General features: G+C 45.0%; 1 long non-coding RNA gene across 1 annotated transcript; it reads right to left on the bottom strand.

Annotated features, from left to right (window-relative positions):
* Window positions 1-13,714: 13,714 nt before the first annotated feature.
* LOC138510113 (uncharacterized) lies at window positions 13,715-29,213 on the bottom strand. Its single transcript, XR_011280321.1, has 2 exons — window positions 29,081-29,213; window positions 13,715-17,898 (listed from the first exon to the last, which is right to left on the bottom strand). It is a non-coding gene; the product is annotated as an uncharacterized lncRNA (long non-coding RNA).
* Between the last annotated feature and the right edge of the window lie 41,358 nt (window positions 29,214-70,571).

The following is a 70,571-nucleotide window of genomic DNA, read 5'->3' as shown; positions in this document are numbered from 1 at the left end:
GACAGGGTGGAGAGGGACCTGTCTGCGCGTCCTCCAGGGTATTTTTCGCCGCTGGCTGCCCGGCCCGGGCTCCGGGGCGAAACCACCGCACCTCCCCGGGCCCGGCCGGCCGGGGGGCCGTGCCCCGCGCGGCGCCCCAGCAGAGACTGGCCTGCTGGGGGCGCTCTTTCCACGAGCACTCTACGCGATCGATTTGGCGCACTTGGTCCGTCTAGGGTTGGACTGCTTGGCCAGCCTCGGCTGTTGTTTCAAGCAATTGGCTTCCACCCGCCTCGGGACCGCGTCGAGGGTATGCCCCCGTCTTCGGGGAGGGCCCCCGCCCCCAGGTGGGCGGCTCTCCCCTCCGAGCAGAGCGAAGGCCGATCAGCCCGGCAGCTTCCCCCAGTGGTCCGATCAGAGCGGACGGGGCCGGGTGGCGCAAGGCTAGCCCCAGCGCGGGTGTGCCTACCGCAAGCCACGACGCGGCCCCTGCTCCGCTGAGCACGTTTCTCCAGCAGCTCGGAACGCCCGTTCCGCGGGGTGCCGACCCCCTGCGTCGCCGCTCCGGTGGCGGCGCTGCGGGCGAACCCCCTACCGCTCCAAGTTGTGCCTGGGCCCGGCCTCTCCCTCCCACCCACCCCGCGTGGCGTGGCGGAGCGGGCCGGGCCGCCGGCGCCCGCGTGACCGACCGGTCCGCCCCAGGGCCCGACGCTCGGGTCCTCCGCCCACCCCCCCAGCAGGGGCGGCTACCTGGTTGATCCTGCCAGTAGCATATGCTTGTCTCAAAGATTAAGCCATGCACGTGTAAGTACACACGGCCGGTACAGTGAAACTGCGAATGGCTCATTAAATCAGTTATGGTTCCTTTGATCGCTCCATCTGTTACTTGGATAACTGTGGTAATTCTAGAGCTAATACATGCCGACGAGCGGTGGTGCACCTTTCCTCTGTTATGGTATGGACAATTGGCTCACAGCTCCTGCTTGAAGGCCTAGTCTCCCTAAAGCTCCTGGCTCTGCCTACGTCGCCAGACTCAGAAGCAGGTGGGCCTTTGCTAGCAGGACTTTAAAGATTCTCTGAGCCAAACCTACCAGTGAATCCTAACCCCAGGACATCACACAAGCATTCTGATTCTATATCCCAGTCAGCTGGGAAGCTCCAGAGGCTGAGCTGCCTCAATCCTGAGATCTCACCATCAAACTCGCCTTCCTGGTCCTTTTTCCATGGCTGGCTCTGCCTCTGTGTGTTTTCTTCAACAATCCATGGGGTTTTGCCAAACTGACTCCATCCTCTGAGCCCGATAATGTGCCGGAGGATGAGGTGGGAACCCTTCATCACTGGTAATTGCGGACCGGAGCCGACTCCCTTTTCTGGTCCACTTTCACCAATCCCTGACCCAGGAATCAGTGGATCTAGAATAATCACTATTCTGAAGGGTCTTGTGGTCCCCTCTGCAGTGGTTTAATGGTGCTAGATTGCCCAGTGGTTGCTGAACAACATTCACAGAAACTGCCACTGGAAACTGCCAACCGCATCCTACAAAAATTGCTTTTCCTGTCCCAGGGTATTACTCTCCTGATCCTCAAAAGCTGCTGGCCGTTCATTTCCTCAATTCAATCTTCCTCCATGGGCCCATTTTATAGTGACTCTTGAGGGTCTACCTCCAACGGGACTCCACTAACTGCCCCTTGGGGCACCTTTGAATGATATTATTAGCCGCCACCCTTAGCACAAGCACGATGGCTCTTGGCACAAATTCACATAGCCCTTCATCCTCAGCTCTTCACTCTTCCCTTCAATCTTGGCATTCACCAATTCACCCTCACACATCAGATTTGTCCCATGGCCTCATCACTTTGCCCCTTAGCATTGACCCACAGCCATCCCACCTCAGCCCTTCATCCAGGGCTTAAGCACTCTGTTCACATCCTTCATCCCTCCACCAGTGGCCCTCCTCCCTTTGCCCTTGGCCCTCAGCCCTTTACTTCTGGCTATCAACCCTACATCCTTTGACTCTCAGGACTTTACTCACACCTCTGAGCGTACAGCTCTGAAATGTCAGCCTTTTTACATGTGCCTTTGTGAATGACACTCAGCCTTTCAACCTTGGTTTTCAGCCCTCCACCTATCAACCCTTCAGCTCACAGACATTCTCATTTGACCTTTCACCCTTCCCTGCAACACTTTGACCTCAGACCTTCACCCTCATCACTGCAGCCATTGTCCATGGGTCATTAGTTCTTCATCCTTACATACACAGTCCTTGACTCTCATTGCCCCAACCCTTCATCTTCATCCTGTCACCCTCACCACTCCCCCCTGACCCTCAGCCTCTCACCCCTTCACACCTCTGACCACATCCACTCACAGCATCACCCTCATGCCATCAAGCTTGGCCATCAACCTTTAACCCTCAACCATTTGTCATTCCCCCATGGCCTTTATTGCTGGCCCTCAGCCCTTTCACCACCAAACTTCACCTGTAGCCCTCAGCCCTTCAATTTCATCCACCAACCTTTCCCCCTCATCTCTTATCCCTTCACTGATGCCCTCTATCCCTTTGCTCTTTACCCTTGGCCTTCATCACCTCAGCCCTTCCCTTTCACATCAGTACCACTATGTCAAACTCTGTGCCCTTCACATTAACCTCTGCTGATTCAGCCCTTCATTCTTGTCTCTCTGATTTTATCTCTAGGCCCTTTATCTTTGATCCTCAGCCCATTACCCTCTGCCCTCTGATCCTCAGCATTTTATTCTTGTACAAGGAAGGTTTCCTTAAGGCCCTGTGGTCCAGGTCTGCTGGTATATCTTCCTAGCAGCTCAGGTACTACTAGCAATTCCCTCAAGCTCAGCAGCCTCTCAAGGTAGTAGTCAGGGCAGAGAAGCCGAGGCTTAACTCAAAGGAGGTGGAGTGGTGTGGTTCACAGGCACAGTACCCACTTGTCGTTAATACCAAACAAGAGAAGGTCCACACACTATATGGTATCTTTGTATCAGGAAAAGGCAACGAGAAAAAGAATACATTAACAGGTAAGTAAAACCTTGTAAAACAGAGATGTCAATGTATTAAATAAGTAGTAGCAATTCTAAATAAGGTTTCTCTCAGAGTCAATAACATGTATTTACTGAAAAAGAAGCAACAGTAAAAGCTAAGCAAAATTATGTTCTTGCTAGGCTGGCAATGTCAGGGGAGACAATGAGGGACTCGTATTGCGAATTGGGGACAGTCTTTGGTGGGGGAGAGTTACCTTTTTGCAAATGGTGAAAGGCTGCAGAGAATTAGCATAGGATATGACAATCAAGGGATGAGGGTTATAGATGAAGTGCCAGGTTCTGAACGGCCAAGCGCTGAGGGTGAATATCTGACAGTGAGGGTGTACTTCCGAGGGCAAAGGGTTGATGTTGTATGACCATGGTGATTAGGATAAATCATAATCTCGATGCTAAAAGCATAGTGTGCACATGTGCCCTGCTAGATAAGTATACTGATCTACAGGGCAGGCCCAGAGGTCAGAAGTTCCCATTTGACAGCTACTGTGACAGTCAGAGGCTGCATTTAAAGTCTGAACCTCTGTTCCCAAACCACATAGACATGGGAATTACTATCCTGATGGTAGTTTAATCTTTAAACATAAAGCCATACCTGAGTTTAGAGTACGGTGGATAGTCATTCACATAACTATAAGAAGCCACATGAGATTGATATCATGCAAATGTCAGCACTGTGAGCCCAGGCCAGCTGCGGAAGGACTGTGTCTATTCTGATTAGGCAACCTGGGCCTTCCAGTCTGTAGGACAGGAGACTGAATGACAGTGCATCTCCTTTGATCCTTTGCCAGGACTAGTAACACCTCTCTCCAGCAGGACAACCTTCCAGCAGGATTTGTCCTTGGAAACAAAAATCAAAGGCCACACCCATTCCAAATGGAGTAGCCTCACACCAGGGTGCTGCATTATAAAAGGGCCTTTCATAATATGGACAAGGGAAGGAGGAAGATTTATTGTAGACAGAGGGAGGTCACCTTAGTTGGGGGAAGATTCCACCATCTTGTTCTTCTCTCTATATCTCACTTAACTTCCTTTCTCCTCCACTTCATTTAGGACTACGCATGTTGGGTATGATGTCAGAAAGCAAAGACCATTTGTCTCAAGGACAGGGATTAAACCCCTTAAAGCATGCCTGTTTTTGTCCAATCATCTGTGGGCTTTTTCCTATAAAAGAGGGCGTCTTCCACTCCTTTATTGATTAAAGAGTGGACTTCAGCCCTTCAAGAAGAATTTGTTGGACTTGCTGAGAAAGCTCTAATTTCCAATATCCTCCAGTTGAGAGGTGAAGGCAGGTGATCCAAGGCAGTGAGTGGCAAGCTGTGCTCCTTAATCATCCCCAGGGCACATTGGGGGTGGCCTGCTGCTGGAGCAAGAACTGCCTCGCTGCCAGCTACAGAGGTGAGAGTCCCCAGCAGGTGTTTGATACCCACCCCATGTTTGCGAGAAGAAAACAATTACCCATCTTCCAACCTGGATTGGAACTCACAGCAACTGAAGAAGCCAAGCAGCTGGTCTCCTTTGTTTTGACCACGTTTAAACACATTCAAGCCAATGAAACCTGCTAAGGGTGGCGTTTGCATGTGTCTAGGTTTAGGGTGTAGGACAGATGAGCTGATTGTTAAAACAACCTCTCACAAGCACCTATTTCCAGAGCCTAATCCCCTTTGCAGGGATGTCACAGGTAAGCCAGGGAAGTTGACGGCTGAATCCAGATTATGGAATGAGCTCCAGGGAAGGAAGAGGAATGAGGCTTGAAGCCGAGTGCTGAGGCTTTAGGGGCATGGCAGCCAAAGTATACCTCCTTTCTCTATGCTAAGCTTCCACCTGATTTTGAACATTTCTCATATTTTCTCTCTCAATAAAATGGATTGGCAGAGGACGTGAATATTCCAAAAGTATCATAGAAGGAGTGGCCATGGGTGTTTGCAAATGCTATCCAATGCCCTATAGTAGAATCACACTGGGTAGCTTTGGTTTGTTTTCAGGTTAACTCTGCCTAGATGAGTTATTTCACTTTTAGAGTATCTGTGAGCTAGGTGTTTTATTATATTTTTCTGTGAATAAAATATACTGCCCTTGTGGGTGGAAAAGACGAGGCTGATGTGTTGCTTCTTTTGTGATCACAGGAGTAGGTGGCAGGGGGGAGAATTCGTGTTTTTCCATTTCTTTTCACCCTTGTTTAAAGAGGCCTTTAGCGGTATTTTAGAATCAACATTAACTCCTTGTTGATCTTCTTGTGCAATGAACACTCCTGGTGTTATTACTCCAATCTGCCATCTGCTGAAATATTGAAATCAACTTTGCAATCCTATTTTCAAGGACAAATGTTTCACCGAAACTCTAGATATGACTTTGCAAGCGATGAACCTTTATAATGCTATTCAAAACATATTCAATCCTTTCCAAAGGTTCCGCAAAACCCCTGAAATATGAATATATCACATTTTATTGTACAACATTCCATTAAAGTGCAAAGATATTGCAACTAAATCTCCACTAAATAATATTTAAAGTGATGGGTGTTCACTGTTTCAGATCTGTCTCATATAGGGCACCGCTCCATCGCTGGTTGTGCATGTGACTCCTTTTGTACAGGTCAGGGATTGTGAGCTTAAGTCTTCCGACTGGTGTAGGAACTGTGCATTTAAGCCCCATCATTTAGAAGCTCATCAAGTTTTCGGGGGTTGAGGTAACATTCATTGAAGGCTTTGGCTTCCATTATTTGGAAATACGGGGGTGAACTGGGAAGTGCTGAAGGCAGAGGTGAAGGGTTGAGTGAAAAGAACTGTGGGCCGAAAATGAAGGGCAGAGAGTGAAGGGCCTTCTTTTTTTTAAGAATTCTTGATTCTTATAGTTTTGCATCTCTCTCTGGGCAGGGAGCAAGTCGAACGACCAGGCCCCCTCATTCACACCTTTGTGAGGAATCTTAGGTTGACGTCTTGTATAGTTCAGACATTTGTCAGGGTTTCTGGGTTTTAGTTTCGTCTTTGACTGCTCTATCAAGGAATGATGATCTACATTCAAGTATAGACCTATTGTGCATTTCAAGGTCAACGTCATATCAATATGGGATTTCTGGAGCTGCGCCTTTAAGAGAATAAATTAAGATTTGTAAGTCTATTCCTATTTCCATTCATGTATGGCAGGAATTGTAGATTAGTGAACCCCATTCAGATCTATGGGTTTGACCCATTGGAATTATCAGCTGAGATTACAAAAATCTCCTCCTAGCATTTGAAGATGAATAGGAAATGTGTAAATTGATGGATGTTATACACCCCTGCAGAGTTCCATCTCCAGTTTCTGTAAAAGTCATCCACTTGTGGTTTAGGCATATGCATTGGAAACCAATGCACCCTTTTCGAGATCTTCTATTGATTAAAATCTTTTTTTGTGAATGAACAGTTTTTCTCATGCCGGACTTCATTGATTTACATTTCATTCTACAATTATTAAAGCATTTTTAACTTGAGCCATTTCATCTCACACTTTCACCATTGGGCCTCTTACCATCAGCCCTAAAAAAGCCTAAAAATTAAAATATGTGATGGCTGGTGAATTTTTCATTAGAGGGGCGCAAATATTTCCCACAGATATGCTATAGCGAACAAGTGTAGTGAGAAAGCCTGAAGCCTTCTCTGAGAAAACCTTTTGAATTTTTGGTTAAAATGATGCATTTTACAGCACACTTTGAAGGAAAAATTGGGATAAAAGCAAAACGGTTTTAATTCTTTTTGAAGGGTGACTCGTGACAAAATCCAATAGAAGCAAGTCACCAACAACCAAAAAGAGCATTTCCCAATGCATTTTCATGATGCCTTTGCCTGCAGTATATGCCAGTATAAAAACATTTTCACACTGGTGGTTCCTACTGGTGGTGCTTTCCATGCTGGCTTCACCAATATATGCCAGCATTCCCATATAAGAACATATTCATGTTTTCTTTGCGCATAATGGCAGCATTTATACTATCGGTAAACATGTCCATGCTGGTTCTGGAATATATGGCTGTATTCCATACATATAAACATACTGCAGTTGGTTTTGTCATTAAAAATGTCATGCCACAATAGCAAAACAAAAGAGGTGATGGCTGGAAGGTTTAGAATTAATCTTAACCTCTGGCATTGCTATGGCAACCCTCCAGACCATTGTTCTTCGCCTGCCAAGCCATTACAAAAGGGGAAAGACCATATGCAAATCAGGCTTGGTCCCACCCCAAAAGAGGCAGTACAGCCTAGCTGCTTGGTCACATCCCTTCTGCACAAAACCACAAGCAACCCCAAACATGTTACTGTCTTGTTGAGCTAATCAGTGAGGAGTAGCTTGGGTCACTAGGCCCAGCAGGCACAGGACCCACTTCTGGACTTACCTGTCCCACTCGAGGTGATTAGAGCAAAACAAAAGAGGTGACGACTGGAAAGTTTAAAATTATTGTTAACAATACCCATCTTCCGGAGCACCCTTCCCATGTAGGACCACTCTACGCGGTCAAAAGCTTTTTCAGAATCCAACGAGAGGAGATAAGCCTCGGACTCCCGTTTGGGCACCTCATACATCAGGTCCACTGTTTTTCTAACATTGTCAGAACCCTACCGTCCAGGAATAAAGCCCATCTGGTCTCCGTGAACCAAAGAGGGAATGAATCTCGACAACCTGGTCACCAGGATCCTGGCCAATATTTTCACATCGACATTTAACAATGAGATGGGCCTATAGGATTGACATAGCGAAGGATCCTTCCCCTCCTTCGGGATGACCACAATGAGAGCCGACATCATGGAAGGAGGAAGACAGCCAGTATCCAAGGCCGAGTTATACACCTTAGACAAGTGCAGAGCCAATGTGGAACAAAATGTTTTGTAAAAGCGGACGGTGAACCCGTCATCTCCCGGAGCGGTACCATTCTTCAGAGATGCAATAGCATCGATAACCTCTTGGGGAGAGATTGGAAGCTCTAAGGAGGCTGAGCTTTCTCGCGGTAGACCGGGGATTGGAAGCGACTCAAAAAACCGATCCACGTCTGACCCAGTATACTCAGAAGCGTAAAGGCTTCGTAATACAATTTAAACTGTTCCGCAATTTGATCATCCCCAAGCAACTTTTCACCTCCCCGGTCGGATACAAAATTAACTTGCCTACTGTTACGAAGTTCCCTGAGCCTCCAAGCTAAAATCATGTCCACTTTTTCCCCTTTCTCCATATACCGCTGCTTCAGGAATGCCAGTTTCTTCTCTGTCTGCCCCACAAGTAGGGTGGATAATTTAGGTCTAAACTGTTGGAGTTTTTCCCGCTTATCCGGATCCATCTGCGATCTCAACTTACCCCCCGGCTGTATAGCTAGAATCTGCTCCCTCAATTTTCATTCCTCCCTAAATCTGTGCTTCTTCCTCCTAGCTCCCATTGGTGACATGTTCTGCGGATGGGTTTCGGCACTGTACAATGCTCCCTCCGCACGGGTTCTGGTTAATGGCTTTACCTCCCCGAGCTTTTCACTCTCTAGAGGGACTCGTCAGGGGTGCCCTCTATCTCCCCTTTTGTATGCTCTGGCTATGGAGCCTTTTGCCATCGTGGTCAGACGGGAGGAGACGATTGCAGGAGTGCGATGTGGGGACTTTGACTTTAAATTGTCTCTTTTTGCAGATGACATCCTGGTGTATCTGTCTGGGATTAATGACTCCTTACCCCGGTTGTTGGAGCTGATACGTGGTTTTGGAAAGTTTTCCGGGCTCAAGATCAATGTCTCTAAATCCTGTATTATGCCCATAGGGAAGTGTGACAATGATAATCGTGGTAAAACAGAGGTGTTTGGGATGCGAATAGAGTGTCAGTACTAGGTATCTTGGCGTCAATATTCCCAGAGATCTGAGCAAGCTGTTTGAGGTGAATTTTCCCCCGTTGTTGGCTAAGGTTTGCAGTGACATGGATAGGTGGTCACCCCTGACGCTCTCCTGGTTTGGGCGTATGGTTTCTGTGAAGATGAACGTGCTCCCCAGACTTCTTTATCTCTTCTCTTCTCTTCCTTGTATCGTTCCGGACTCCTATTTTGGGTCTCTTCGAATGTGTCTTCTTCGCTTTGTGTGGGGTGGTAAGAGGGCTAGAATAAAGTTTGGTACCTTGACCCTCCCAAAGGCATTCGGGGGATTTGGCCTGCCAGACTCCAAAGAGTATTACAAGGCGGCTCAGCTGCGAGTAATGCTAGAGCATTTGCGGGATGACCTTAGGACATCCTGGACAAACATTGAAGATGTGCAGGTTTACCCTCATAAGGTTAGGGACTTGCTCTGGGCCCCTCCCCGTTCACTGCCCGCTGGAGCTAGGTCCCATCCAATTTTATCTGTTCTTTGGGAGTTATGGAGACCAAGTAGAGACAACAAGCCATTATCGTCATGGCCCTCCCCCCTGTCTTCCTTGTGGGGACCGCCGCTCGATTTGGGGGCCAGAGGTTTTCAAGGGACACAGATGTGGTCGGACCAGGGGGTTAAGAGGGCTGCACAACTGTTTGACCAGAGAGGCTTTATTGAATTTTCCCAATTGTTGGGACTACTTCCAGCGAGGACTCCTTCCATTTTCGATTACTTGCGGCTTAAGGAGATTCTTACTCAGGCAGGTTGGGTGGCCTCCCTCTCTCGTCCTTTGACCTCTTTTGAAAAAGTCTTTGCAGAGGCCAAGTCTAGGAAGTGGTCCCTCTCGAAAATCTATAACGTTTTAATTACGGCTGACTTAGAGGGTAGACAGGCATTTAGGGGTGCATGGGAGGAGAGACTAGGCACAACCCTAGATGAGCGGGCTTGGGACTCTGTTTACTGGTCCATCTTTGGCGGGAAGCTCTATACTGCAGCTATGGAGCATAACTTTAAAATTCTCCACTTTTGGCACTGGCCGCACGCCTCTTTGTCTAAAATGTTTCCTGGGGTTTCTCCAAGCTGTCCCAGGGCTTGTGCTGGTAGAGGAACCTGGTTCCACATGTGGTGGGAGTGTCCGGTCATTCAGGTCTACTGGACAGAGTTACTTAGTCGGATCAAAGACATCCTGGGAACCTGTCCTGCCCTTCATCCCATGGAGATTTTATTGGGTACCCCTAGGCCTGGGTGTGAGGAATTCCATTTTTCCACGGTGATGAGTGTGATGCTGAGAGTGGGGAGAATGGCTTTAGCCCAGAAGTGGAAACGTTCTCAGGGCCCAACGAAGGCGGAATGGTTTCACAAACTTTTGTCAATTTTTACTTATGAGAAGCTCGCAGTTATTGCCAATGATAACATGCCATCTTTTTTGCAGGATTGGACTATTGTGCTTTTGAGTACGGACTGTGCAGCTTTGAGACTCTAAGATCCTGGGCCCTGTACGGAGCTTGATGATAGAAGGGGGGGTGGGAGTTGGTCTTTGAATGAGCTATGATGCCTGATGTTTGGTGTTTGTCTCGGACATTGCAGGTATTGGTATGCTGTTAAACAGCCATTGTTTGTATTGAGTCCTTGTCCCAGTCATGATGTGCCCTTTACCGTTGTTTATTGAACCCAGTGTAGCTCACTGTTAGGGGGGAGGGTGTGTTGGGAGGAGTAGGGGGGGGAGGGGTTGTTATAAGTTGTCCAGACTGGACCCTTTATAGAATTAAATATGTGTTGTTATTGTTACTGAATGAACTCAATAAATACAAAGTGGAGAACATTTATTTTATTCTTAACCACTGGCATTGCTCTTGGCCACTCTGTAGACCATCGTTCTTCACCTGCCAAGCCATTACAAAAGGGGAAAGACCATATGCAATTCAACTTTGGTCTCACCAGCCCAAACTGCTTTGCCACATTCCTTCTGCACGAGACAACAAGGATCCCAAACATGTTTCGGCCTTGTTTGGCCTCATAAGTGAGGAGTAGCATGGGTCTCTAGGCCCAGCAGGCACGGGACTCACATCTGGGCATACCCGTCCCACTGAAGGTGAGGGGCTACAGCAAAACAAAGGAGGGGATGGCTGGAAGGTTTAGATATGAAACCATCTCCAAGCTGGCAGCACCAAAATTCGAGTCTAGCAACATAATAACACTTACCATGCTTGCGTTATTACAGATGCCCAGTAAAAAAATGTCATGCCAAATAAATAGCTAGACTGGCTGCACCAAAATGCCAGTCTTGCCAGGTAATAATAATCATGCTTTCTTTATTGAAGATGCTCAGTAAAAAATGTCATGCCAAATAAATAGCTAGACTGGCTGCACCAAAATGCCAGTCTTGCCAGCTAATAATAATTATCATACTTGCTTTATTGAAGATGGTCCGTAAGACTGTCATGCTACAGTAAGAACTGGCTAGACTGCCTGTACCAAAAAGCCAATTTAGCCACGTAATAACCCTTATTATGCTTGCTTTATCAAAGCCTCCCAATACACAATGTCATGCGACAGCTTCTGTATTGACACATAGGAAGTACATTCTGTAACCTGGACAACCACAGAGCTTATAATTGTTCCTTTGTTCAAATCCTGAAACTGATAAGTTCAATATTTGGAACAAAAGACTGGGATGTCACACTGGCCATCACCAGCCAACCAGAGTCTTTTTCCAGCCAGTGCATCCTCCACTGCTGCCTGTTCTTGTTGCCATGGATCACCTTTTGTAGGGAAGAGGTATTTCTGCTAGTATTTGTAGCAGGTGTTCTTGAACACTAAACAAAAGTGCACAAAACTAAGCACATTACCAAGAACAGGTGGCGCAGACCAAAAAAGGATATAGGAATTGTCTTCACAGGTCCCTTGCATTTTTAAATTGGCTTCCATTCTATTCTTTTTACAATTATCCAATGGTTTCCATAAGCAGAAACATTACCTTAGATGATAATTTCAACATCTTTAAAATATAAAGCAGACAGTACTGAAAACTATATATTTAGATTATCACAAACGCCCTCATTTGGCATTTCACTGTCTTCTGCTTAAAATGTTGAAGCAATTTCCTCTACAATAGATGGCCTGTAGTCTGGGTTTTGCAATATTTTCAAGAACTTCTGAAGTTTCAAGAAGAGATTTTTTGGTGCCTAAATTGGAGATATTAGTAAAATGTTAATTTCACTAGGCAACTCAGGCTTTGATGGCGTACATTGCTTACATTTACATTGTGAAAAATTCAACACGTTTTTCCCAGAAGTACTGTCTGATGGGTCTGAGATATTTGAGAGTGGCAATGGGTTTTAAGCACGATGCATGGCACTGTGCCAGTGATTAATTCAAAGTCTGGCAACTGCACATACCGCCTTTCATGATTAGGGTTGCTGATGGTTGTTGATGTTGCAAGATCAAATCTGCCCAAGTAAATGTCACTTGACAGACTGGATCCCTTGATTGTGGTGTGGTCTGTATTTTGTGGTCTTTCGCTTTCTTAGGGATTTATGAAAAATTATAAAAATGTAATTTACAATGTGTGTCTGATGCCATTACTTTTAAAATGTATGTTTTGTTATAAACATTCTTGAAACATCTAGAGGAATTACTCTTTGAACATAATGACTAACAAAATATGCAATGGGGTAAAAATGGCAAGTTGAGCATCATTTTCATTACAAACGATAATAATAATGCAAGCGTAGTCCCTTGGTGTTTATCCTTGATTTTCTCTGAAAGGAATCTGTACAAAAGACCTTCAGCCATTGCCCATCTCAAACAAGATTTTGAAAAATCACAAAATGAGAATTATTGACATTACTACTGCACATAATATGTTAGGTTATTTGTGTGTATCACCACAGAAGAGAAAGTTGATCAAGAAGGTGGGGATACCATTTTCTGATTTGGGCGGTACAATTTCATAAACTTTTATTTTATTTTTCAGTATACTTTTATTGTGCTTAGTTCAAGTATGAACTTTTCACAAAATGACAGTAACATCTGTATATTAGTGAAAATAAAAAAATTAAATTTAACAAAGCATTCCATAAAACATTCATACAAAGACAATTTGCCCTGTACAATTTCATAGGTATAAATACTATTTAAATCTTCAGCAGTTTAGCAGTCTTGCAACCTGTAACCAAACTCTATAAAGTGCAATGTGAAGCGAAGCATTTTTTGATTTAAATAATGCGACCAAAATGAACTATTTTTTTATCTCATCGTACCAATACACTAATCTTTCTAAATTGCACATGTAAATACTCCCCAGAGACCAGCATTTGGTCATCACATGCCTTGATGTTTCCAGAATGTGCTTCAATTTACATATGCAACAGTATCTTTGATCTTGAGGTAACTTTAACTTAGACTCACACACGGTTAAAACAGGTAGATGATTAATTCGCAACCTCAAGATGAAGTTTCAAACTGCAGGGGACAAGCTTAATAAAAGATATCTCTGCATCACCTTAAAGTTTTGGATCGCCATTCTCAGCTTCGGATAGGTTTTTAATTTGGGCAGGTGGTCATGGTTCAAGTGCCAATCCCATAAAGCTGATTTCTTATCAACAGCTTGTTTGAGTCACAGAAAATCCCCCTCCCATTCACCTTCAGTTGACCATCCAATCGACTCAAACAATTCCTTATTTAAATTTCGAAGGTTCTTGTAAACAAATGTATGTTCCTTCATCTCATTGGCTCCAATAACACACATCAGAGGACACTTGGGAGAGCAAAGGGCTTTAGGAAACAGTTCTCTTTTTTTTTAAGGTCAAAGATAGTAAGCCCAATTCCAATCTCAGATATTCGATAGGCACAGAAGTGGAATTTAATAAACTGAACAAAAGACACGTTAGCCACAGATTAAGCACTACAACAAATACAATTGCATTTATTCAACAACACACTTATGCCAAGTATATCAGCATTGGGAGTAATGTGTCTGGAGGCACCAACAGTACAGTGGATCCCCCATCTCGTCCTGTGAACAAGAAATTAATAGGTCAAGAAGAAAAGAAACAGTTGTGACATCTTGATATTTTGCTAGCACATACATGAGAATAGTCCTAAACATTATCCAGCAACATAATAGCCAGCTTGCCTCCCCTGACCTTTACAAAAAAAGAAATTCTTAGTTATTTGACCACCGTGGCTGTCATAACCGTGGTGGTTGTGAGGTACCTAGGGGCACCAACAGCACGCTGCCTTCCCCGTCTTCTCCTGTAGAAAACAAATGAAAGGGTCAAAAGGAAAGGGTACAAATCAGACATGCATTGTATGACTGAGTCCTTGTTTACATCTACTTGCGTGACAGCCTTTCACTCTCTGGTGCCGGCCAATTACCAGATTAAGTGGCTTAACAATGAAAAGCAAAAAAGAGGGGGAATTGCTATTCTGTATTTTTTTTTAAAAAACTCTTGAACTTCAGAATTGTCACAACCTAAACTGGTTTACTACATCCCAGGTACTGACCTGCACATGTCAGTTCAACCCTAATGACCCATGTCAATTAATTCTATGTTACAGACCCCCAGGACCAGCTAGCCTCTTTTCAGACATTATGGATGCTTATTTGGGGACAGAAGCCCTCTGTCACTCAAAGCTAATCATTTTAGGAGATTTAAACATTTGGTGCAGTGAGTCTGAAGATGCTGACTGCCGACATTTGAAAGATATCCTTGAATCACATAATCTTTGTATTCTTTCTAACTTAGCAACACATAGACGTGGGCATTGTCGGGACCCTTTATTGTCGAGTGGCCTAAGTTTACACCACCTTGATAATGAGCCAGTTAGCTGGTCAGACCATTATATGGTACGTTTTACAATGGCCACTAACCACACTTCAGGTAGAATGATAGTAACTACAAGTTTAGAACTATGCCGCCCAAAAACAGCCCTCGATCGCATCAGTGTCCACAAGCTTTTGCGCAAACAACCAGCAGCACAATCCAACACTACTTGTGCAGCTCTATATAAAAACTTAATGCAACAGGTACAATTTAACCGTAACACCACGGCTCCTTTAAAAAAGGTGAAAGTGGCGCGAAATAGAAATAACCAATGGTATAAATTCTCAAGAGTCTATTTTGTAAAACTGAGAAAAAGTGACTCAGGGCCAGAGCTAATGCTGACCACATTAAGGTTAAGCTTGCATTAAAGACATACTAGGAAGATTGGCTAACTCCTTATGCCTTCAAAACAAGATCATCCTCAGACTACAGACGAAAATCCCTGTTCATGGCCATCAGAAATTGTTCTAATCCTATCAAAAGATGGTCAATGACTTGAATTAATTATTTTTAGAAAAAATGGACCAGATCAGATTTAACATTGATGCTCGGGCTGTATTCGCTCATATTGAGGCTGTCACTGATTAAACGGCAGACAATAAAGTGTTTGTATCTGAGTTTACCCTCTCGTTGTTGACAGAAAAAAGCATTGAGAAATGGATTGCCAACCTCAAACCCACTAACTACAGCTATGACTCCATTCTGGCCTATTTGGCCAAACAACAAGCGCATGCTCTTAACAAGCCCATACAGAACATGGTGAATACCTCACTAATTCAAGGCAATGAACTGTGGAATTAAAAAAATCATATCTTACCCCACTGTCAAAAAAGTCCACATTGGACCATAAAATACTATCCAATTATCATCCCATTGCATGTCTCTTATGGCCAGCCAAAATCCTTCAGAAAATTGTGACCACACAATTGCAGAGTTTACTGGAAGAAAACAATGCGCTGGGCTCTTGCCAATCAGGATTTAGGCCAGGCGATGACACTGAGAAAGTCCGCCTTTGACACAGTTGACATTGGCATACGCAAATCCAGATTGCTATCAGTGGCACGTGTATCTGAAGAGCCATTAAATGGTTCAATTTGTTTTTGACTGACCACTCCCAACAGGTTAAGGCAGGTCCCTACCTATCTAAAGCACTGCCAGTAACCTGCGGAGTGCCACATGGGTCATCTTTGTCACCTTTACTATTTTGTGTGTATATCCAGCCACTGCTTAACATCTTTGGCCAATATGATTTGCCGTATCATTCATATGCTGCTGATATGCAGATTTATGTCCAATTAAAGCAACCTTAGGAGGCAGTTCAGCGAGTCTTAAAGAGCGCAGAAAAAACAAATTCTGAATGCTAGAAACTAAACTTTAATTGAACCCCTCTAAAACCGAGATTATTGTCTTTGTTGCCAAAAAGAAATTGGCTAACATGTTACATCTGGTTCCCTGCCCAACCTTGTTTGGAATTGCAACCAAATACACCCAGCCAGTACACAATCTGGGCTGCATTTGGCAGTCCAGTTTGAGCTGCAATTTACAAGTTAATCAAGTCCTTCTGTTTTCAATTGAAACTTCTTAAACCTTTACTTCCACTTATTTCTGAGAAGGATCGTCCCGTTGTGGTAGGAACCCTCACAAACCCCATACCAAACTATTGCAATGCCCTTCTATAGGGCATGCAGAAATATCAACTCCAACGTCTTCAGGTGGCCCAGAACTCAACAGTGCGATTGATGTTTTCACTACAATGGAAAACATTGATTTCAGAGTTCGGGAGAGGTCTTCATTGGCTGCTAGTACAGCCGCGGATACAGTTCAAGATTTTATATCTTGTTTTTAAGCGCATCATGACCTCGCCCCAACCTACATGACATCTAACATTGTAACCCACTGTCCCACTCGTACATTGCAATCCATGGGACGAGGCTTGTTAATAATTCCCCCCTCCAGAACCACCACCAGGGGAGACAACTGCTTCTCTCTTGTGGGCCCCAAGCCTACAATTCTCTTCCACAACAGTTCCAGAAAATGAATTCCCTTATCCACCTTCAGGAAGCAATTGAAAACTTACCTGTTCAGATAAATCTCTGGGCTACCCCAAAGCAGGTTCATCGATGTCTACCCTACTTAATTTCTCTCTGCGCCTAGATGCAGTTCTCTGCCAGGCTCCCCTTGTGGATATGCATGTTATAAATATAAGTAAAATAAAATCATACATCTAGAGGTGGTAAACGTGTCTTTTCATGAAAACAATCAATACTGTACTTAATGACTGATTATTATGTGGAATAAACACTGGTACAGCATTAGCAAGCAATCAAACATTTTTAGATAGCCTTCTTTGTGAAATTGATTGACTCGTACATCTCAGCGCTGAAGAGATGGCTGCATGCATGGTAACAATTGCCGCTTTTATCTAATAAGATTTCTTTCATTTGTTTATCCATCTATATAATCTGGTTGAATGCCTCAGTTCAGTAGCAATTGTTGGATTAGAGAACTATCTCTAGTTTTATGGCTGGTTTTGGACATAGTGTTAGGATAACCAATGACAACACAAGATGTCATTTTACTAACAAATGCAAAATCTGCAATGATAAGTGCGATGATTGCGCGTGCCATCATTGGGGCCGGGTTGTACTATTGTGCCAGCCTCTTACTGGGTATCACCAAGGGGGAGCGGTTCCGGCTCCAGGTCATTGAGAATCACGCTGTGCGTATTGTGGAAGGGCTACTCAGGACAGGCCATGTCTCCCCCGCGAGAAGAGCCTTACATTGGCTCCCAGTGAGTAGTCCTATCCTGTTCTGTGTACACTGTATTATTACCCATCGCTGTCTCTATGGTCAGGGGCCTGAGTACCTGGCTAAAAGTACCTCATGGTTACCAGCCCACAGAACATTGCGGTCTACCAACACCTGTCTTTTGGTAACTCCATGTGCCAAATTCTCCTGTGTGGCACAGGGGTTCTTTCCACATGCAGCCCCCATACTTTGGAATGCACTTCCACTTGATTTGCGAGCATCTTCATCTTTATTCAGTTTTAAACGGAGGCTGAATACTATTCTGCTCAGCTGACCTGTTTCACTGTTTCCATGATTTGCTGCTGCTGATCTCTCCTCTCTCCTCTCTTTTTGTTGATCGTTGTCTGTTCTTTTAAGCACCTCTATGCCGCAGGCCTTTTTGTTTTGTGCTATACAAATAAAATAAATAAAAACAAAAATAAGACATGCTTTTGAGTAAATAAAACGTAGATTGAGAAAATAAGACACTAAAAATAAATATACTACAGAGTATGGCAGTCCTGTTGATCAATGTCACAATTCAAACTGATATCCTGTGCAGGTCCTATTCAAAATGATTCTGTTGGTTAATCTTTGAAGTTACAAGAATGGATGAGGAGAAATATCGGTACATCAATGCAATTTTAGCCCTTACAAATCTGAGACAAAATGGTGCTTACCTTTCGTGCTTGCTGTTGAAGAAAAATTCTGTCTTGGCTAATAGTGTGTAGCCAGTCGAATCTGTCGTAATGAATGTAGAAAATGCTGTCTTGGCTAATAGCGTGTACCCAATCGAATCTGTCGTAGTGAATGTAGAAAATGCGGTCTTGGCTAATAGTGTGTACCCAATCGAATCTGTCGTAGTGAATGTAGAAAATGCGGTCTTGGCTAATAGTGTGTACCCAATCGAATCTGTCGTAATGAATGTAGAAAATGCGGTCTTGGCTAATAGTGTGTACCCAATCGAATCTGTCGTAATGAATGTAGAAAATGCGGTCTTGGCTAATAGTGTGTACCCAGTCGAATCTGTAGTACTGAATGAAATTCGGATGCAAGATTTGTAGAGTAGCGTTTTTGTGTAGTCCTATTGCTGTACATCAGACATTCATTGCTTTCATAGATTACTCGAGAAGGTACTTGGGATCCTCTGAACAGTGACTTTGTAAGTCAATACACTACTCATCCCAACAACCATTATGTGCCCCATCTAACATTTTACATATTAAAAAGGTTTGCTTAGCATGACATTTCTTGTTCATTTTTAAACCAGTATCAGCTTTCTGATTTTGAATATGAAGTGTCCTGGTGCAGAGAAGCCATACATGAATTTGGAAAGCAGCAGATGAAAGTACATTTTACTCACCCTTTCCCTTGAAAGGGCATTCGTACCTCATGTATTAAAGTTGTTATTACAGCCCGTATGATTATTTTAATCTGTAAACATAGCAGTGTTTGGGGAGGGAGCAAGTCATAAGCACTGCTCAGCAGAACAAAATCTGCATCACTCTATGAATGACCACTTAGATTCAAGTGCTTTACGTCATCTGTTGTTGTTTTATGGCCTGGCTGTGTTTTCTGCAATTCCAAGGCTCTTCTGTGCTTTCTCAATTGTTTACTTTAGAGTTAGCATGCCTGAGTGAGATCTTAAGAGAGGATAATACAAATGAATAATTAATTAGTAGAGCGCTAGTTTCAATTTCTGGATATGCCTCACGTGAATCTAGAGGGCCTTTGCAGTTCACACATGTCATCCTTTAAATATAAGGCACACACATGAATCAAGGGACATTTGCTAGCTAGGTGTTCATACTGTTCATTCTGGAGCAGTACTTCCAGTGTTTTCCTTCTGATATCCAGTGATATTTATTTGCCCAGTTCACATGGACCAGCATTGTAGTGGATGTGGAGGGGATTCATAAGGTAACCATATTTAGCATTAAATGTCCACAACTCTCCCAAACCCCCACCATAAAAAGAAATAATCAAATATGTGGCATCCTAAAATCCTTCCACGTGAGCCTTATGTATTTCCAACTCCCCCCTAGAATGCATAAAACACACATTCCTGGCTTAATCGCACCTACCCTGTTCAAACACTGCCGGCCTCCGTGGATAAAACATTGCCCGGTGTGCTGTCACCCATTCCCAACTGCTTGATCTCTTTCCTCAGCTTGGCTAGTGCCAAAGCCTTGCCAGTGTTTGAAGTCTGCAGGAGATTCTTACCAGCCCATATCTACTGCTAAGCACGGCCCTGCTGTATGAGAACTCCAAGAGATTGCTCAAGCTCAATAGCAGGTAGGAGGTCAGTATAAGTTAGGACCTGCTCCAGAGTTAACACACTGCTTTTAAAATATGTCCTTGCACCCATAGAACATGGTACTCAATTTATCAACCATGTATGCAACAAATTCTAAGTTTAATTTGCTGATATTCAAAACAGCAACCTGCTGAGTACACATACGTACAGGTCTTAACTGGTCTTTGGGGCGCCACACAGTTCCAGAAGAGCCGCAACATATTGCTTTTTTAGGGATATATGGGCACAGTGTTATAAGTCAGGGCAATGTGCAGCTGGCAGTTTCTGTTAATATTAGCCATTGTCCAGGCCCCCATGGCAGTTCAAATATAGGCATATGCCAATAGCAAATTGCACACATTTCCAACAACACTGCTTATGTTTACTTAATCATGAGGTGTGATTTCAAAAGAGCAGAGAACAGTTCATGAATAACAAGATGTTACGAATTTTTTTTATCTCAAAATATAACATTATTAGAATTGAAACATTTACATTCACTTATTAAAACAGAAACTCGAGATAACTTTGATCCTTTCAAAAAATAGAGTCTGTGCTCTTCTGATGTCGTCTAAAGTCTTAAAAGGATTATAAAATCTAAAAGAACGCAGATGCAAAGTATAGCACACGCAGTGACCATTCAACACACTTTCACGTCGGTTGTGACTCCAGCATGGTATGCCACAGGACACGGCAATCTATTGAAATGAAATAGAATGTTCATTTATTTGACTAGCAATGCAGAAAATGGATGAAGCTAGTAATGTTCGACAATGAGACTTGATATTAGCCACGGCAGTCATTCATAACTAGGCATCAGATGTAGCCTGACTTCCAACCACAAGATGATACCAGGCTCTGACAGGCCTCTATGGCAATAGGGAAATGTGAACAGTGCAGGGGAAACATATTAGTGTCGGGATTTTCTTATGGTCAAAGTGGGCCATTTGTAAGAGCTAATTCACTGTGCTCCTACTAAATTTGACGAGTGCCGCTGAACAAATATTCTTTGGAATGCACAATTTTAAAGATATTTTGCCTAAAATTCCATTTCGGGCACTACACAAAAAGACTGTCACAAAAGGAGTGAATAGCCATTTGCGAGTGTGGGCTGCTTTTTCATTGTTCATCGTGATAGTTACATTCCCCAGTCCACCTCTGAGTGATACTCCAAAAAACATTTGATTAATTGTGAGTCATGAACAACCATGTATACTAAACTGATATACATCTATATTACAGGTGACAATAGATGGGTGGCGGTGGATGAGTGGATGAATGGATTCCAAACGTGACACATGAAGGAGGGTATGGGTTAATAATGCATCACATTGTTCCATCCAACAAATGATTGCCATTTGAGCTGGTTAGAGTACAGTAATGTTTGAGCAATATTCCTATATATTTGATGCAATGCTTACTCGTTAGTGGGGATTGTGACGATTCACCAGGTGTCGTCACTTCTCCCGAGGGAGGAGCCCTTTTCTATGAGGCTAGGGAGGTGAGGCTACTACTCAATAGTCCCCAAAGGGGTGGTAATATGCGGGAGAATCTCATAGGGAGCAACTCCCCTCCTGGTGATAAGGGTATCCACCTGGGAAAAAGCCTCCCTAAAGCCCAGTCACACAACCCCCTACACTCATGGCCACCCTTTTCTCCCAACATTGGATAATGAAATCATGTGTTATTTTAAAGCCATGACTCTGACAAATGTAAAGCATACTAGGATGAAGAAGAACATGAGAATCTTATGGAATAACCATATGCAAAGTCAGCCAAGTACTGCAAAGAGGTGGCTCACTGGAGGCATGAAGAGTGCAAGGAGACTTTCCAAGATGCTGTTGACATTACACCAGAGCAGAGTCAACACTATAAAGGAGAAAGCAAATACAGGCTAGGGAGCTCTCATCATGGAAGCCAGCACCACGCGAGTCCTGGCCGGAAGATTTAAATTGGGAGGATCAGAGATGCAGACAAACTGTTCCTCCAGACGGAGGCCGTAAAGAATGGGACGCTGATACAACATCCCAGGAGCTGGCTAGGAGCAGACTCACCGAATGGAAGAAGCAATCGAGGTGTTGCACGACTTTATAAAGGTGGACCGTGAGGTCTGTAAACAGTGGCAAGACCACCAGCTGAAGCCTGCTGCAGAGCTGCGCAATGTGTCAGAAATCACAGTGAAAGGAACCCGAGACCCGGGGAAGAACCGGAGCCGTGTACCAACAGAGAACAAGGTAATGAGAACAACAGGAAAACCGGGTGGGATCCAGGAAGCCAAACCAAGAAGCTAGAGTGCATCAGGAGTTATCTCCCGCGCCACAGTGGTGACAACCCGTACCATACCAATGAGCCACAGGGCATCAGGAGTCATCTCCCTCGTCGCAGTGCTCACCCCAATAACACTGAGCAAGCAGATTGTCGGGAGTCATCTTCCTCATTGCAGTGGTCTACCCAATACTGCTGCCCAAGAAGAGTGGAACAGGAGTCATCTCCCTCATCAGAGTGGTAAATGAAAGCTAAATAAGGCTTTGAGTTTTTCTACTTACTGGAAGGAGTTAAAGAGACTAATTAAAATTGTATGCAAGTGTGCTTAAAGATCACTATGGAGAACTTTTATAGAAGGACCAGTATAAGGGAGTCATTGCCCTGGTCCTTTATGATGGAACAATGAAGATGCTACTTCTACTATAAGATGGAACAAGAAACCAGAAGAAGGGAGTCCTTCTCCTGGTGAAGGAAACACAAACTTCACTAAAGTTAAAGAATTATGTTTATAGTGTAAGGGTTAGATTAGTAGGTTTCTGACTGGGAACATTTTGCCAAATCTCTAAAGTTGTCCTAGTTTAAGGCAGGGCAAGCCCCTTAGAACTATGGAAAGATAGGTTTCTCTGTTGATTTAATAAAAGATTGCAGCCATGGAAGATGACCTCCCCTTCTCACTCTACTTCTTCTGCACCCTCACAGTACCTGCGGACGAACAGTGCTCCATAGGTCAAGCTTCAATGTTATCAGCATACACATAGAGGAATGCGTAAGACATGCTGACCTAACCTCCTCTTGAAGACTGATACTGATGCATCGCTGTGGGGAAAGATCCTTCAGCAAGAATAGCACGCCACGTCAAATTCTCCGGACAACAGCTGTCTTCATGTAATGTGGGCATCAGTGGACACTGCTGACAATGGTGCTAAGTATATATATTATCCATATCATGTATGGAGATTTTATTGACAAAAATTTGAAAGCAGTAAATTTAGTCGACCTTAATTTACAGGAAAGACCATGAAGCCGCTATCACTAACAGGTTGGCAGTCCATTGTTGAAGAATGGCTGAATGGTTGGGTTCAGAGGCGGGGCTGTCTGTGCAGTTCATTCCCAGTACTGTAGCAACAGGAGGGGTATGGGTGCTAGGTCTAAATAGCTGAGAATGGGTAAGAGTTGCCTGCAGTACTCAGTGACGTAACAGCATGAATGCAAATCTCATCAGTGTTTCTACATTGTCTGCTTTGCACATCCAGTGAGCCACTCGGCATGTGATGAGAGGGGCTTGCCCCAGTGGCTTCTGCGACCAATCCAGCTGCGGCACTGTGTGACCTGACCCAGATCTGCCATACCTGCATCACCAGCACACTGTAGATAGACGCATGATGAGATTATTAATTTGAAGTAAACCATCTGTTCCTTCCTTAAGCAAAAATATATATATTTGGAAGGATTGCTCAGGGGTAACATACTTGCTTTGGGAACAAGAGGATGCAGTGCAACATGGGTTCAGTTCCTGTTCCAGTGCTTAGAAACTGTAGGAGGCTGGCATTAAGCAAGATATAAAGGACCAAAGAAAATAATAAAATGGGCCTTTTCTAGGGGTGATGTCATAGAGCTGCTGCTGCTGTTTACATTTTCAAATAAAAAAAACTGCAATTACTGTGCGCTGCAACAAATCCTTCCCCTCCATCTCCCATCTAACAAAAAAATGTGGGTTACTTACCAAATAGGAAAAACAGAAAAGTGATGGCTGAAAGGTTTCAAATCCTTCATAACCACTGGCACAGCTCTGGGTAACCTTCCAAACCATCGTTTTTCAGCCTGACAAACCACTACAGAAGGGGAAAGACCATATGCAAATCATGCTTGGTCACACCCCAAAAGGGCCAGTCCAGCCCGAATTGCTGGGTCACATCCCTTCTGCACGAGACCACAAGCATCCCCAGACATGTACCAGCCTCATTGGGCGTCAGGAGCGAGGAGTTGCTTAGGTCTCTAGGCCCAGCAGGCTTTGCTAGGGATGATGTCGTCGAGCTGCTGCTTAAATTGTAAAATAAAAAACCCTGCAATTACTGTGACCTTCAACACATCCCCTTTTTGTATCCCATCTAGCAACAACAAATGTGGGTTACTTACCAACAAAATAAGCAAAACAGACAGAACGGTGATCGCGGTCAAGATTCAAATCATTCATAACCACTGGCACAGCTCTGGTGGGCGGCCCACCACGCCATAATTTCTCAGCCTGCCAAGCCACTACAGGAGGGGAAAGACCGTATGCAAATCAGTCTTGCCTCCCCAAAAGGGGTAATCCAGCCCGAACTTCAAGGTTGCGTCACTTCTGCATGAGACCACAAGCATTTCCAGACGTTCCAGCCTCATTGGAGATGTTGCTGCTGTTTACATTTTAACATAATGAAACCTGCAATTACTGTGACCTGCAACACATCCTTCCCCTCTAACTCCCATTTAACAAAAAAACTGTGGGTTACTTACCAAATAAGCAAAAGCAGAAAGGTGATGGCTCCAGACCATCGTTTTTCTGGTTGGACTTGTGGTGGTCAGTTGCTGTTTCCAGTCTATGGCCAGACACCTGGCAGGCACTGGATGTCTGCGCTTTGGGCTTTAGGCTTCTTCAAGATGTTCTGTCTGTTTACAATTTAGCCCGAGTGATGTACAGTAGTCCAGGTTGTTGTGTTAGACGTCTGCTTTCATTCACAGTAATTTGGTAATATGGGCCTTTACACACTGATATTAATGCTACATATGGTTATACTTTCATGGAAGTAATGTATATCATGTTATAGTGATATCTTAACCATATGTTTCTTAGTGTACTGAGGAACAATGCTATGTGATGCCACTTCCATTTCGTTCAAGGGGAGAAAGGTTGTGTGCCATCGCTTCCTGTGATGTCACTTGGGGTGAGGCCAAAAATCACTTCCTTCAATGTCATCAGAGGTCAGGGTTTGTGTGATGTCACTTCTGCTACCCCCGGCATTTTGGTGAAATTATGTCCCTATTGCCTAAAAGAGATTTGTGACAGCAAGTCTCAAGATCCAGCCATGAAAAATAAAGTGAGAACTGCGAAAGACTGTGTTGATTTGCTTTGGAGGCAAGAGCGTCTTCCATGTTCATGGTGACACGTGATTGTTTAAAGGTGTTGAGAGAGTATTTTCCTCTGATGGCTGCACGCATTAACATCAGAGGTGTCCTATGGCTTAGGCCATGAGAGCAATCGATTTTCAGTTTTTTGGGAGTGACTGGCCATTACCACAAGAGGGCTGTGTGAACAAGGGTGGGTTGTAGTGTTTAAATCATAAAAAAGTAAGCAGTGATCGTAGAAACCATTACTAAAGTACATTGCTATGCGGTGTGGAGCAAGTACACCAACCATTTATGGGGAAATATGAGTGGGCAGACCATTCCTTTGGCAAGATGAAAAGATGCAAATGTGGACAACTGAATGCCCCAGAGGAGTTTTTTGTGTAAATGGTAGATGTTAGAGGTAGAATCTCACTTTGACTACCTGGATATTTGTTTGACAATACAATAGGGTGTGGGCAGCCAGTGTAAAGACCCCTCATATCTATCAACAGAAGTCTGCCACTGTGGCTATATATGGTGCTGGCCTCTGGGGATATGCATCATGTGCCATGGTGTCTGTAGCTGAAAATTCCTTCCTTAGAAACCTCTCTTCATTGCCGAATGGGACTCTGATTGGACCCTCTTGTCTAGAGATTGCTGTTTGCCCTATTACCAATCATATCAGTCTCTTACCAATTACATGTTGGAATAGTCTATGGGTAAACCCGATACCGGAGTATACCAAGCTACAATGACAAATATTTTAGGCTTCAATGCTTGTATAAATATATGTGGCTGGCCAGGGTGAAAAAAATTATCTTTATACACAATGGGCTTTACAGCCCTGTGGGAGTCTCTACGATTACTAGGAATTCTATTATGGAATTGAAGGCGAGATTTAGGAATGTAAGCAATGAGGCGTTGTTTGGTAACCTGGACAACTGTGAAAGATATCCTGATATACAAACACATGGATATATGGGGGATGGAGGCGTATGCTGCCCAGGAACACAACATTAGGGCAGAAAGCTATTTTAGATTTGGGACCTCTGAGCTATTGATCTGCTAAATCCGGCATGGAGCCATGGGCCGAAGGATTGAATGCGATAATAAGACTCTTGAGACTGCGGTGCACTTGGTACTCTTCTACCGGTGGAGAAGAGCCCTTGTTCACTTTATTTGCAGGGCTTGCTAAGACCTTAAAATGTTAATTGCTTGTGTCTTTGTACAGCTATGTCTTATTTTATGGATTGTGGGCTACGCATTATATTTTAGTGGGTATTTCCATGACAGTATTCTGCTCTGCTATATTTGAGCAGATTTAGCGACACAAAAAAGTGACAATAACGATGATGAAAAGGATTGCGAGCAAGAAAAAAAGTGGTATGGATTGGGAGAGAAAGAGTAAATAAGGAGGGGGAAAAAGAAAAGATAGAGGAGGGGCTAGTGAGACAAAAAGACTGTGCTCGAAAGAGATTGTGACTGAGACACTCAGATTAGGATGAAGGAGAACGACTACTACAAAGAGGATGGACTTGTGTAAGGATTTTGGTGAATGATTGTAAAGAAAGATAAGCACTGTGCCAAAGGACTGTGATTAAGGAGAAGGATCGATGAAGGAGAAATAATTGGACTGTGACAAAGGAAAGGGCCTGTGACCAAAGATGGTGATAAAAGAAATGGACTTTGATGAAAGGAAAAAGACTGTGATGAAGGACTAATGAAGGTGAAGGGCTGTGATAAAGCACTATTATGAAGCACTCTGCTGAAAGAGAAGGACAGTGATGAAGAACTCTGATGAAAGACAAGGACTATGATGGAATGTGACAAAGGAGAAGGACTATGGCAAAAAACACATTAAAGGACAAGGTCTATGGCAAAATCTATTAGCAGTCTTGCAATCAATTTTCGATCAGGTTAAAGCACCGAAACAGCAGCGTCTGATACAATTGATTATGAGGTATTAATCTAAGCGCTATCACATAGAATGGGCATTGGTGGGTCAACAGTGAAGTAGATCTGCTCATATTCGACAAACCACCACCAATTAATTTTAATGGATGACAATCGTTACGACGCTCATCCAGTACCACTTGGAGTACTTCAAGTATCAACTTTATAACCTGTTCTTTTTAAATTGTATATGGAGCAACTTGGTGATACTGGGGCCCATTACAAGTTTGGCGAACTGGGAATAAGTGGTGGTAATTCTGTTAGTTCGACTTGTCCCGCACCGCCAAAAAACAGGTTTGCCCATGGGATGGCCTGATTTACCTCGAGCCAAGAGCTGGAGGTAAGTCACCCCACCAGCAATAAATAGCCGGTATTACCGGCATCAGCATCTGAGGATCAAGATGTGTTTTTTTGAGTAGAGGAATAATCAGAGAGTGCTTAAGAATAGATGGGAATAGGCTCCAGGGGAAATAAATATTGGCTACCAAGGTCAAATAAAGGGAGACAGAAGGGAGGACCTCCTTAATTAGAAGCTGATTTCAACCTCCTGGTAGAATGATGTCAGAGGCCACACAACTGGGAAATGTATGCCAGACCTGAACTGGAGCAGAGAACTATATATGGGGGCTGGACAGGTTCAAGGTACGCCTAGATCAGAGATCTTACGATGAATGGCCACGATTATATCCTGAAAGAAAAGAGAGAGAAAGTCACATACCTCTTGGGATGGCAGAACAGGGATGGAAGGAGGGGCAGAGGAGAGCGACTGAGCCAGTTTGAACAGGTCGTGCATAGAATTCACAGCCAATTCGACCTGTGACGTGCAATAGGCACACTTAGTATCAATAATGGTTCTTTGGTAAGCAGCAGAGGCTTTGTGAAATGACAAGCAGGCAAGGGGGCAGTGGGAAATACGCCACTTGCGTTCAGCCTGTATTCGCAGGAGCCGGAGGGCAGCGAGCTCAGCCGAAAACCAAGGTTCTGAGGGACGACCCCGAGGCTTGACTGGATTAAGTGGAGCCAGTAAGTCAGCCAAGGAGGTAAGAGTAGTAGAAAAGGAAGCCAAGTCATGAGGGATACAAGAGGCCAGAAATGTATTGATGTTAGAGGAGATGTCATTGCGTAGAACAGGGGACCAGCAGCGAGAAGGGGTACAGGGAAGGACAGGAATGGTAGCTGATGGAGGTATGTTAAATGTGAAAAGAATTACAACATGATCGAGGCAAACAGAAGATCAAAGGTTTTGCCATGAGAGTGGGTGGGGCCAGTCTGCTGTTGGAGCCAAGACCTGATGGGCCACCTGAAGGCCTGTGGGGACGTTAGGATGCAAACTGAAATCCCTCAGCATGACCAGATCATGATAGCGTGCCTTCAAGTCAGTCACGACATCAAGAAAAGGTAAGACAAATGAGGGATCCACCCCCGGGGCGGCAGTAAAGCAAGAGCATCTAAAGGGTGCAAGATGGAGAAACCACAATTTGCGCCAGACAGGCCTCCATTCTCACAGAATCCGAGATCAGTGAGCAGAGAAAAGAAGAACGATAAATCAAGGCCCAGGATAAGGCAAGTCCCTGTCAAGTCGGAGGATGGAATAACCCAAAGAAAGAGGCTGGGCGAGAAGGTGGGCCGTAGAGGCAAGAATCCAAGTCTCGGCCACGCATACTAGATCCGGGGAGTGCTCATGTAAAAGTTTGTAGCATGCCAAAGCATGAGCCCCTAATGTTTGAGCATTAAAAAGGAGGCACTTGACTACAGTCACCAGCTCAGCCGGTGAAAGTGAGGCAGTGTTAACTGAGTGAACCCAGTCAGTGGGTAGGAGTGTGGCGGCCACAACAACAAATCTCAAGAGGATAGCTCTGGGGCAACACGCTCGCCTTGGAAGCAAGATGACACAGTGTAACACAGGTTCGATCCCCGGGTCCTCGCTTAGAAACCTCTGGGTATTAAGAGCGTTATAAATAACCAATTATATATTATATATATAATCCCACCTGAAATATTGAGCAGCAGAGGTGGTGCAGGCTGCCGTCACAGATGGGCAGGACATTGGCCGGACCCCGTGCGGGAGAGGTGCTTCCACTGCGCCTGTCCGCTGTGCCTCCATGGAAACACTGAAGATGAGCGGCATGTAATATCGCCGGGAGCCAATAGGCTGTTGTTGAGGATGAGCAACAACGAGGAAAGACTTGCGATTTGTGTATGCTGCGAGAGATGTTGGAGGCCAGGCAACCTCAGACCACACAGTGTAGTTCCAAGGAACGGAGGAGAAAATAATAATGCAGTAAATAAATAAAATAAATAATTAAAGTAATTAAAAGCAAGCTGAGTGCACAAATCAATAATGAGAAAAGGCGTCCAGTCAAACGCCAAAGGCGCAAGATAAAACAAAGCCTCTAAAATGAGCAACAGACAATTAATAACAAATCAGAATGCAAATAAAACCCAATGATAACAGAACAGAGTAGAGCAAAGCACGACATCCAGCTAATCGACTCACCTTTTAGTCAGAGATCCATAAGAGGCACAAACAGCCAATCGGTTGGTGTTGAGGAGGAGAAATAGCGAAGAAAGACTCGCGACGTGTATGCAAGTGAGAAATGAAATTAAAGCAGCCCTGTCGAGTGCAATGCCCTGGGGAGATGCAGGAGGACAGTCAACCTCAGACCGCACAGTGCGTTTACAAGGAACTGAGGGGAAAAGAATAATGCAGTAAATAAATAAAATAAATAATTAAAGTAGTTAAAAGCAAGCTCGATGCACAAATCAATAATGAGAAAAGACGCAGAGTCAAACGCCAGGGGTGTGAGATAAAACACAGCCTCTAAACGGAACCAAAGATAATTAAAAACCAATTAGAATGCAAATACAACACAATGCATCCAGCTAATCGACTCACCTTTGAGCCAGAGAGCCATAAGAGGCAAAACCAGGCAATCTGCACTGTACTGCACATTCTCAAAAATGCACACTGAATATTGGTTGTATCCACTACTGACACACCCTGCAACTATTCAATACTTCTCATGTTTGCATTTTGTCCCACATTTGTGGGGCCAGCACAATAAAAACAACTCTGGAAAGCTGAAGTGCACGTTAAATATCGCACAAAAACAAAAACTATCAGCGCAATCAATTCCCACACAATTCTTTCGAGTTTCTGGAGGAAGTGAGCAAAGCAGTTTTCCACTACACTGATTCAAAATGTTGAACTAACAACTGCACTCTATGTTGGTTTTGTCTGAGACAAGACACACCCTGTGCTCTGCTCCTAGGGAGTAGCTTCCACATTGGGATTATCAAATGTGCAGTTTGGATGCCTTCCCCCTAATATCTATAGTTAAGGTAGCACCAGTTCCCTGCTCTGGGACATTTCATAAAAACGTGTTGAAAAGATTATACATTATTTATGAGGTTATTTATAGGGCTTTGCACTCCCTATACTGAGAATCCATGTCAGTCCCCAGGAAAGTGAGCAGCCATTTTTGAAAGTCGGCACCTTCTATCACTCTTAAGCCAAACATATACACAGTGCAAAGGTCCTCATCCTTGACAGCTTTTTCCACTACTGCCTCAACATGAAATGAGTCTTGGCTATTGCCCAACAACAACCATAACACTTTCCCTTTCATCCTTTACCCATGGTGTCACCACTCTGTAGGAGACTTCAACTTCAGTGCGTTTCTTCCTGTCACCAAACATCTTGCAAACATCCCCCCAAACATTTCCCACTCCTCACACCTTGCCTCCTATAAATACATGCCTATGACCTGGGCTGGCCATTCACTTATCTTGCTGCCTGACCCCATCCCCAACAACAAAAAAGGAACCCACTCCCCCTCTTGAGCCAGAGTCACAGATTTTCAAGATGGTTGGCCAAAATTCCACATCCTCTCTTCAAATCCTGCTCCAGCTTGTAATAGTATGCAGGTACAAGTCCCAGTTCACCTATGGCGACCATGCCTCATTCATCAACAGCTCTATTTACACATCCAAAGCACCTTGCATCCACAGAACCCTTATCCATCTCAGTATTCTCAACGTTAACCCTTGACACTCTGTGTCCTTTCAGCCAAATGGCCTCGAAACTGCCCTAATACTGGAATGGGAGGACATCCTGCACGACACTGACACAAATCTGCACATTTCCTAGATGATGTCATGGCATTAGACAGTGTGCCCCATAACACCCTCATTGACAGAATCCATCTTGCTACTGGCAAATGAGACAACGTCCTTGTGTGCTTGAGATCTCCTCTCCTTGATTTAACTGAGCAGGTACAGCGAGCCAGAGCCTTTCTCCTGAAATGGCCAGAGGCTCCCCAAGGTTTCCTAGGTGAAGCAGAAGGATCCCTTACCTTTCAGCCTTCCGCTACGAGGATTCTTCCCGCCTTCCTCTGGCCATAACACTAACTCCGCACACCTTGAAACATCTACTTCCGTGACACCCGAGGCGTTCTCCACACCAGAAGCATTAAGTGAAGGATATGCAAAGTAAAGGCCGCCACCTGTTTGTGCCTGTTCTGGCCCGATGGGTCCAGGGGCCAGCCACACTATCCGCAATTCACCTACAAAGTAGTCGCTACACAACTACTCGCCAAAAGACATCCCCAAATGTCTCCTCTTTTCAAAGGCCATCCCAAACCCTCACACGGGTCTGAATGGCCATGCACCCTGGGTAGCCCTGGCAAGCTACCATAGCGAATCTTAGCAGTATCCACCTTGCCCCCATTCAACACCCGGTGTTTGCTAAACAGTTGCTCATGTCGCTGAGAACTACAAACTCATCTCGTATGACAACCTTGATGCTCTCTTATCCCCGGTACATGGCATGCCCCATCCTCCGCCTATGTGTTTTATGTTCTGTTTCCCCTTGGCTACTGCATCCAACATGCACACCAGCCAGGAAGAGCAGGAGGTAGAATGTGAATTATCAACAGGAGTGATTGGCAATGCTCATTATATAAGGAATGCATCACCTTCCGCCTCATCTACAGACCACCTCACAAGAGTGACTCTTTGATGTCATCTCCAACTTATTTTCCTCTGCCAAATTAGCACATGCTAATACTGTCTTTCTCTGAGATTGTAATGTCCCTGAGTCTCACGCCGACAGCCACACTCAAAGAGCACCATTTGTAATGACCAGATTCATGGACCTTAAGCAAATTGTGCTCTCCCCACGGTCAACAAAGTCAACACCCTATACCTAGTCTTTACATCATACCCTCTTATCACTTGCACAGACCCTATCCCATTGGACTGATCTGACCACGCTGCCATCCCGCTGTTGATCACCCACTCAACAACAGCCCACATATGACAGGCTAAATGCCCCCTCATTCAACACTGCTCATTCAAAACATTTCCAGTCAATGAGCTAGCAGCAAACTTCCTTGCCACAGGGAAAGCCTCATCATTCCTAGAATTATTCATTCAACAACTCAGATATGAAACTTGTTGACACTCATGCCCGCCATGGTGCAAAAAACGTAACCGTGGAGACCTCACTGACCTCAAATCTCTCTGTGCCAACTGTAGGATTCTGATAACCAAGGCCAAAGCTGCTTACTACTCCACCACCAATGCAGCAGGCTCTAATAGGAGCAAAGCTCTCTTTGAAGTAGTAAAGCATTGTGCCAATCCCATTGGATAAAACCAATCACAAGCAGGTCTAAGACTTTGACTGCTGTATATACTGTACATACCATTCTAATGCTTAATTGTACACGCTAACTACCTCTGACTGTATATATTGTATATTAACCCTAAAATGTATAACTGCAAATTCTTTATATAGTGTATATGTGTAACCTTTCCTTAAGCGCCCGTTTACTCCTGGGTCTGGAGCGCTATATAAATAAAATAAACAAACAAACAAACAAACCTTACTCCGAAGTGTCAGCAACCCAGAAATAATGTGATGGAATCAACATTTTCCATGAAAAAATTGGCATAATCTGACAGATCATCGAATCAACCTCCCCCAGCATTAGCCACCCCTGCACCCAACATGCGCACTGCCCCTCTGGACATCATACTCTGCTTTCTCTCTCCTCTGACCTCCTAAAAATGCTTGCATTCTTCAAATATACCTCCTACTCTGACAATATCATCCTGGCCTTCATCCTTAAACAATTTACGGCCCAGCGCTAATCTTCAGTATCATTAAAGGCATGGTCTAGTCACATTTTTTATTGTCCCTATGGGTCGGCCATGTTTTTTTTAAGCCTAAGTGGCTCGATTTTAGAAAACTTTCCTATGGACCTTACCCGAGTTTTCGTCCATTAAACGCACGCGAAAACAAGCACCAGGGAGCCGCCATTTTCTGATAATCCTATCTTTCCCCTGATCGCCCTGGCTGACCTGCTTTTGTGGCACTAAATCAATTCCCCCGCCCCTGAGCCTGACATTATCAAAACATTCACATTCCCCGCCTCTCCCCGTGACGTTACTGTGCTGCGAAGGCAAACGCGCCCAGTCGTCTTCTGCGCGACTCCACACAGAACCCGGAAACCAACACAGATCAAATCACAACACAGCGCGTCACAATTCAGAATATGAAACTGTACTTTAAAATGAAACAGCAACACGGTACATTTGGTAAAGTACATTTATTTGACATTAAATGTTTGGAGAATATTCAGTAATTGCCATATGAACTCCGGAAGCCATTTATTTTCTTTTATCTGTATCCGCAATAACTGTTCCGTTTCATCTTGAGTCACGCGCTGTTCCTTTATGGTACACAGGGTGTTCATTTTCGTAAAAAGAATCACTTTGGAAGCACGGTGAACCGCAAGGCTGTTCCATCAACTAGGCACTAGTCCAGCCTAAAGGTTGTTATGTTGCTTCTAGCCACTAGTACAGCGTAAGGGCATGTGGGCCCTTAGTGATCATCCCATAATATGGTGATCGTGCTCCAGTTGTTGACACGAAGCTGCAGGTGTCTGCTGAAGAATCCATCCGCCAGTGTCTCAAACAGATGGCAGTGGCAGAATGGGATCAAATACCTGTTATGAAAACAAAAAAATGATAATTAGTCTCGCTAGCCGAACTTCATTAATATTACTCATTTTATTTATTACGGCCGATCAGAAACTATTTGCTTGCAAGGATAGTTCAATGGAGTATGTTCGTCTCTAAAATCAATGCGAAAAGTAACGAGATAAATCGAGGCCAACACACAATGATAAACGACAGTTAGTCTACATGTGTGAGGAATGATATGATATATGATATGGCATTTGTAACGCGCCTATACTCAAGTGTTTCTAGGCGTGACGAGGCAGGTGGGGAACAAGGGCAGACAGACAACGATCCTACTAGGCCATGTGTCTTTCTGATCGCGCATGGGGAAGGGCTGTACATGGTTAGTTGAATACAAATTAAATAATAGGGCCAGCTGGTGGCAAGTGCAAGGTAAATGCCGGGAGAAGGGGCTGAAGGATACAGAGACAGTCCCGTAGTGCAGGGAAAAGTGGCTGGGCCAAGGACCGAGATCGGTGAGACCAGTGGACCTGCATGCCCATGTGCCCACTACGAACAGTTTTACTTGCTTTTCCTAGCTCTTCATTCATTCATTTATTCATGCATCCATTCATTAAATCTTCATTCCGGTATAAAAGCGTGTAAAGATTTACTTACATTATATTTGAAATTTCCATTGTGTCTCTTCGTAATGCAGTCTGTAAAACGGACCGTGCTCTTGACAACGATTTTTCGTATACTGACCTAAAATGAAACTCGGTCTAGTTTCTGAATTTTCTGCCTTATCGTCCCTTACGTTATTGCGCACTCCCTTCAAATGTAGTTCTTTGGGCATGGTCCCTGTCTCAAGGTCAAAAAACAATAGACCCTTATACTTCCAGTGCGACTTGTGGGCCTCATCTGGGCGCTGTCCTTCGCATTCTTTATTTGCAACATCACGTAGTATAGGCATCTGTGAGAACTTGAAGTTTAGAATCCGTCTATGTAGTGCGCCTCAATGTGCAAATGCGAACTGGCTTCTCTCCCAAACGCCACGGCCCGCTTGGCTGGCGCGTTCTAAGTGCCCCAATTTTGTCCCCGTTGTCTGCGAGCTTTGCAGCCCAAATTGAGACATTTAATTTTTGGCGGGAGGTCAGGGAAAGTATAAAGTACCACAGGAGTTGAGTTAAAAGTGAGATTTATTGTTTGTTTGTTTGTTTTATTATTTGCAATACGCAAGCCTCCCCTCCGTTAACAGTGCGCAGCATTTACATTTACATGAGATGAGACATGAGAAAAATATATACATACACATATGTGAGGTGAATAGAGAGAATTCTGTAAGAGGATTCAATCCAGCACTACAGCTAAGTCAATGCCTAGTCTGGGATACTGAATGGAAACCCATATTGATATATCTTTATGTCCAGTTCATGAGTTCTGGATGACTACCCCTATATAACACCCCTCTCTTGGAATCCCCTGACCCCACTGAGCCAAGAAGTAGTTCTGTTTTGCAAGTTAAAAGGTTTATTTGAGAATTTAAACAATATATATATATATATCACACTTTATAATAAATTAATAATTGAATATCACACTTAATCTGAGCAGTAATCAATAATGGATAGTCTGGCACTAGCACACTTCTTTATAATCAATGATGAGTGGTTATAGAATGGATAAGATAGCAACAATACTTTTATGGTTTCAAATGGAGGCAAGGTGGAATGAAAATGCAGTACAGAAAAAAACTTGATAGGGTTTTAGCAAAAGACAATGTAATCACTTTCTTGGACAATTAACCCCCCCTTTTATGCAATGTAAGGAGATGAAGATGAAGATGACACAGTCCTTAGGAATGCAATCAAATGTAATTCAGTTCAATTCAGAAAGCTTAGACTACAGAAGTTTGAAATACAGGCAAAAGGCTTTGAATATGATGACAATGCAGTGAGAAATATGCTGAAAATGCTTTTAATTCCCTTCAGGAGGTTCAGGGTGAGTGGTATCTAGTTAATATGAGTTCAGGCTCACTCTAGCAATGATTCAGGGATGGTTCTTAAGAGGCAAACGAAATTTAGCAGTTCAGGCAAAAGCAGCTATCTTTTTACAAGTAAAGAAATCGGGCCAAATCGAAAATCGCGGCTTAATTCGCGAGTGCGAGAATCGTGATTACGGCAGAAGTATAGGGAGTAGCAAGTCGGTTCTAAGCTTGTTGAAAAGCTGAGATTCTAAGCTTTCAGAGGAAAGTTAAACCAAGTTCCAAACGGTTCCAGAGATACGGACGATTAAATAAAGGTAGTTCTTCGGATTTGAAATTTTAAAAGTTCAAAGCGACAGGTTACAGCTTGCAGCTAGAAAATGACAGGTGACAGTTAGGAAGCAGTTCAGGTTAGATTTAAAATAGATTGAATTATATTATTTTAACTAAGAGATTGGTTCTGCACAGTTCTTCTAGGTACTCACAATATATTTTGAAATAGGCCTCCCCACGGATCTGGTCAGGTTTAGGACTGGACTCCGGTTCTGGTCTCGGCACTTCGCAGTGATCTGGGTCAGCTCTCTGGTTCTGCTAACAGCGGTCTGGGTCACTCTGGATCTCTGGCCTCTGGTTCTGGATACTGCTCTGCTTTCTCTGGGTACAGCACTGCTTCTGGATCTTTCTGCACAGCTTTGTCTGGACCCAGCGCTGATCTGCACGGCTCCTGGATGCTGGTACCACTGTTAGGTTTGAAATTACATGCACCCATCACGTATCACATGAGGTATACTCTGTTCAAACTCTGATGTTTCTAAGAGCTTGCATTCAGAAACGGCAACATTTTGCGTTTTTTAACTGGTTTTGCAATATTGGTTTTTCATTAAAAATTATACACATATACACGGCCTGTCCATACATACTCCAGTAAATTCCCATATCTCTAGCTTAAACACAGAGTCTGTAGTATAGATAAATAGCAGGGTTTTGCCCCAGAGCATCACACAAATTGGAGTTTGGGCTTGAATCGAAGGTACATTTTTTAAATGAAGGCTCTCAAAGTTATACATTCCTGTCATTTGATTACAAAGAGTTATCAGTGTTTCTGTAAAATATATATTTTGCTTTCAATTCAGTTCTCAGAGTGTTGGAGTCCGCCTCCAAAACTTGGGTGGGTCAGTGATCACATGTGTCTTCTGGCAGGCAGGCCTTTGTTGACAGGAAACAATCAAAATCAACATATTCTATTCAAGTGCAAGAGCCTATTGTGTGGTCTCCAGGAGGCTCCCAGCCAGTCTGCCTTCTATCAATCAAGAGGTCATGTGAGATTCTAACTCCTGGTGTGAATCTCTGGAGGTGAGAGGTTTCCCAGCCTTTGGCCTGTTAACTAAATCAGATTGTCTTCTGGGAACAGCATGTGGTTAAGATTTTAATTAACCCCCAGCCTTTGATGTAAAGGACTCTCCTGCAACTCCTGACATGCAGTTTCCCTGTCAGAGTTTAGACCGCTAGCGCCGCCCTCAGTCAAAAGCGGGTACTGCATGCAATTTTTTTGGATCTTGAATTCAAGCATTTCAAACAAGAGATATTACATGGAAGTATATTGTCCAGGTTCAACAAATGGCATTGGTGTAGTTCTGCAGTAAAATAATTTTGTGCCCATAAATTAGCCATGTTTGACCTGAAGAAAACAAATTCCTACCAGTTATGGGTTGCTTTTGGCAATCAGCATTGCCCCTTTTACAATGGTTTTAGGCTCTGTGCCCTTCTGTGCTCACAACATAGGCAAAAATGGGTGGCAGCCTATTCTTCATGCATTTCCCTGTGCATTTTCTGGGAAGTTCTGGCCATCATGATGTTTTCCATGCCAGTACTGCACAGTTTTTGTGGTAGGGCTCGGATGCATGGTTACAAACATCCCACAAGCCCCCCTCTTGCGATGGCCATTCTGTTTCACTGATGGAACTCGCAAGATCTGGGATGTTCTCCTCATCTTCTTCCGGTAGATGGCACAGTTCAGCATCTTTTCCTCCATCCGGTACTGATCGATCGGTTCTCCTCGCTGGTCCTGATGGGAATATTGGGCGGTACCCCGGGCCCCTTGCATCTCTGCTCCCGGTCTCCGGATCGTCCTTCTTGGCCAGTCTCCAGGTTTTCTTTCTCTTAGGACGACAAAGGAAGAGGGGCAATACCTATTCATGGACATTTCTCCCCCACCATTGATATAGTGGGGTGGCATATATATTTTAGAACTCAACAGATATGAACATGCACATTTTTTTAAATTAAGCGACAGGAACACATAAACTTGAGAAACACAGAATTTGATAGGTTATATGTAGGATATTTTAGGGTTGGAATTGAATTACTCTGGAGCGGTACCCTCTGGGATTGCAGAGGACTCCTCCAGTTGTTGCAGAGTGTGCCTGGGATGGCAACACTTCAACTGGTTGATGTGGACCCACTTGTCTTCCCCCTCTGCCAAACCGCCTTTGGGGATGCGGATCTTGTAGGCCACAGGGGAGATCTTGTCTATAATCTCAAACGGTCCCTTCCATGTAGGCAAATATTTTCGCTGTTTGGCCTGGTTCCTTTGGAAATTGTATAAATAGACCTGGTCCCCCACCTGATATTCCTTCCTGGAAGTTTTCAGGTCATAGTGGGTCTTCATACTCTCAGCTGATCTTTCTAGATTCCGCTGAGCATAGGCAAAAGCATGTTGAAGATGTTTCCTTAAATTCTCCACATACTCATGAGTTGTGGAGGCATTTATCAACGTTTGCTCTTGGGTTCTGTAGAGCAAATGCTGGGGAAGCACCATCTTGCATCCAGTCATCAACTCAAATGGTGACATTTTGGTTGCAGATGAAGGGGTAGATCTGATGGCCATTAGGACCAGAGGTAATCGGATATCCCAACTTGGCCCAAAATCTGCCACAAACGTCTTTAATATGCTCACAATGGTTCGGTTATATCTCTCTACTGCCCCAGAAGAAGCTGGCCGGTAAGCAATATGTAACTTTCTCTTGATCCCCAGTATCTCCCACATCTTTGTCATCACTTCACTGGTGAAGTGGCTACCTCTGTCTGACTCAATCCTTTGAGGTAGACCAAAACGGGAAAAGATGTGGTTAATCATCAAGGCAGTTGCCGTTTCTGCCTTGCAGTTTGGGGCTGGGAGACATTCCACCCACTTGGTAAACAAGCATGTCACAGTCAACATGTACTTATTCCCCCTAGCGGAGCGAATCACGGGACCTACAAAGTCGATTTGTAAATCTGACCATGGGAGTGTCATTCCCCTCTTTTGGAGAGGCGCCCGGTGTGTGAGGGATGTTGGCTGAAATTGTGCACACACAAGACAACCCTTCAAATATTGGTTGAGGTCCTGGCCCATGTGTGGCCAGTAGGCAACCTCTCTTAAGATCTCAAGTGTTGTATGAAACCCCCTATGACCGGCGGTAGCCGCATCATGGGCGTGACTTAACATCAGGCTTCGGAAGGAGGTAGGAACCACCCACTGATCATGGCCAGCTTTGGATTTCCTTACCAACAAACCGTCTTGGATCCGGAACATTTTTGGACATTTCATCAACACTCTTAGGTCCTCTTTCCCAATGTACTCGGTATCCGTCAGGGGAAAGTTCTCAGGGTCCTCAAGGTGTTGGTAAAACTTACCAATAATTGGATCCCCCTTCTGAGCTGTAATCAAATCAGCATCAGGGGTCTCTTTGCTCTATTGGGCAGTTTAAAGATCATTGTGAGCATTTGTCTGGGACCTAGTGATAGCAGTGACCTGGATTTCCCCCAACAGGGACTCAATCTCAATTAGATCCCCTTGGATGGCCCCGGTTTTGGCCAGCTGATCAGCTAAGTCACTTCCAGTTTTGTCTGGTCCCTCTACTTTGGAATGACCCTTGATCTTTTTTCAGTAGATGGTCATCCCATTCGATGTGACCAGATCATCAATGTTTTGGATCAACTTCCCATGTTTCAAGGGTTTGTTGTTAGCACATAACATGCCTCTGGTTTTCCAATTAACCAGGTGCTCCACGAACCCGTTCCGTACATAATTAGAATCTGTGATTATGACCAGTTTGTGGAGTTGATGCTGGACAGCAGTGAGGATGGCTTGATGCACAGCCATCAATTCTGCCACCTGACTACTTCGGGGACCAATTTTGTATCCAGCGGAGGGTTCTGGAAACTCCTTCACCCATGCATTCCCTACGCCAGCCACCAGTTCTTTCTCCCCGTCGTTGTCAACATGGTAAGAGCATCCATCCACATAGACAGTGGGCATTCCCTCACACTTGTCCTCTTCAAAGACTTTGTGTTGGGAATTAAAGTATGCCTCCGTGTTGTCCTTCATTTTTAGACTTTCGTCCTCGAGACAGTTTTCTCTGGCACAATCATGCAAGTCAGCCAGACCTTGCGCGAGGGGACTCTTCTTGTTTTGGCCATATCTGACCTCCACAGGAAAGCCTTGCATTGACAGAATCCAGTAAGTAATTTGGGAATTACTCACATTTCCGGCCCGGAATCTATCACTTTGGAGATATTGCAAAGGCTGGTGTGGAGTCTCCACTATGATGTGTTCCCCCTGGATAAACGGGCGGTAATTCTTCAATGCCCACACCGTTGCCAGGAGTGCCTTCTCACAATCGTTGAATTTTTCCTCCACAGAGGATAACGTTTTGCTCGCATAGGAGATTACTTTATTGACCTTGTCATGCTTTTGGTATAATACTGCCGTCAAGCACGTATTAGAGAACCCCGTCTCCAGGAAGAACTCCTTGTTTCTGACAGGGTAAGCTAGGCAAGGCGCTTGTGAGAGGCTTCTTTTGAGTTGTTTTACCGCCTCGGCTTGTTCTGGACCCCATTCCCACTTGAGCCCCCCCTTCAGGAGATGAATCAGGGGTCTGGTGATCTCTGCGTAGCCCTCAATGAACTTTCTGCTGTAATTAGTCAGTCCAAGGAGGCTCCTTAGTTCCCGCAGAGTTGTGGGGTCTTTCAGTTTCTGAAGTGCTTCCACTTTCTTTTCCTGGGGACAGAGACCCTGAGGAGTAATCTCATGCCCCAAGAAATTAACACGGGTCCTACACCACTGTGCTTTCTGAAAGGAAAGTTTTGCTCCGGCGGCCCTCAACTGGGTCAGAACATAACGGATCTCCGCTATGTGTTCCTCCACAGATGAACTTTTGATGAGGACATCATCTACATAAGCCAGGTTACCCCTTGCACCCAGGTCGGGCATGGCCTTGTGAAGGAAAATGTTGAATTCATTGCCGGAGTTGAGGTATCCGAAGGGAGTCCGGGTCCCTGTGTACTGCTGGCCCCCAAAGGTAAAAGCCAGTTTGTATTGGTCCTCCCTACTGACAGGCACGGTCCAGTATCCATTGGTCAGGTCTATTGCAGTGAATACCTGTGACCCCTGGATCTGGGCCAGCCCTTGGTCAATGTAGGGCAGAGGCCATCGGGAAGTATGGACCCATTTGTTGAGCTCCCTAAGGTCGGCGCAGAGTCTCCACTGGCCGTTTGGCTTCAATATTCCAAGCACCGGATTATTGAAGGTGCTGTGTATTGGACAAATTATTCCCTGGGACTCAAGGTTCTTAATTATTTCAGTAAGGGACTCCATGGATGCGAGAGGCAAACAATATTGCTTCACAAACACTGGAGTCATGCCAGGGTCCGTGGGGATTGTTGTTGTGTGGATGTCGGTGCGGCCACAGTCATATGAGTCTACCGCAAAGAGATCTTGGAAATCCAAGAAAACTTGTTTCAACTTTTGCTTCTGTCCAGAGTCACACAGGCATCAGCTAGGTTGACTCTCTCTTCCACCATCTGCCTGAAGCCTGGAAAGACTTCTGGTATGGCTATCTCAGCGGCCTCCTCCAGCTGGGTGGAGAAGTCCCTGGTCAGAGTGCTGATTTGGACTGGAGGCCTCAGGTGGGAAAGGCAACCCTCATGGACCTGGAAAATCACCTCATCCCTCCTGAAGTCACAAGTCACATCTTCCTTACCATAGGGGCAGGAAGTGTACACCAGGAGGTTCCCCCCATGCCGGGTAAAAATCCTGTCTGGTGTTGTATTGTCCTCACTGTCACTGTCAAAACAGTCCTTGGGGATTGGTCCTAACAGTTCATTTCCTAGATCAATGGAAAAATGTCGGTCATCAACCGCCATTCCAATAATGGTGCCTGCGGCTAGAGTAATACTCTTTAAGTCGCTGTTATCCACCTCTATTGGAATGGTGTCATGTTCTATGTTGACTAATGGAGTTGGGTTTACCCCCAACCCTTGCTGTTGGAGAGAAGCATTTAGATGTATATAAGCATCAGGGTTTTGCAAATATTGTCCTCTTTTAACTTTCGCTTCCAAGGAGAATTGTCGGGTCTTTTCTGGGATGGTGACATCCTCTTTAATCTGAATTTCAACTGCATAAGGTAGCAATTGAGCTGACCTAAATGCTTTTTCTGGATCATCAAAGCCCATGGGATTATCCGCTAATCGGGACCAAGCTTTGAAGTTTATTAGGTCCAAACTAATGGCAAAGCGATTGAGAATGTCACTGCCTAAGTAAAAAGCGGCAGTGACGTCTCGCACGACCCAACAATTGTGGACTATGCTCTTGTTGCCAATGGAGATTTTGAGCATACACCTGCTTGTCAGGAGATGTTTGGAATTGGGTGCTTCCAGGTCCATTTCCCATTTGTCTATCAGTTTGAATGTGGGAATGGCTGGATCTTTTAGGAGTTGGCGGAACATGGCTTCGCTGATGAAGCTCTTACCGTTGTTCACACACACTCGAGCGAGAACAGAGTCCTTCCCATCATTTAACTGAACAGGGATGAACAACTGCTCTCCAATCTGTTGAATATCAGCCAGGCTCTGAGCTGATTTCACATCTTTCTGGACTATAGGAGTGGGAGTTTATGATTGTGGATTAGTAAAGAATTTCAAAGTGTTTCCTTCCAGCGTGGAGTACCACTTTAAACTTGAAGGAAGGTTGATTTTCAGAAATAGAGATGACCCCCCATCACCAGTCTGTTGTCCTACTGCGATTACTGTCACGTCTGGAATCTGGTTGTTCTGGAAGTGAAATTCTACTTGGTCAGATTTTTGTTCAACCATGTGGCAGGTGCCGTTTAAACTAACATGGTTGACACTCTGTTTTAATTTTATTGGTCGGCTAGTCTGGGTCCAGAGTACCTTGTTTACACAATCTATTAGGGGTGACAACCTTCTCAGGAGGTCATTCCCTAGTAAACAAGGGGTGCCCTCTGGAGTCACTACTATGACCGGGTGTTTCACCTTGTGTCGCCCAATTTTAATGTCCAAGTCTGCAGTCCCCTCAAAGGGAATTTCCTTCCCGTCAAAGTTCTGCAGTTGTCCAGGAAGAGAGGTGAGAGGAATACGGTAATTCTCCCCCCTTCCTGCATTTAGTTCATCAAAGGCCCTTTTGGACAGAAGGGTTGCTTGGGATCCAGTGTCCACCAGTGCCAAAATTGTACCCTGCCCCTGTACTTGTACCGGGGCATAGTATCTTCCCTCCTTCTCCTCAAGGGGGCACAGATAATGCACATTTTTGGACAACTGGTGGGCTAACTTTCTGGTTTTGGACATGGCGAGAGAAGAGATTTGGGCAGAATTCTGTGGAGAGCCTTGGGAATCTGAAAGAAAAAGTTGGCAACTGGAGATCAGAGCCATTGTGGGTTCCCCTGGTTCCGGTTCTGGGCCACCCCGCCCTTTTTGGAGGCAGTCATCAGGATGGGTTTGAACCAGGGGTTTGGTATTGTGGGTTCTGGGATGAGATGATGGGCGGCGGTAGCTCAGTCTCCATATCTCCCCAGTCTGAATTGGCATCCCTTGGGACCCATTTTTCTTTGGGAGGAGTTCCCCCATCTCTGAAGGAGAAGATCCTTTTCCCAGGATCCTCTGAGGATCCCTCTCCCTCAAATTGGAAGACCTGTACCTCCTCCACAAAGTGGGTCTGTTTGGGTCCTTTGTTTCTCCTACCTCCTCTCTGCTCCTTGGGTGGCAGACTTTCAGGGGTAGGAGATTTTGTTTCTGGTTCCTGGTTTTCCAGGGGCTGTTTACAAGTTGGGAAGGAAGCTTCCTCCAAGGCTTTACACCCCCCTTCCCCTTGTGCCTCCTCCCTGGGAACCGGTGTGTTATCTGGGTGCTGCCCCCGTCATTGTTCTGGAGCACCAGGTCCAGAGTTTGGGGCATTCTGCAGTGGCATGCTCATCTGAGGGTTCTGTTGAGCCCTCAGTATGTGACCCAGATCTCGTGCCATATTTTGGACCTGGCGCTCAAGTTGTGAAACCCGCTCAGGCTGATACGGGGCTCTATTTTCTCCCCTGGGCTGATCCCGGGAAGGGTAGCTATCCCTTCTCTGGTAGTACCTCTGGTTGGGAAGATTTTGGTACCCCTCCACCCTTGGCCTCCCCTCTCTCGGATTAGGTTGTCTGGGCTCAGGGAATTGGGGAAAGAAGGGTGGAGGATTTTGGGGCTGGAAATTGGGCGGACACCTGGGGAAAAAGTTCTGCCCAGGATTTGGAGAATTTCTGCCCTCCTGGGGGAAGTTAGGAGGGAAGTTCCCCGGGTAAGGTGCTTGGCTGGACCCCCCCCCTTGGGCTGGAGGAGTCCACACATAACCCAGGATTGGTCGGTTTCCCTTGTAGCGGGGACTTACATAGTCAGGGGAGCGGGGGACTCCATTTGTAGGACTACCTCCTCGACTCCCTGTCTGTGACTGGCCCGAGGGCCTTCTGGGCTGTGAATTATTAGGTGTAGGTAGGTTTTTAGGCCCCCCCATCTCCAAATCCAAAACAGGGGTGACCTTTACCTCTGCCACCTTGGCAGCAGCAGGGGTGCTGTTGGTTTTGGGATTTTTCTGGGTATTGCTTTTATTTTCTATGGGCTTCTGCACCTCATAGATCCGGGTAGCCTGTTCAATGACCCAGTCTAAAGATCTTTTCTCATGAAAATCTCTCACGAGCTGGGTCATTATATATTTGGGCAAGGCATGGAAAAATGTATTGACAAATTCTCTGCTGTCTTTGCGCACCCTTCTGGTGGTCTGCGCAAAGGCACGCTTCAGTTCTTGCACAAATTCTTGAGGGGCCTGATCCTTCCCACATTGCAAATTGTAGGCTGTCTTGCGAGCCTCTTGGGGATTTCTGTGAACAGAAAATTGTTTCAAGATGGCCGCCTTATAGGTGGACCATCTTAAATGATTTTGGTCCTCCAGCCCCGCAAAGAAACTGGAGTATTCTGGTGAGAAGGTCCACTTTACATATTGAATACAGCTTTGGCTGTCCTTCAAATGGAAAGTCTCCATCATTTGCTCGTAAAGCTCCAAGTGTTCCCAAACAGAATACTTGGCGTTCTTGTGATAAGGCGTGATGACACTCCTTATTGCCTTTATTTGCTTCAATGGGTCCTTAAGCAAGGCCCTTTTTGCCTTATTGGCCTTTTTGGTTCGGGTAACCATGGTCCATTCATCCTCTGACTCAGAGGCACTGCTCCCAGAGGTTCCTGTCTGATCTTCCAGGTTTTCCCGGATTCTGCGAGCCTGGGATTGGCTGGCAGAATGTTGGGACCTGGTCTCCTGTGTCCTGCGCCGTTCAGAGGAGTCTTCAGATACCTCCTTGCTGCCAGGATTTGATGGGTACCTCCCCCACTGACCTAACTGGGCAGAAGTTTTCAGGATGCCCTAATGGGCCTATTCTCCTGGGGTTCCCCACTAAATTGCACTGTGCTTGGGTGCCCATACCCGGATGCCCGCCCATCCATTCCTGGGAGGTACTGGCCTATGAGCCACATGCTTCTGGCTGGATAGGAATCTGCCATCCCTGTGGCCCGGTGCTCATGTGCGCCAGGGGACATGGGGGTGGCAGAGTCCAGGGACTGAGAGAGATAAAGGCCTCTGGTACTAGGGCTCCTGAGGTTATGCTCAGGAGTTTCCCTTTCCCAGCGAACCTGGTCGCTATCCGCCCCTGCTCCCTGTTGCAATGCAAGAGCCTGCGCTTTCAGTTCCTCAGTTAAGGCCTTACTAGACTCTATCAGTCGCTCCTGCATCGCTACCTGTTGTTGGAGCCTATCATTGTGCTGACAGAGAGCCTCATTTTCTCTCTATGCCTCCTGATTGGTCCTGGAGTACTGGGCCAGTCTCTGCTGCAAGAGGGTTACCTCCTGAGCTGTGTCCCTATTGGCCTGCTCCTTTCTTGCCAGAGCATTCTCCACCCTCCTGGTGTGCTCTAACAAGTTCTGGTGTTCTTTTTGGAGGTCACCCAGTCCCTGGAGGGCCAGGTGATTTTCTTCCATTTTCCTTTTTAAGTGGCAGATTTCCTGGCCTAGGGTATCCCTTTCCTGACTAAGAGCCTGCATCTGTGCCGCCAGGTCGTCCCTTTGCCTTTGGAAGGCACCAGTTTTCTGGCGCTCCTGGTCAAACTCTGCCTGGGTATCCAGGTCTTTCAAAATCAGTTTATTGCTCTCTGCCTTCTCCCTATCTAGGTGGCTTTGCAGGGTGACTACCTGCTCAGCACATGCCCTATTGAAGTCTAACTGTTGCTCCAGCTTTTTCTGGCTCTGCAGTAGGGAGTCCAAACCTTCTTGGTACTCCTTCTGCAAAGCCAGAAATCTGGTATCCTGGTCCGCCTTTTCCTGTTGCACCACATCCATATCCTCCTTTATTTTAGTGATGTACCGTCTGCTGTCATTTTCTGACTCCTGGCTCCTGAGCAGCCTCTGCTCAGAAGAGTCCAGATCAGATTGGGCCTTCTGTAATGCCAGCAGTTGCCTACTCGCCAGATCTTGGCCTTCAGCACATTTGTGCTGCATGGCTCCCATATGTAAATATAAATATGTTGCTACCCTGGCAATCTTGTTGTGCTCATCCTTGGCCTTAGGGGCCATGTATAGTTCACTCAGGGCCACATGTAGGGGACCCTGATCTCCCCATATATCTGACCCTGTTTCCGAGACCTGTTGCGTGATTGCCTGCAACCAGACCGTTTGGTCCTGATGAGTCCACTCACCTCTCACAAATAGCTTATGTAAGAAGTGCTCTCTGGCTATTTTGATGTCTACCAGTGTCGTCATTCTGGAATTTGAGTTCCTTCCTGACTTACAGAAGTTTGTATTTTATTTTTGCAAAACAGACCGTTTCCTTAGAGCTTTCCTTTGAGGAGTGCTTTACAGCGTAACACAGCGTGGTGATCCGACCGGATGTATGTCTCCTGTCAGTTAGCACACTGTATTAATCTGCACAAGTGATACATCTAACCCAGACATCTGTCTCAAGCCCCCACTTTGTAAGAGGATTCAATCCAGCTCTACAGCTAAATCAATGCCTAGTCTGGGATACTGAATGGAAACCCTTATTTATATATCTTTATGTCCAGTTCATGAGTTCTGGATGACTACCCCTATATAACACCCCTCTCTTGGAATCCCCCTGACCCCACTGAGCCAAGAAGTAGTTCTGTTTTGCAAGTTAAAAGGTTTATTTGAGAATTTAAACAATATATATATATCACACTTTATAATAAATTAATAATTGAATATCACACTTAATCTGAGCAGTAATCAATAATGGATAGTCTGGCACTAGCACACTTCTTTATAATCAATGATGAGTGGTTATAGGATGGATAAGATAGCAACAATACTTTTATGGTTTCAAATGGAGGCAAGGTGGAATGAAAATGCAGTACAGAAAAAAACTTGATAGGGTTTCAGCAAAAGACAATGTAATCACTTTCTTGGACAATTCACCCCCCCATTTATGCAATGTAAGGAGATGAAGATGACACAGTTCTTAGGAATGCAATCAAATGTAATTCAGTTCAATTCAGCAAGCTTAGACTACAGAAGTTTGAAACACAGGCAAAAGGCTTTGAATATGATGACAATGCAGTGAGAAATATGCTGAAAATGCTTTTAATTCCCTTCAGGAGGTTCAGGGTGAGTGGTATCTAGTTAATATGAGTTCAGGCTCACTCTAGCAATGATTCAGGGATGGTTCTTAAGAGGCAAACGAAATTTAGCAGTTCAGGCAAAAGCAGCTATCTTTTTACAAGTAAAGAAATCGGGCCAAATCGCAAATCGCGGCAAAATTCGCAAGTGCGAGAATCGTGATTACAGCAGAAGTATAAGGAGTAGCAAGTCGGTTCTAAGCTTGTTGAAAAGCTGAGATTCTAAGCTTTCAGAGGAAAGTTAAACCAAGTTCCAAACGGTTCCAGAGATACGGACGATTAAATAAAGGTAGTTTTTCGGATTTGAAATTTTAAAAGTTCAAAGCGACAGGTTACAGCTTGCAGCTAGAAAATGACAGGTGACAGTTAGGAAGCAGTTCTGGTTAGATTTAAAATAGATTGAATTATATTATTTTAACTAAGAGATTGGTTCTGCACAGTTCTGCTAGGTACTCACAATATATTTTGAAATAGGCCTCCCCACGGATCTGGTCAGGTTTTGGACTGGACTCCGGTTCTGGTCTCGGCACTTCATAGTGATCTGGGTCATCTCTCTGGTTCTGCTAACAGCGGTCTGGGTCTCTCTGGATCTCTGGCCTCTGGTTCTGGATACTGCTCTGCTTTCTCTGGGTACAGCACTGCTTCTGGATCTTTCTGCACAGCTTTCTCTGGACCCAGCGCTGATCTGCACGGCTCCTGGATGCTGCTACCGCTGTTAGGTTTGCTGGATGCTGAGGCCTACTGAGAAGAGTTCTCAGTTTGTGGATTTAGGCCCTTGCTTTGAGTTCTGAATCAAGTTCTTTGGAGTTTTAAACTCTAAGTGTTGAATCTGGTATCTTCTGGATGTTGTATGGTCCGGCAGAGCGCGTTGCAGCAACTGGATTTGAATGTCTCTCTAGCTTCCAGTGGCTCTTTTTATGTCTTTTGAAAGTGGGTGTGTGTGCAGCATCACTAGCCAGCCCCTCTTTCAACTGCCCATTGGTCAAGCTTTCCGCACTGCTTTGATTGGGGGAAGGAAATGTGTGTCATGGTGATGCTGTAGGTTTTATGGGTCAGAGGATCCTCCCCTGGTCAGTTTGCCCACAAATCTATATTTGACCTAAAGACATATTTCATAGATACACAGTGGTTTGAAATTACATGCACCCATCACGTATCACATGAGGTATACTCTGTTCAAACTCTGATGTTTCTAAGAGCTTACATTCAGAAACGGCAACATTTTGCGTTTTTTAACTGGTTTTGCAATATTGGTTTTTCATTAAAAATTATACACATATACACGGCCTGTCCATACATACTCCAGTAAATTCCCATGTCTCTAGCTTAAACACAGAGTCTGTAGTATACATAAATAGCAGGGTTTTGCCCCAGAACATCACACAAATTGGAGTTTGGGCTTGAATCGAAGGTACATTTTTTAAATGAAGGCTCTCAAAGTTGTACATTCCTGTCATTTGATTACAAAGAGTTATCAGTGTTTCTGTAAAATATATATTTTGCTTTCAATTCAGTTCTCAGAGTGTTGGAGTCCGCCTCCAAGACTTGGGTGGGTCAGTGATCACATGTGTCTTCTGGCAGGCAGGCCTTTGTTGACAGGAAACAATCAAAATCAACATATTCTATTCAAGTGCAAGAGCCTATTGTGTGGTCTCCAGGAGGCTCCCAGCTAGTCTGCCTTCTATCAATCAAGAGATCATGTGAGATTCTAACTCCTGGTGTGAATCTCTGGAGGTGAGAGGTTTCCCAGCCTTTGGCCTGTTAATTAAATCAGACTGTCTTCTGGGAACAGCATGTGGTTAAGATTTTAATTAACTCCCAGCCTTTGATGTAAAGGCCTCTCCTGCAACTCCTGACATGCAGTTTCCCTGTCAGAGTTTAGACCGCTAGCGCCACCCTCAGTCAAAAGCGGGTACTGCATGCAATTTTTTTGGATCAGTCTTGAATTCAAGCATTTCAAACAAGAGATATTACATGGAAGTATATTGTCCAGGTTCAACAAATGGCATTGGTGTAGTTCTGCAGTAAAATAATTTTGTGCCCATAAATTAGCCATGTTTGACCTGAAGAAAACGAATTCCCACCAGTTATGGGTTGCTTTTGGCAATCAGCATTGCCCCTTTTACAATGGTTTTAGGCTCTGTGCCCTTCTGTGCTCACAACATAGGCAAAAATGGGTGGCAGCCTATTCTTCATGCATTTCCCTGTGCATTTTCTGGGAAGTTCTGGCCATCATGATGTTTTCCATGCCAGTACTGCACAGTTTTTGTGGTAGGGCTCGGATGCATGGGTAAAAACATCCCACAAGCCCCCCTCTTGCGATGGCCATTCTGTTTCACTGATGGAACTCGCAAGATCTGGGATGTTCTCCTCATCTTCTTCCGGTAGATGGCACAGTTCAGCATCTTTTCCTCCATCCGGTACTGATCGATCGGTTCCCCTCGCCGGTCCTGATGGGAATATTGGGCGGTACCCCGGGCCCCTTGCATCTCTGCTCCCGGTCTCCGGATCGTCCTCCTTGGCCAGTCTCCAGGTTTTCTTTCTCTTAGGACGACAAAGGAAGAGCGGCAATACCTATTCATGGACATTTCTCCCCCACCATTGATATAGTGGGGTGGCATATATATTTTAGAACTCAACAGATATGAACATGCAAATTTTTTTAAATTAAGCGACAGGAACACATAAACTTGAGAAACACAGAATTTGATAGGTTATATGTAGGATATTTTAGGGTTGGAATTGAATTACTCTGGAGCGGTACCCTCTGGGATTGCAGAGGACTCCTCCAGTTGTTGCAGAGTGTGCCTGGGATGGCAACACTTCAACTGGTTGATGTGGACTCACTTGTCTTCCCCCTATGCCAAACCGCCTTTGGGGATGCGGATCTTGTAGGCCACAGGGGAGATCTTGTCTATAATCTCAAACGGTCCCTTCCATGTAGGCAAAAATGTTCGCTGTTTGGCCTGGTTCCTTTGGAAATTGTATAAATAGACCCGGTCCCCCACCTGATATTCCTTCCTGGAAGTTTTCAGGTCATAGTGGGTCTTCATACTCTCAGCTGATCTTTCTAGATTCCGCTGAGCATAGGCAAAAGCATGTTGAAGATGTTTCCTTAAATTCTCCACATACTCATGAGTTGTGGAGGCATTTATCAACGTTTGCTCTTGGGTTCTGTAGAGCAAATGCTGGGGAAGCACCATCTTGCGTCCAGTCATCAACTCAAATGGTGATATTTTGGTTGCAGATGAAGGGGTAGATCTGATGGCCATTAGGACCAGAGGTAATCGGATATCCCAACTTGGCCCAAAATCTGCCACAAACGTCTTTAATATGCTCACAATGGTTCGGTTATATCTCTCTACTGCCCCAGAAGAAGCTGGCCGGTAAGCAATATGTAACTTTCTCTTGACCCCCAGTATCTCCCACATCTTTGTCATCACTTCACTGGGGAAGTGGCTACCTCTGTCTGACTCAATCCTTTGAGGTAGACCAAAACGGGAAAAGATGTGGTTAATCATCAAGGCAGCTGCCATTTCTGCCTTGCAGTTTGGGGCTGGGAGACATTCCACCCACTTGGTAAACAAGCATGTCACAGTCAACATGTACTTATTCCCCCTAGCGGAGCGAATCACGGGGCCTACAAAGTCGATTTGTAAATCTGACCATGGGAGTGTCATTCCCCTCTTTTGGAGAGGCGCCCGGTGTGTGAGGGATGTTGGCTGAAATTGTGCACACACAAGACAACCCTTCAAATATTGGTTGAGGTCCTGGCCCATGTGTGGCCAGTAGGCAACCTCTCTTAAGATCTCAAGTGTTGTATGAAACCCCCTATGACCGGCGGTAGCCGCATCATGGGCGTGACTTAACATCAGGCTTCGGAAGGAGGTAAGAACCATCCATTGATCATGGCCAGCTTTGGATTTCCTTACCAACAAACCGTCTTGGATCCGGAACATTTTTGGACATTTCATCAACACTCTTAGGTCCTCTTTCCCAATGTACTCGGTATCCATCAGGGGAAAGTTCTCAGGGTCCTCAAGGTGTTGGTAAAACTTACCAATAATTGGATCCCCCCTCTGAGCTGTAATCAAATCAGCATCAGGGGTCTCCTTGCTCTATTGGGCAGTTGAAAGATCATTGTGAGCATTTGTCTGGGACCTAGTGATAGCAGTGACCTGGATTTCCCCCAACATGGACTCAATCTCAATTAGATCCCCTTGGAGGGCCCCGGTTTTGGCCAGCTGATCAGCTAAGTCACTTCCAGTTTTGTCTGGTCACTCTACTTTGGAATGACCCTTGATCTTTTTCCAGTAGATGGTCATCCCATTCGATGTGACCAGATCATCAATGTTTTGGATCAACTTCCCATGTTTCAAGGGTTTGTTGTTAGCACATAACATGCCTCTGGTTTTCCAATTAACCAGGTGCTCCACGAACCCGTTCCGTACATAATTAGAATCTGTGATTATGACCAGTTTGTGGAGTTGATGCTGGACAGCAGTGAGGATGGCTTGATGCACAGCCATCAATTCTGCCACCTGACTACTTCGGGGACCAATTTTGTATCCAGCGGAGGGTTCTGGAAACTCCTTCACCCATGCATTCCCTACGCCAGCCACCAGTTCTTTCTCCCCGTCGTTGTCAACATGGTAAGAGCATCCATCCACATAGACAGTGGGCATTCCCTCACACTTGTCCTCTTCAAAGACTTTGTGTGGGGAATTAAGGTATGCCTCCGTGTTGTCCTTGATTTTTAGACTTTCGTCCTCGAGACAGTTTTCTCTGGCACAATCATGCAAGTCAGCCAGACCTTGCGCGAGGGGACTCTTCTTGTTTTGGCCATATCTGACCTCCACAGGAAAGCCTTGCATTGACAGAATCCAGGAAGTAATTTGGGAATTACTCACATTTCCGGCCCGGAATCTATCACTTTGGAGATATTGCAAAGGCTGGTGTGGAGTCTCCACTATGATGTGTTCCCCCTGGATAAACGGGCGGTAATTCTTCAATGCCCACACCGTTGCCAGGAGTGCCTTCTCACAATCGTTGAATTTTTCCTCCACAGAGGATAACGTTTTGCTCGCATAGGAGATTACTTTATTGACCTTGTCATGCTTTTGGTATAATACTGCCGTCAAGCACGTATTAGAGAACCCCGTCTCCAGGAAGAACTCCTTGTTTCTGACAGGGTAAGCTAGGCAAGGCGCTTGTCAGAGGCTTCTTTTGAGTTGTTTTACCGCCTCGGCTTGTTCTGGACCCCATTCCCACTTCACCCCCCCCCTTCAGGAGATGAATCAGGGGTCTGGTGATCTCTGCGTAGCCCTCAATGAACTTTCTGCTGTAATTAGTCAGTCCAAGGAGGCTCCTTAGTTCCCGTAGAGTTGTGGGGTCTTTCAGTTTCTGAAGTGCTTCCACTTTCTTTTCCTGGGGACAGAGACCCTGAGGAGTAATCTCATGCCCCAAGAAATTAACACGGGTCCTACACCACTGTGCTTTCTGAAAGGAAAGTTTTTCTCCGGCGGCCCTCAACTGGGTCAGAACATAACGGATCTCCGCTATGTGTTCCTCCACAGATGAACTTTTGATGAGGACATCATCTACATAAGCCAGGTTACCCCTTGCACCCAGGTCGGGCATGGCCTTGTGAAGGAAAATGTTGAATTCATTGCCGGAGTTGAGGTATCCGAAGGGAGTCCGGGTCCCTGTGTACTGCTGGCCCCCAAAGGTAAAAGCCAGTTTGTATTGGTCCTCCCTACTGACAGGCACGGTCCAGTATCCATTGGTCAGGTCTATTGCAGTGAATATCTGTGACCCCTGGATCTGGGCCAGCCCTTGGCCAATGTAGGGCAGAGGCCATCGGGAAGTATGGACCCGTTTGTTGAGCTCCCTAAGGTCGGCGCAGAGTCTCCACTGGCCGTTTGGCTTCAATATTCCCAGCACCGGATTATTGAAGGTGCTGTGTATTGGACAAATTATTCCCTGGGACTCAAGGTTCTTAATTATTTCAGTAAGGGACTCCATGGATGCGAGAGGCAAACGATATTGCTTCACAAACACTGGAGTCATGCCAGGGTCCGTGGGGATTGTTGTTGTGTGGATGTCGGTTCGGCCACAGTCATATGAGCCTACCGCAAAGAGATCTTGGAAATCCAAGAAAACTTGTTTCAACTTTTGCTTCTGTCCAGAGTCACACAGGCATCAGCTAGGTTGACTCTCTCTTCCACCATCTGCCTGAAGCCTGGAAAGACTTCTGGTATGGCTATCTCAGCGGCCTCCTCCAGCTGGACAGAGTGCTGATTTGGACTGGAGGCCTCAGGTGGGAAAGGCAACCCTCATGGACCTGGAAAATCACCTCATCCCTCCTGAAGTCACAAGTCACATCTTCCTTACCATAGGGGCAGGAAGTGTACACCAGGAAGTTCCCTCCATGCCGGGTAAAAATCCTGTCTGGTGTTGTATTGTCCTCACTGTCACTGTCAAAACAGTCCTTGGGGATTGGTCCTAACAGTTCATTTCCTAGATCAATGGAAAAATGTCGGTCATCAACCGCCATTCCAATAATGGTGCCTGCGGCTAGAGTAATACTCTTTAAGTCGCTGTTATCCACCTCTATTGGAATGGTGTCATGTTCTATGTTGACTAATGGAGTTGGGTTTACCCCCAACCCTTGCTGTTGGAGAGAAGCATTTAGATGTATATAAGCATCAGGGTTTTGCAAATATTGTCCTCTTTTAACTTTCACTTCCAAGGAGAATTGTCGGGTCTTTTCTGGGATGGTGACTTCCTCTTTAATCTAAGTTTCAACTGCATAAGGTAGCAATTGAGCTGACCTAAATGCTTTTTCTGGATCATCAAAGCCCATGGGATTATCCGCTAATCGGGACCAAGCTTTGAAGTTTATTAGGTCCAAACTAATGGCAAAGCGATTGAGAATGTCACTGCCTAAGTAAAAAGCGGCAGTGACGTCTCGCACGACCCAACAATTGTGGACTATGCTCTTGTTGCCAATGGAGATTTTGAGCATACACCTGCTTGGCAGGAGATGTTTGGAATTGGGTGCTTCCAGGTCCATTTCCCATTTGTCTATCAGTTTGAATGTGGGAATGGCTGGATCTTTTGGGAGTTGGCGGAACATGGCTTCGCTGATGAAGCTCTTACCGTTGTTCACACACACTCGAGCGAGAACAGAGTCCTTCCCATCATTTAACTGAACAGGGATGAACAACTGCTCTCCAATTTGCTGTATATCAGCCAGGCTCTGAGCTGATTTCACATCTTTCTGGAATATAGGAGTGGGAGTTTCTGATTGTGGATTAGTAAAGAATTTCAAAGTGTTTCCTTCCAGCGTGGAGTACCACTTTAAACTGGAAGGAAGGTTGATTTTCAGAAATAGAGATGACCCCCCATCACCAGTCTGTTGTCCTACTGCGATTACTGTCACGTCTGGAATCTGGTTGTTCTAGAAGTGAAATTCTACTTGGTCAGATTTTTGTTCAACCATGTGGCAGGTGCCGTTTAAACTAACATGGTTGACACTCTGTTTTAATTTTATTGGTCGGCTAGTCTGGGTCCAGAGTACCTTGTTTACACAATCTATTAGGGGTGACAACCTTCTCAGGAGGTCATTCCCTAGTAAACAAGGGGTGCCCTCTGGAGTCACTACTATGACCGGGTGTTTCACCTTGTGTCGCCCAATTTTAATGTCCAAGTCTGCAGTCCCCTCAAAGGGAATTTCCTTCCCGTCAAAGTTCTGCAGTTGTCCAGGAAGAGAGGTGAGAGGAATACGGTAATTCTCCCCCTTCCTGCATTTAGTTCATCAAAGGCCCTTTTGGACAGAAGGGTAGCTTGGGATCCAGTGTCCACCAGTGCCAAAATTGTACCCTGCCCCTGTACTTGTACCGGGGCATAGTATCTTCCCTCCTTCTCCTCAAGGGGGCACGGATAATGCACATTTTTGGACAACTGGTGGGCTAACTTTCTGGTTTTGGACATGGCGAGAGAAGAGATTTGGGCAGAATTCTTGGAGAGCCTTGGGAATCTGAAAGAAAAAGTTGGCAACTGGAGATCAGAGCCATTGTGGGTTCCCCTGGTTCCGGTTCTGGGCCGCCCCGCCCTTTTTGGAGGCAGTCATCAGGATGGTTTTGAACCAGGGGATTGGTATTGTGGGTTCTGGGATGAGATGATGGGCGGCGGTAGCTCAGTCTCCATATCTCCCCAGTCTGAATTGGCATCCCTTGGGACCCATTTTTCTTTGGGAGGAGTTCCCCCATCTCTGAAGGAGAAGATCCTTTTCCCAGGATCCTCTGAGGATCCCTCTCCCTCAAATTGGAAGACCTGTACCTACTCCACAAAGTGGGTCTGTTTGGGTCCTTTGTTTCTCCTACCTCCTCTCTGCTCCTTGGGTGGCAGACTTTCAGGGGTAGGAGATTTTGTTTCTGGTTCCTGGTTTTCCAGGGGCTGTTTACAAGTTGGGAAGGAAGCTTCCTCCAAGGCTTTACACCCCCCTTCCCCTTGTGCCTCCAACCTTGGAACCGGTGTGTTATCGGGGTGCTGCCCCCGTCATTGTTCTGGAGCACCAGGTCCAGAGTTTGGGGCATTCTGCGGTGTCATGCTGTTGAGCCCTCAGTATGTGACCCAGATCTCGTGCCATATTTTGGACCTGGCGCTCAAGTTGTGAAACCCGCTCAGGCTGATACGGGGCTCTATTTTCTCCCCTGGGCTGATCCCGGGAAGGGTAGCTATCCCTTCTCTGGTAGTACCCCTGGTTGGGAAGATTTTGGTACCCCTCCACCCTTGGCCTCCCCTCTCTCGGATTAGGTTGTCTGGGCTCAGGGAATTGGGGAAAGAAGGGTGGAGGATTTGGGGGCTGGAAATTGGGCGGACACCTGGGGAAAAAGTTCTGCCCAGGATTTGGAGAATTTCTGCCCTCCTGGGGGAGGTTAGGAGGGAAGTTCCCCGGGTAAGGTGCTTGGCTGGACCCCCCTTTGGGCTGGAGGAGTCCACACATAACCCAGGATTGGTCGGTTTCCCTTGTAGCGGGGACTTACATAGTCAGGGGAGCGGGGGACCCCATTTGTGGGACTACCTCCTCGACTCCCTGTCTGTGACTGGCCCGAGGGCCTTCTGGGCTGTGAATTATTAGGTGCAGGTAGGTTTTTAGGCCCCCCCATCTCCAAATCCAAAACGGGGGTGACCTTTACCTCTGCCACCTTGGCAGCAGCAGGGGTGCTGTTGGTTTTGGGATTTTTCTGGGTATTGCTTTTATTTTCTATGGGCTTCTGCACCTCATAGATCCGGGTAGCCTGTTCAATGACCCAGTCTAAAGATCTTTTCTCATTAAAATCTCTCACGAGCTGGGTCATTATATATTTGGGCAAGGCATGGAAAAATGTATTGACAAATTCTCTGCTGTCTGTGCGCACCCTTCTGGTGGTCTGCGCAAAGGCACGCTTCAGTTCTTGCACGAATTCTTGTGGGGCCTGATCCTTCCCACATTGCAAATTGTAGGCTGTCTTGCGAGCCTCTTGGGGATTTCTGTGAACAGAAAATTGTTTCAAGATGGCCGCCTTATAGGTAGACCATCTTAAATGATTTTGGTCCTCCAGCCCCGCAAAGAAACTGGAGTATTCTGGTGAGAAGGTCCACTTTACATATTGAATACAGCTTTGGCTGTCCTTCAAATGGAAAGTCTCCATCATTTGCTCGTAAAGCTCCAAGTGTTCCCAAACAGAATACTTGGCGTTCTTGTGATAAGGCGTGATGACACTCCTTATTGCCTTTATTTGCTTCAATGGGTCCTTAAGCAAGGCCCTTTTTGCCTTATTGGCCTTTTTGGTTCGGGTTACCCTGGTCCATTCATCCTCTGACTCAGAGGCACTGCTCCCAGAGGTTCCTGTCTGATCTTCCAGGTTTTCCCGGATTCTGCAAGCCTGGGATTGGCTGGCAGAATGTGGGGACCTGGTCTCCTGTGTCCTGCGCTGTTCAGAGGAGTCTTCAGATTCCTCCTTGCTGCCAGGATTTGATGGGTACCTCCCCCACTGACCTAACTGGGCAGAAGTTTTCAGGATGCGCTTAATGGGCCTATTCTCCTGGGGTTCCCCACTAAATTGCACTGTGCTTGGGTGCCCATACCCGGATGCCCGCCCATCCATTCCTGGGAGGTACTGGCCTATGAGCCCCATGCTTCAGGCTGGATAGGAATCTGCCATCCCTGTGGCTCGGTGCTCATGTGCGCCAGGGGACATGGGGGTGGCAGAGTTCAAGGACTGAGAGAGATAAAGGCCTCTGGTACTAGGGCTCCTGAGGTTATGCTCAGGAATTTCCCTTTCCCAGCGAACCTGGTCTCTATCCGCCCCTGCTCCCTGTTACAATGCAAGAGCCTGTGCTTTCAGTTCCTCAGTTAAGGCCTTGCTAGACTCTATCAGTTGCTCCTGCATCGCTTCCTGTTGTTGGAGCCTATCATTGTGCTGACAGAGAGCCTCATTTTCTCTCTGTGCCTCCTGATTGGTCCTGGAGTACTGGGCCAGTCTCTGCTGAAAGAGGGTTACCTCCTGAGCTGTGTCCCTATTGGCCTGCTCCTTTCTTGCCAGAGCATCCTCCACCCTCCTGGTGTGCTCTAACAAGTTTTGGTGTTCTTTTTGGAGGTCACCCAGTCCCTGGAGGGCCAGGTGATTTTCTTCCATTTTCCTTTTTAAGTGGCAGACTTCCTGGCCTAAGGTATCCCTTTCCTGACTAAGAGCCTGCATCTGTGCCGCCAGGTCGTCCCTTTGCCTTTGGAAGGCACCAGTTTTCTGGCGCTCCTGGTCAAACTCTGCCTGGGTATCCAGGTCTTTCAAAATCAGTTTATTGCTCTCTGCCTTCTCCCTATCTAGGTGGCTTTGCAGGGTGACTACCTGCTCAGCACATGCCCTATTGAAGTCTAACTGTTGCTCCAGCTTTTTCTGGCTCTGCAGTAGGGAGTCCAAACCTTCTTGGTACTCCTTCTGCAAAGCCAGAAATCTGGTATCCTTGTTCGCCTTTTCCTGTTGCAGCACATCCATATCCTCCTTTATTTTAGTGATGTACCGTCTGCTGTCATTTTCTGACTCCTGGCTCCTGAGCAGCCTCTGCTCAGAAGAGTCCAGATCAGATTGGGCCTTCTGTAATGCCAGCAGTTGCCTACTCGCCAGATCTTGGCCTTCAGCACATTTGTGCTGCATGGCTCCCATATGTAAATATAAATATGTCGCTACCCTGGCAATCTTGTTGTGCTCATCCTTGGCCTTAGGGGCCATGTATAGTTCACTCAGGGCCACATGTAGGGGACCCTGATCTCCCCATATATCTGACCCTGTTTCCGTGACCTGTTGCGCGATTGCCTGCAACCAGACCGTTTGGTCCTGATGAGTCCACTCACCTCTCACAAATAGCTTATGTAAGAAGTGCTCTCTGGCTATTTTGATGTCTACCAGTGTCGTCATTCTGGAATTTGAGTTCCTTCCTGACTTACAGAAGTTTGTATTTTATTTTTGCAAAACAGACCGTTTCCTTAGAGCTTTCCTTTGAGGAGTGCTTTACAGCGTAACACAGTGTGGTGATCCGACCGGATGTATGTCTCCTGTCAGTTAGCACACTGTATTAATCTGCACAAGTGATAAATCTAACCCAGACGTCCGTCTCGAGCCCCCACTTTGTAAGAGGATTCAATCCAGCTCTACAGCTAAGTCAATGCCTAGTCTGGGATACTGAATGGAAACCCTTATTTATATATCTTTATGTCCAGTTCATGAGTTCTGGATGACTACCCCTATATAACACCCCTCTCTTGGAATCCCCCTGACCCCACTGAGCCAAGAAGTAGTTCTGTTTTGCAAGTTAAAAGGTTTATTTGAGAATTTAAACAATATATATATATATATCACACTTTATAATAAATTAATAATTGAATATCACACTTAATCTGAGCAGTAATCAATAATGGATAGTCTGGCACTAGCACACTTCTTTATAATCAATGATGAGTGGTTATAGGATGGATAAGATAACAACAATACTTTTATGGTTTCAAATGGAGGCAAGGTGGAATGAAAATGCAGTACAGAAAAAAACTTGATAGGGTTTCAGCAAAAGACAATGTAATCACTTTCTTGGACAATTCACCCCCCTTTTATGCAATGTAAGGAGATGAAGATGAAGATGACACAGTTCTTAGGAATGCAATCAAATGTAATTCAGTTCAATTCAGCAAGCTTAGACTACAGAAGTTTGAAACACAGGCAAAAGGCTTTGAATATGATGACAATGCAGTGAGAAATATGCTGAAAATGCTTTTAATTCCCTTCAGGAGGTTCAGGGTGAGTGGTATCTAGTTAATATGAGTTCAGGCTCACTCTAGCAATGATTCAGGGATGGTTCTTAAGAGGCAAACGAAATTTAGCAGTTCAGGCAAAAGCAGCTATCTTTTTACAAGTAAAGAAATCGGGCCAAATCGCAAATCGCGGCAAAATTCGCGAGTGCGAGAATCGTGATTACGGCAGAAGTATAAGGAGTAGCAAGTCGGTTCTAAACTTGTTGAAAAGCTGAGATTCTAAGCTTTCAGAGGAAAGTTAAACCAAGTTCCAAACGGTTCCAGAGATACGGACGATTAAATAAAGGTAGTTTTTCGGATTTGAAATTTTAAAAGTTCAAAGCGACAGGTTGCAGCTTGCAGCTAGAAAATGACAGGTGACAGTTAGGAAGCAGTTCTGGTTAGATTTAAAATAGATTGAATTATATTATTTTAACTAAGAGATTGGTTCTGCACAGTTCTGCTAGGTACTCACAATATATTTTGAAATAGGCCTCCCCACGGATCTGGTCAGGTTTTGGACTGGACTCCGGTTCTGGTCTCGGCACTTCATAGTGATCTGGGTCAGCTCTCTGGTTCTGCTAACAGCGGTCTGGGTCTCTCTGGATCTCTGGCCTCTGGTTCTATATACTGCTCTGCTTTCTCTGGGTACAGCACTGCTTCTGGATCTTTCTGCACAGCTTTCTCTGGACCCAGCGCTGATCTGCACGGCTCCTGGATGCTGCTACCGCTGTTAGGTTTGCTGGATGCTGAGGCCTACTGAGAAGAGTTCTCAGTTTGTGGGTTTAGGCCCTTGCTTTGAGTTCTGAATCAAGTTCTTTGGAGTTTTAAAGTCTAAGTGTTGAATCTGGTATCTTCTGGATGTTGTATGGTCCGGCAGAGCGCGTTGTAGCAACTGGATTTGAATGTCTCTCTAGCTTCCAGTGGCTCTTTTTATGTCTTTTGAAAGTGGGTGTGTGTGCAGCATCACTAGCCAGCCCGTCTTTCAACTGCCCATTGGTCAAGCTTTCCGCACTGCTTTGATTGGGGGAAGGAAATGTGTGTCATGGTGATGCTGTAGGTTTTATGGGTCAGAGGATCCTCCCCTGGTCAGTTTTCCCACAAATCTATATTTGACCTAAAGACATATTTCATAGATACACAGTGGTTTGAAATTACATGCACCCATCACTTATCACATGAGGTATACTCTGTTCAAACTCTGATGTTTCTAAGAGCTTGCATTCAGAAACGGCAACATTTTGCGTTTTTTAACTGGTTTTGCAATATTGGTTTTTCATTAAATATTATACACATATACACGGCCTGTCCATACATACTCCAGTAAATTCCCATGTCTCTAGCTTAAACACAGAGTCTGTAGTATACATAAATAGCAGGGTTTTGCCCCAGAACATCACACAAATTGGAGTTTGGGCTTGAATCGAAGGTACATTTTTTAAATGAAGGCTCTCAAAGTTATACATTCCTGTCATTTGATTACAAAGAGTTATCAGTGTTTTTGTAAAATATATATTTTGCTTTCAATTCAGTTCTCAGAGTGTTGGAGTCCGCCTCCAAGACTTGGGTGGGTCAGTGATCACATGTGTCTTCTGGCAGGCAGGCCTTTGTTGACAGGAAACAATCAAAATCAACATATTCTATTCAAGTGCAAGAGCCTATTGTGTGGTCTCCAGGAGGCTCCCAGCTAGTCTGCCTTCTATCAATCAAGAGATCATGTGAGATTCTAACTCCTGGTGTGAATCTCTGGAGGTGAGAGGTTTCCCAGCCTTTGGCCTGTTAATTAAATCAGATTGATTTCCAAACAGGCTTTGTAGCCGGCCTTGGTACTTCTATAAACCTAATTACGTTGAATTCTCTGATAAACGCGCACAAGCAAAGGAAGCAGCCCATTTTTGTTGCCTTTATAGATTTCCGCACGGCATTTGATGGTGTTCCTCGTGAACTATTGTTCAAAAAACTCCTAGAAAAGGGCTGTCCATGGCCCATCCTGCGATGGATAATTCAGTTTCACTCCAAAACAACCATTCAGGTTCGACTTCGCAGGGATGGACTCCTATCCGGCTATATTCAAACAGACCGGGGTTTAAAACAGGGCTGTATCTTGGCCTCGGCTATTTTTAATTTTTTCATCTCGGACATAGGTATCGTATTTAAAGATATAAGAACTGATGCCCCTCGCCTCAAGGGAACGCCCATAAACTATCTGCTTTATGCGGATGATATGGTTCTTATGTCTAAGACCCCTCAGGGACTCAAAAGTATGTTGAAAGCTCTTGAGGGCTATGCTCATTCCAACTGCATAGCCATCAATACTTCCAAAACACAAATCATTCAATTTGGGATCCCTAAACAAAGATGCAGAACCTACTCATGGATATTACAGAACAGCTCCTTAAGCATTGTTTCAACGTATACCTATCTAGGTGTTTTAATAACTAACCACCCGACTGATTTACCCTTTGAGGAAGCTAAGAGAGCAAAACTTCACAATGCAATTTCCCAAGCAAGAATTATCAGGGCAAAATTTTGTAAATTTTCGATATTTCCAATCATAACTTATTATAAACAGAAAACCTCACCTATATTATTATATGGGACAGAAACCAAACACTGGCGACCATACACCTATTGGGCTAAGATGGAAGGAGCTTTTTGGAGAAAAATGTTGCATCTACCTAGTTCGGAACCACTACCTCTAATTCGCTATGAATTGGGATTAATATCACTTCATGCCAGATATAAGTGGCTCTGTTGCTCCTTGTATCGCAAACTTGTAATGGGTAACTTGGAAAATGGCCTAACTCGAATTATGGCCGACTATGCTGCACAAGAAACCCATGACGTATTTATAAGAGTTTGGAGACAAAGAGTGTTGAAATTGCTTGATGATGCTAACATAACTATCCAATTGCTAATTGATAACCCCTGCAAGGCCAAAGAAAGCATGTGGCGGTATGATTGGATTCTCACTATTGCCCAGTGTGCACAATATAAAAAATTTCAGGAGAACCCATTTGAGCCAAAAAGATTTGGCCAAACTGCTCAGTACTTATTGATCTCCCCAAGTCCTCAGCACCGCCAGGCATTCATGCGCTTTAGACTAGGATTGTGCTCTACAGCTGACCTTCTTTATAAGCGCAAAATTCTATCAAAGGAAGAAAACAAATGTAGGTTTTGTCATCATATGTTGGAGACTGTGCGCCATTTATTGGTTGATTGTGACCATTGGACAGAATTAAGAGCTAAACTGTTCAAACCGTTCTTTGAAGGGCATATCAATGTAACCTATGACCAACTATGGTCTACACTGTTTCACACGAACAAGAAAGCGATACAGTATGCGATTGTTAATTTTCTGAAAATTATGAAGATTTGAATATGTTGGGAAAAAATTTGTTTTAGAAATGGAAAAAAAAGCAAAAGATTGAATTATATACATTATGTTTCTTTTCTGAAAGCTCTGACTGTTCACAGGGATTTTAATTCAACTCTTAATTTAATTTTTAATAGAAAATTATTCTGTTTGTAATGTAGATTTAAATGTATTGTTGAAAGGTTGGAAAAATTTATTTTTCCTTGCCAAAACAACAACCAATAAAAAAAAAAAAAAAAAATTAAATCAGATTGTCTTCTGGGAACAGCATGTGGTTAAGATTTTAATTAACTCCCAGCCTTTGATGTAAAGGCCTCTCCTGCAACTCCTGACATGCAGTTTCCCTGTCAGAGTTTAGACCGCTAGCGCCGCCCTCAGTCAAAAGCGGGTACTGCATGCAATTTTTTTGGATCAGTCTTGAATTCAAGCATTTCAAACAAGAGATATTACATGGAAGTATATTGTCCAGGTTCAACAAATGGCATTGGTGTAGTTCTGCAGTAAAATAATTTTGTGCCCATAAATTAGCCATGTTTGACCTGAAGAAAACGAATTCCCACCAGTTATGGGTTGCTTTTGGCAATCAGCATTGCCCCTTTTACAATGGTTTTAGGCTCTGTGCCCTTCTGTGCTCACAACATAGGCACAAATGGGTGGCAGCCTATTCTTCATGCATTTCCCTGTGCATTTTCTGGGAAGTTCTGGCCATCATGATGTTTTCCATGCCAGTACTGCACAGTTTTTGTGGTAGGGCTCGGATGCATGGGTAAAAACATCCCACAATTCAAAGATGACACCCAGCTTGTTCGGTTTACAGTTACACTGTACAATAACATTTATTTACAAAAAGACAATCGTATTGCAATTATTTAAACCGGGATTTGTACTTCACAATCAGCTGTGCTTCCGGTGGGCATGGTCGCAATGTTCGGTGGCAATGGATCACTGCTCTGCACAGAAACGTCCAAAATTCCATATCTGTGCTTCTCTAACACAGCAACAATAAGGCCTTTCACAAAGTCGAACTGCATTTCATCATAGACTGGTTTGATCACCCATTGCTTACTTCGTTTTGAAAACACCTTAGTGTAGCGAGGCATCCTTACTTTACCCCTAGTCCTAGATTGTTCACGTCCGACATTGCTGTCATGGGCCAAGACCGCTAGTAGAGTGCGATGTTTCATGCCCCGAAAGCTAAAATGCAAGCGCTTTGGCCTTTACTTTAGGCACATATTGTGGAACACCTCCAAATCTCATGTGTGACAGAATTCTGTCAGTCCTCTCAAATCTCTTGATAGAGTTTTGTCGAAAACAATCTTCTCAATGGCTTTGTGTGTCGGTGAAGATGGAATCAACCACTTCTTCTTCCGTGCCTCCTCTGGGGACAAAGGGCCATGTTCACATTGGTGGAAATGTTCATTTGCTGTCCAGCGGTGAACGTTGGTACAGTGGTGCATCAGTGACCGCCATTTTTCAAGTAGTATTTCCACTGAACCCTCACAAGTTTTTGAGCTCCACCAAAGATGGTTGGTGATAGAATGTGACCACTGCAAAATACTTTCAAAACCTTTTTTTTTCCCTGCAGCCGAGATTTTCTTATTGATTGATTTAGCAAGATGCCATACGTCAAATTGATGTTTAATATGTGGGAACTGCTCTCTCATTGTCTTGGCAATTGAAACGTGTCTATCCGTGGCTATGAGGTCGATGTGCATTCCCCTCGATTGTAGATATTCCACTGATTTTATAAAACCTAGTTTCTCCATGGCCACTCAGGATGTACATTGTGTTACCTGCACGACCACCGAACTCACAATTTTCTTACTATCCATGTCCTGAAAGTGGTAGGTGCAGTACTTGGCAGAAAATCCAGGGCTGTCGCACTGTCCATCACCGGCTAGCCTGAATCGTTTGCCTTCGAATGTACTTGCTAGAGACAATTGTTCAATTTTCCAAGCATCACTAATGGCCGGAAACATAATCACGTTGGTATATGTAGTACAGCGCTTTAGAAATGAAATGGAGTCCCACAAACTGAAAGAAAGCCTCTAACTTTCTAAAACTGGAGCCACTAAAAATTGATGCAGCTGCACACAGTAGATTGCCTGCTGGCAGTTTCCCCAGCATCGGTTGTGCAGACCATGAGAACCTATGATTTAATCTACAGGCGGCATTTATTTTGATGTAACTGCCTTTTATTTGACGAGTCACATTAATCAATGGCTTCCCACATACTTTCCCTCTAATGGAATGCACACATTTCAGCATACTTATAAATTCCATCAAACAACTGTCGAATACAATGTATTTGCTCTCTTTCATTAGACTGTCATCCTGCGTCAACGTTGTTTCGGCCTTTGACGTTGTGGAGATTTCAACACATTGGAAAGTAATATCGCTGATATCAAGTTCTGATGCGTCTATGGATGCTGCGGCTCGTTCATATTCTGTCATTTCAACATCTATTACTTCAACATTGATGGGAGAACACAACAATGTCGACAGGTTTTTTGGTGGCAAATTTTTGGCGGGTGTAGATTGTGTGAATTGTAAATTGATCTGCACCTACTTCAGAGCTATCTTCAATACATTCAATAACATCTTCTTGTGGTGGTGCGGTCGCACTGTAGCTATGGTCCAATGCAACTTTGCTGTAGTCTCCAAACACAGTTAATTCATGTTCTGGCCATTGGACATGAGCATCTCGAGCCTGAACACGCCTCGCCTCAATTAATAGTTCCTCCATAGTGTAGACGGTCTGGCAAGCCACATCTCTCATTCGCTTCACTGTCTGTGTGTGTATAGTTCTGACACCCACGGGTAACTGGAGGAGAGATTGGAAAAGGTATGTTCAGTTTAAACACAAGATGGAGTGTAGTAGAATTGACTGGAAAAAAACATAAAAATAGTCCCCAGCACAAACATTTTTTTAAAGTTATGAACTGTTTGTAACTAACCTTTTTTTGTTTTTTTTTCTTTGTAACTTTTTTGACTCAACCTTCAACATCTGCACGCTGTAGCTCCGATTCGTTTCCGCATGTCCTCCCTTCCTCTTGCGCTGCAACGACTATATTTTCTGTATCCGCATAGACAGCACGGAATGAGGCTCCATCGTCTCCCTTAAACATAGTACTTTCATTACTATGTATCAAAATATTGTTAGCATAAAACACACGTGAGGACAAACACACAGGTACATCTCAATAGCCAAACACGATTTAAACATTGTGTGCAACAATATTCGACCAGTGATGATCTATTTCGATGGAACTGTCAGTATCCATACCTCTGGCTCTGCATGGACTGCCATGAATGGTTGTATTGGAGAGGAGGCATCCGCATCTCCCTGAAACACAGTACTTGCATTAGTATGCTTTTCAATATTGGAAACACAACACACACTTGGGGTCGACGGCACAGGTACATATAAAGAGATAACCACAAATGATGCATTGTTTCCAAAGAATCAAGGAAAATCCAAATATGATCACATTTCATCGACTTATTTCAATGATTCCTTTACATCTGCATCATCTAAATGAGATGTTGTGATTGTGGTGGAAGCTCCGTCGTCTCCTTGAAACACAGTACTTGGATTAGTATGGTTTTCAATATTGGAAACATAACACACACTTGGGGTCGAACGCACAGGTACATATAAAGAGATAACTGCAAATGATGCATTGTCCAAAAGAATCAAGGAAAATCTAAATATGATCACATTTCATCGACTTATTTCCCCGATTTATTTACATCTGCATCATCTAAATTGGATGTTGTGATTGTAGTGGAAGCTTCATCGTCTCCCTGAAACACAGCACTTGCGTTAATAGGGAAGAAAGTATAGCAAATGGAATCACGTTATATGATCACGCATGATGGAGCTGTCATTATCCATACCTCGTGCTGCTGAAGAATATCTATGGATGTTGCAAATGTAGTGCGCACTTCCGAAAGCTGTTGCGCCGATTCGTATACGCATGGTCCCGCTTCCACTTCCCCTGGAATTACTTGAATGTCAGGCTCTGCATCAAGTGCATGGGTTGACGCTCCATCAACTGCCTGAAACATAGTACTTGCATTAGTGAGAATTACAATAGTGAAAACATAACACACACCTGGGGTCGACAGCACAGGTACATATCAACAGCTAACCACAAATGAAACATTGTGTAGAACAATCAAAGGACAAGAATTCCAGCTCTGATGATGACGCTCGATGGAGCTGTCAGTATCCATACCTCCTGCTGGTGAAGAACATCTAGAAATGTAGATGTGGCGGACGCTTCAGCATCTCCCTGAAAGACAGTACTTGCATTAAAATGGATAACACTAATTATAACTGAAAACGAACACCAGTGGACGATAACTAAGGTGTATATCAATTGGAAAGCACTAACCAAACATTTGGTAAAATAATTACACGATAGAATAAAACTATTACTTGACATGCATAAAACAAGTCTATAGCGGATTAGCCTACTAAGATTACCTGATATGCGCTAGAAGTGGTTGATAACTGCGACCACGTCAAGGATGTAGAATGTTCTTGCTTCAGATTCAAGGGATAGTCAAGAAGTTGTAAAGGTAAATTAATGACTGATAATGAAATGCCAATATTAAAAATAACCATGTAAGGCGACAGAATACTTGTAAAATGCTCAATACAGCACAGTTCCCTGTTCCCATATATATACATTGCGTTTGTGGGTTATGAAATCGAAAAAGAATATATTGGTAAATGTCATTATTCAAAAAACTATACAATCATATCAATATCGAAATTATTACAAGGGATAGAACACCTACAATATCAATTAATCCGTTCGGATACCTACACACTACCCCAAGGCCTAAAGCTAAATCTGGACACTTGACTCACCGGTGGCGGAATGTGGACGAATAGAGTGGGAATAGCGTTTTCGAGCAATTTCTGTGTCGTTCGCCGTTTATTCTTCTTTGTTACCCAAGATGTTGTGTACATGTCCAAGGAAAAGTGCCGGCTGCAGATGCGGTATCGATCACCCCTCTTGTCCTGTAAGACCTGTTGGACTCTACTTTCCAGCTCATCCAGTGTATATCCGCAATGTCTGACCCATTCTCTTATTCGATCAACAGTTTTCGGGAATACATGCATTGTAGTGCCTTCAGATTTCGCATGGGTCTTCGAAGGGCAACCGCTAATCGAACAGGCAGGCATTGTTGATAAATCTGAAAAGTAAATATCGACATTATTATACAATCTTCAAGAATAAAGATTTGATACAAAAGTATGTGCGGCTTAGTATTTGCATACGTTGCAGAAATGTATAAATGATGTGACTAAAAACTGGACATGTGACTCATCCCTTGGATGTTCTGTATTGCACGAGAAGGAAACATGCTTACATCATAGACTGGACCCCCGAAGGATGCAATTCGATGACAATTGAAACAGATGAAAATAAATAGATCTATTGATAGCATAGCAATGGAAATTCAAGTCAATAGCAATGAGACCAATGAACATAGCACTATTGGGTACTCTACTCGCAAATAGATAGAAATTTAAAAATCTGCGAAATATGACCAGGATACATGGCCTTACCTTGACCAACAAACAGTTGGATTCAGCAAGCAGAGCAGTATGTTGCGGGAGAATAGGTGGATGGCCACAGGTAGCGCACTGATGGGTATGCTCAAAGCGGTAACAGAAGTTCACGGATAGCACGACGACGAGCAGATTAGCATAGATCTCAGTGGTTCCCAGGTAGCACGTTCAGGAGGTGACTTGCAAAGCACAAAGATGTTCCCATGAGACATATCGAGTGGTTTTTAAAGTATTAGAAACTGGGGTGTGTTTGTGAATGAATGACGTATGTATGTCGTGGTATTAGGGGGGCGGCCTGCTTGAAGGGGAGGCCTGCATGGAGACACGGGGTCTGAGAAGGCCATGTGACCGATGGCCCCTTGGCGTGGGACACCTTTTGAAGTGTACATGTAGTTTGGCACCTTGGCCTTTCGCGCCCCTGACAGCCCCCCATGCCAGCGCTCATCCACTAGCGCGAACCGCCTTTGATACAGGGGGGTGGGATGGATGGCCCTGGGGCGTGCAGATAAGGCACAGGAAGACTGCTGAATGGAGACACACTTATGTGGATTGCAGGGGGGCGGCCTGCTTCAAGAGGAGGCCTGGCTGGAGACACGGGGTCTGAGGAGGCTATGTGACCGATGGCCCCTTGGCGTGGGACACCTTTTGAAGTGTACATGTAGTTTGGCACCTTGGCCTTTCGCGCCCCTGACAGCCCCCCATGCCAGCGCGCATCCACCGGCGCGAACCGCCTTTGATACAGGGGGGTGGGATGGATGGGCCTGGGGCGTGCAGATAAGGCACAGGAAGACTGCTGAATGGAGACACACTTATGTGGATTGCAGGGGGGCGGCCTGCCTCAGGGGAGGCCTGCCTGGAGACACGGGGTCTGAGGAGACCATGTGAACAATGGCCCCTTGGCGTGGGACACCTTTTGAAGTGTACATGTAGTTTGGCACCTTGGCCGTTTGCGCCCGTCACAGCCCCCCATGCCAGCGCGCATCCACCGGCGCGAACTGCCTTTGATACAGGGGGGTGGGATGGATGGCCCTGGGGCGTGCAGATAAGGCACAGGAAGACTGCTGAATGGAGACACACTTATGTGGATTGCAGGGGGGCGGCCTGCTTCAAGGGGAGGCCTGGCTGGAGACACGGGGTCTGAGGAGGCCATGTGACCGATGGCCCCTTGGCGTGGAACACCTTTTGAAGTGTACATATAGTTTGGCACCTTGGCCTTTCGTGCCCCTGACAGCCCCCCATGCCAGCGCGCATCCA

The sequence above is a fragment of the Ambystoma mexicanum genome, chromosome 6p (genome assembly GCF_040938575.1).
Source record: "Ambystoma mexicanum isolate Mex_15411 chromosome 6p, UKY_AmexF1_1, whole genome shotgun sequence".
NCBI lineage: Eukaryota > Metazoa > Chordata > Amphibia > Caudata > Ambystomatidae > Ambystoma > Ambystoma mexicanum.
Note: the sequence above shows the minus strand (reverse complement) of the source record. Positions and strands in the feature narration are given on the sequence as shown.